At 32.9% G+C, this 72,089-nt stretch overlaps 3 protein-coding genes across 4 annotated transcripts in view; all 3 read right to left on the minus strand.

The window, feature by feature from the left end:
- Positions 1-969: 969 nt before the first annotated feature.
- On the minus strand, positions 970-19,496 carry LOC134240186 (uncharacterized). 2 transcript variants are annotated; one of them, XR_009986383.1, is made up of 4 exons: positions 19,453-19,496; positions 2,603-2,797; positions 1,551-1,664; positions 970-1,080 (listed from the first exon to the last, which is right to left on the minus strand). XR_009986383.1 is itself a non-coding variant. In XM_062722294.1 (3 exons), the coding sequence occupies exons 1-3, from the start codon at positions 2,778-2,780 to the stop codon at positions 1,046-1,048; spliced, it is 327 nt and encodes a 108-aa protein (XP_062578278.1). In that variant the 5' UTR covers positions 2,781-2,935; the 3' UTR covers positions 970-1,045. The 2 variants fall into 2 exon arrangements, 1 of the variants encoding a protein (XP_062578278.1); XM_062722294.1 differs by lacking the exon at positions 19,453-19,496 and having other exon boundaries at positions 2,603-2,935.
- Positions 19,497-20,538: 1,042 nt separating this feature from the next.
- LOC134240146 (uncharacterized) lies at positions 20,539-48,846 on the minus strand. The gene is made up of 9 exons (XM_062722247.1): positions 48,800-48,846; positions 48,616-48,652; positions 47,858-48,050; positions 45,127-45,237; positions 43,323-43,353; positions 37,979-38,121; positions 32,333-32,398; positions 21,436-24,211; positions 20,539-21,345 (listed from the first exon to the last, which is right to left on the minus strand). Exons 3-8 carry the CDS (start codon positions 48,033-48,035, stop codon positions 22,338-22,340), a joined length of 2,403 nt encoding a protein of 800 aa, XP_062578231.1. The 5' UTR covers positions 48,036-48,050; positions 48,616-48,652; positions 48,800-48,846; the 3' UTR covers positions 20,539-21,345; positions 21,436-22,337.
- Positions 48,847-56,386: 7,540 nt separating this feature from the next.
- Positions 56,387-72,089, minus strand: part of LOC134240147 (uncharacterized) — a 15,724-nt gene continuing 21 nt past the window's right edge. The window contains exons 1-7 of the mRNA XM_062722248.1: positions 71,941-72,089; positions 62,957-63,149; positions 61,931-62,041; positions 59,635-59,665; positions 59,264-59,394; positions 58,510-58,575; positions 56,387-58,277 (exon numbers count right to left, since the gene is read on the minus strand). The exon at positions 71,941-72,089 is cut by the window's right edge and continues 21 nt beyond it. Of these exons, the coding sequence (XP_062578232.1) occupies positions 56,851-58,277; positions 58,510-58,575; positions 59,264-59,394; positions 59,635-59,665; positions 61,931-62,041; positions 62,957-63,134 (1,944 nt within the window). The 5' untranslated portion in view covers positions 63,135-63,149; positions 71,941-72,089 and the 3' untranslated portion in view covers positions 56,387-56,850. The remainder of the gene's footprint in view (positions 58,278-58,509; positions 58,576-59,263; positions 59,395-59,634; positions 59,666-61,930; positions 62,042-62,956; positions 63,150-71,940) is intronic.

Consider the following 72,089-nt stretch of genomic DNA (forward strand, 5'->3'; position numbering starts at 1 on the left):
GTTTAGATTTACCTGTATTTTGTACATTTTAAGACAGAAAATAATGAATACATCTATGAGAAAATATGATTTATTTCGGATTTTTGAAATAATAAAAAGATCTTACAAGAAAAAGCAACTTAAAACTTAAATTCAAGAACATAGTTAATTATTTGTTTACACAAAATTCCACCTATTCCCACATAAAATCTTACTTTTTTCTACATGATTTTCAAAAAGTGGGAATAGGTAGAATGCTCATTGAACTCTTTTTCCTAGACTTATAATTAGTGCTACATGTATGCATATATGTGTAAATTTTTTTTTTCCTATTTTTTTTTATCAATATTTTGTATTAATACTTTTAAAATTCCATTTTCACTAATACTTAGAAAACATTGAATTGCCGCACATGTAAATTCCGGAAATGAAATCAAAATTAAGTCGGAAATGATAACAAAAAATGTCGGAAATGAAATAAAAAAAATGTCGGAAATGATATGCATATTTCCGGAAATGAAATGCAGCGAGCATTTGGCAGTCTCAACGTTTAACACTCCTCCCGAACGCCATGCAGTATTTAAGTGACATCTCCAATACCAATGAGTTAAACCTCGTTATGCTCTCCAATGGCCTCTCCATTTCTGGACTCTTTAAAAAATTTAGAAGCTTGATTTCCGAAAAGACGATATTTCTCATTCTTTTTTTTAAATTCTTAAAATGAAACTGTAGTGCGTATATAAAACTACAAATACACATGGGCCAGATTCAATTATTTGATCTACATGTATTTGTTTTTTTTGAAATACAGAACTTCTATTACTTTTACACAAACGATGTTGAAAATTTACACAAGCCGTCTTATAAATTATGTGAAATTTTATGCGTTTAAATTTTACGGATTTATAAAACTCGTAAAAATTAGTAAAAATTAGCAGCACGTGAAAAAATATCCGTTATACGGTATGAGAATTAGTTCAAATGAGCAAAATCTGAGTATAATGTATCCAAAAGTTCAGTGTATATTAGACAAACAAAGTTTCATTATGTTACAAAAAAGAAATACTTACCTTTTAAGAGTTTTGTTCAGACAGCCCGGGTCTGTAAATATATTACGATTTTGACAAATTTTAAATGAATGCAGATACATAGAACTGAATCACAGTAACTTTTGTAATTATGAAAAAAAATCCCATTAATTCATCTGTCTCTCTTCTCTTACCAAAAACATCCTTTCCATGAGTTTAAAGTGAAATTATCTTTCTTGATAAAAAATTGTAAAATAATTTTTTGAAAAGCAAGACGAGTCATGCAACAGTAACCTTTCCATCCACAGCTGATAAATTAAGTTAACTAGGTTCATCAATTGTAAATGGTAAGTTACAAAAATCAAACAAAAGTTAACAATGCGTAAACTGTAGTTTTTGCTTTTTACATCTACCTTTTATATAATTTTTTCGCAAAAATAGACTGTAAACAATCTTAATTTTATTACTTAATAAACAGTATGTATCATACATTTTACTCTGCATCTACTTAAATTCATATTATGTCTGATAGTGTGTACTTACATAAATAAACCATATTAGATCTGTATTTAGTGTCTGGGCATGCTCCATACTGAGGGTCAGAGGAGGTGTGATCAATGTAACCAGCGGCCATTTTATTGAAAATTGGACAGTAATCTACATGTAAAAATGAATGAAAGGTCCATAGTAAAAAATGCTCATCTTAATAACGATGGCCCTTCTGTTTAAAAACATATTTTCCCAAATCTTAATAAAAATGTAACGAATCAAATGTAATGAAACTTTTATGCAAGTATAATCCTTCTGGCCACTGATTCATGAAATGAATTTAAAAAACAAAAAACAAATATTTGTCACAAATTTATTATCCCCCTTTGAAAGAGGGATTGCCACTTCCTTAAAAAGTAAATCTGCTTCATCCAAGAATGTCTGTAAGTATAGAAAGTTAAACTGTAATTGGCCCAGTGATTCTTAGAAAGATATTGAAAATGTAAAATATGTACACGACAAGCGACGGACGAAAGAAAGACCGGAGAACTTCGATCAGAAACGCTTTAAGCATTTGCCAATTGATGAAATACTGTATACAGGGAAATTTTCGCCCCGTTTTTCCCTTCCTGCTCATGGTCCTAAGAGCCGAGTATAGAAAAAAAAATTGCAGCTCTCCTAAGGCAAGTGGTGGCGTCTCCATATGAGTGAAAAATTTTCGAGAGGGACGTTAAACAATATACAATCAATCGTCCTATATACTTTCATTTTGGACGAATTCAAAACAAGGCAAATTAAAAGAACACAGTATAATTTCTTACACAAAACTGTGATTGAGTGAATTCAAAAGGGGCAAAATTGTTTGAAAGTGTGAAAGGGCGAAAATAAAACGGGATGAAAATAACCCTGTATACAGTAGCATAATATACATAATATGATATGTGAATTCAACATGAAACAAAATATTTCAAACAATTTAATTATTTCCTATTTTCTGAAAGTTACACGTCAAACCATTACACGTTTACTAGTATCCCATGCCCATATGGAATGTAGATAAGAACAAAAACATTGCTTATTTGATATATTTTGTACAGAGTTCTTACTTCTTTCTGTCCATTGTGGTTGGACACAGACCTCATACGGGTTGTTATCTTGGTTCGGAATACAGTGATACAAGTCCAGCTTCTGACAATTAAACTTCCTCTCCAAATCTTCCCAATAATTTCTATTGAAGGGGCAAAATGTTCCGGATTGTAAGGGCTTGAATTGGATTTTTTCCATCCCTTGTACAGGTAACCCTTTAAAACAACAAAGTTGGAGATTGAAATTCTTATGTTCACATTTAAGTGTTTAAACGGTCCTGTAATGGCATATGCATTACATAGCAAAAGATGTTTTCAAAAATTACTCAACTGGGTCCGGGGTCCGTAGATTTTGGAAAATTGACGCGAAATTGGAAAACTGACACAAATTTGTTAAAACTGGAATTTTTTTTAAACGAACAAATTTTGTTTTTTTTTACCCCAATAAATGAAAATGAAGGGGTCTAAAGCTGCCGATGTAACGAAACAGTTAAGAATGAAGACAAATATGCTGTTATAAATTATTGGAAAATAAGAATTGCCAAAAAAAAAAATGATTGTGGTATTCGTATAATTCCATGATTGATGATGTAAGAGAAATTAAGTTTACGTATTATATTTCAACTGGATAATGAAAAGATCTAGGAAAAAATCATGTCTGACGTGAAGAAAAAAGTCTAAATGAAAACACCTTTTTTTACTTGGATAATGGTTATTTCGAGAGAAAATATTTTCTTTTAGAAATTATTCCATTCATTGCTGAGTTTACGTGGGCACTTTTTTTTATTGTCCTTTGCATTCATGACTGGAGTAATAATAAATAAAATAAAAGTTTGGAAATGATACATGTATGTGGGAAATTAGTTGTTTTCCAGTAATTTTATTGCATAATAAAAAAAACATGTACATAAGAATATTTTCTAGAAAAGGCCTTTTTAAGGACAGACGAGACGTTCCTTAATAATAGATAAATTTTTCTAAGAGTTTGTCATTGAAGTATTGCTACTAAAACATGTTTACTCACAAAAAATTAAGGTACCTTACCAGGCATTTCTGCAAGATACCAGGGGTAGTTTTTCTTATATAATCCTTTGGGGAAGAAAAATAATTTTCCAATTTCAAATGTTTAAGTGTTTGGATTTTTTTAAAAACGTTTAGAAACTGGTTTAGAAATCAGAATGTTATTAAATTTTTGAATAGTTTTCATATATAACGAAGATATACAAAACAGATTTTGAGGAACGTCTCGTCTGACCTTAAATGAGAGAATAAAAAATGTCTGATGACAAAGAAGATGGGCGCATTTGGCGGGTGATCTGCAGGAATCATTTGTACGAAACATTTATGGTTTAAATGTCCATGATTTGGTTGGCTGAATATAGCTGGTCAGATTTTACAAACACGACCATAGGTTTTCTTTTTCTAATTTAGTTTGAAAGACTTTGTGAGATTGTAACATTTATGTCCGTTTTTCCTAGGGGGTACTATAACATAGTAATGTTTCACAAAAAATAAACACCTAAAATATTTAATGCATAGATGCATGATAAGTGTACATGTAACTATATAATAAAAGATTGGAATTGATTTCGCTCGAGAACCAAACTGAACCAAAATTTATCTAATTAAAATAATACATCAGTACATAAAACGAAACTAACAAAATAAATAGTTGTTTGCATGAAAAAAAAAATTAACGCCCAATGCCAGGCTCGAACCAAAAACTTTTCGCTCCGAGTGAACTGAACAGGTAGCCTAACTTACTGAGCTATCACCGCTACACACATACAAATGATTTTAAAAGGACAAAGAAGCACCACATTTACACATCTGGATTTTTTTGGAAAAAGTTCATTTTTCGTGGTCTCTGGGTCTTCTCTCCATTTATTGAAAATATGTATTCGTTTCTTTGAATTGAAATACACACAAACAATGTTTAAAAATCATGGAGAGAAGACCCAGAGATAGAAAAATTTTAGAAAAATGTGATTAAAAATGTACCATTTTGTGCCAAATGTCTGATCTGGCCAATTTTCAAGTTATTTTTTTTTAGCAAATCAAAGCCCAATTTCGGGAAAATATTTTCCTTTCCTGTTGCACATGAACCCAGTAAATAAAAAAATGTTAAAATTTCATGTGACATGTCGATAAAATTTTCACTTTTCAATTACGCCCAGATTCCTGCCGAATGCCAATCAAAAGGGTCCTCGTTCTTTTGTGCGTTTAAGCAAATAAGCAAATACTATTTTTATTATATCATGCAAGGACTGCACATGCATTGGCAATTTTTTGTATAGGATTTAGGTAACTTAAATGGCAGGAAGGTTGACCCTGTCAAGATTTATAGACGTCTTGCAAGTAAAGAATTCAAACAAATATTTTTATAATATTTTGTTAATATTCCTTTCTGAACTCTCCTTTTTTTCAAGCACACGTAATTGGGAAAGAAAGAATCAAAATTTGGGAAAATATGGCTGATTTTTGGATTGGATTGGGAATGGGTCCGGTATAAATATAAATGACTATAAATAACAGTGAATTTTAAATCTTAAAAAAGAGAGATTTCGATAACTTGTTGATTAAACCTAAGATGATTTAAATTGTAAGATATTTATACCGGAAAATGTCTTCAAACATACAACATATTAGAAATCACTAAAAAAGTGTACTCTCCGTATGTTTGCACTTTCAATATCTATTTAGAAAAAGTCAACAGGAAGTGCTGAATAACATGTACACGTAAAGCAACAAAATAAAGAGGTTTAGTTACACGTTTTGCGACGAACTTGTACGGATGACGTCATCAGTCGTTGTGTTCTTCGACATTATGACGTCAAATCCAACGTGTAGCTACAAGTTTATAACGTGTAATACACTAGAGAGGTTTAGTTACACGTTTTGCGACGAACTTGTACGGGTGACGTCATCAATTGTTGTGTTCTTCGACGTCATGACGTCAAATCCAAGTTTAGAACGTGTAATACACTGTCTACACGTACGACGTAAACGGGTAAAGTTATGGGTTAAATTCTTTTTTTTTCGATGCAGTTGATTGATTTTTGTGCTATAAAACAAGAACACTAGTCTATCTAAAACTTTCATGAATGATGATTCGATGATTCCATCAAAATATTAATTAGTATTTTTATCAATAAAAAGTTAAACTCAAACTGATACCAAACAGGATGTTTACTGAGTATTTTGTACGCAGGATTCATATGAAGAAGACCCCGCCCGTCAATGCACCAAATAAAAATTCATGGTTTCTTGGTGATTTTTCCCTTTCTGTTATTTTTATTAAAACCTATTTTAACACCTCTATATTCTCTATTTTTATGTATAATAAAATATTTTAGAACTATTATATAACATCCACAGGCACTAGTGACATAACAAAAAAATATAACACCTCGCCTAATAACTTACAGGTAGTAGGCCTATGTGTAACCTCAAGTGCTTGTTGAGATTTTATTTCATTAACTATTTTTTTCTTTGGTACTATCACTTGTAAAGATCTAGCGCAGACGCGTATTTAAAAAAAGGGGGGCGGGCGGTGTCTGATTTTGGGTTTAACAATGTATTGATGTATTAAATTTTATTCTATGCCTTTTTTCTAGACGTTATAATGATTGATCCTTCACATTTTATCGTTTTCAAAAAATTTTCTTTTGGACGCCCCCCCATCCACAAAGTGCAAAATGTAGTCGTTTTTATCGTCAAGTAAATAATTTTTATGACTGCTTCCATTTTTAAAGTGATGCAGAATGCAGCTTAATATCCTGTAGAGATACTCGATGATAAATATTTAGAGCGATTCACTGCATTGAGATGACAATACATATAATATTTTTTCATAGTTTATGATATCTATGACTAGAGTAAGTGTAAATTCCATTTCATCATTGATTGTCTAAATTAAAAATAATAAATACAATGCCGTTCAATTAATTTACTGTTCAATCACGTTTGCATACGTACACGTGTACGTATAACTAAATCATTTTATTGACGTTGACGTCAAATAGAACGTGTACGTCAAAGTTACGCATACACGTTGTTACGTCACTTGTAACTAAACCTCTCTACTGTCTGCACGTACGACGTAAACGGGTAAAGTTATGGATTAAATTCTTTGTTTTTTCATTCAGTTGATTGATTTTAATGCAGTAAAACAAGAACACTAATCTATCTAAAAAAAATTATTGAATGGCGATTCAATGATTCCATCAAAGTATTTGTGACGCGCCAAGCAAAACCTCCCTTAACGAAGAATTTTGACATTTTCAGTTTTTTATTGATCCTTGTAGAGTTTTTCTTTCTCTTTCGTTTGATGTATAACATGACATATATTTCTGTGTATAAATGTATAAAATATCGCACGACAAAGACGGAATATTGACTTTGACGTATAGTGTACGCGTGCGTAACTTCATGAATTTTCATAACGTAAAATCGTAAAATAACGAGAAGCTATATAATGATTTCATGATATAAACTAGTATTTTTAAAAAGATAATTTGATTTGATTCCCTTAAAAATATCAATAATTAAGATTTTTAATCGTAATGATAAAAATAAACATTGTAAACTATATCTTTGAAAAATGAAAGGAGGGAGGGGGGGGGGGTGATGGACAATGGCAAAAGAAACGTTACTCAAATCAAAAATCTTCTCTTTCTCTAAAAGCTATTCCAATTTATGTTTTTAATGCAAGAAAATGGCAGACAACAGTAGAAGGAAATAAGCAAAATTTATATGAAAAAATTATATTTATGTATTCTTATGCTTATATGCAAGCTCACCGCAGCTTGTTTTTGCTAATTTTGTATAAGTCAAATAAAACACTTTCATAGAGATGAATAATGTCATTTATTAAAATGACGGTATAAATGTGAACAATTTAACAAACAAGAAGGGGATCAGATTCACAAGCTTTGATTAGCAGTTACGTAAAATATGATAATGTCTGATCCCCCAAAACTGACTAGAAAAAGTATCTGTAAGACAAGACAATGAAAACTTCATATGAAAAAGTTAGCAAAAAGATGGCACATCAAAACAAAATAGGCCACAAGATGTGACATGCAAGTCACATCCATGTTAGATGTGACATGCAGATCACATCCGTGCCATCCAAGGTGAGCTTGCACACAATACGAATTATTCATGGAAGCAGTTAATCACTGGCCTCTCCATACATTTCGTTTTAAAGTAATGAAATGAAAAATCTTCCTATCATTATTCCAAAATCACGGTTTACACGAAATTGTCATATGTAATACAAAATGAAGGAAGAACATCTAATGATATAATATCTGAGAAATGTTAAGAAATATAGGCATTACTAAGTAATTAAAAGTATGGAAGAACAATAATTTCAGAATAAATGATATAACAATCACAAAGTATTCTATGAGCCAGCAAGCAAGCTAGGTGAAGAGGGGTGTATTTTAATATCTAACAGCAGTTATTCACTGACCTGTCAGTGTGCAAAAGAACATGTTCTTTAAGGTACTATACTTGTAGGAGTAAAACAATACAGCAGTTAATCACTGACCTGTATTTATACTACATTCTATTAGCTGACTATTTATCATGAGTAGAACAAAACAACAGTTAATCACTGACCTGTATTGAACTACTTCCTAGTATCTGACTATTTATTGTTTATAGAACAAACAGCAGTGAATCACTGACCTGTATTTTAAGTACATCCTAGTATCTGACTATCTATCATGAGTGGAACAAAACAGCAATTAAACACTGACCATCATTTGAAGTATCGGTACATTATAGAATCCATTCTAGAATCTGGCTATCCATTGGGAGTAGAACAAAATTTATATGTTTGAGGTCTAGTAATTTAAGCAAACTTAAATTTTGCAATTTCTACCTTGTGATGAGTGATAGTGTCCTTGAGTATGACACAAGGTTAGTGAAAATTTTACATACTCAACCTTGAATTATTTAATTTTCCCTACTTATACTACTTTTAACTGTTTAGTTCCAATTTGTAAATTATAGATTTGAATTAGAAATTGAACAAAATCTTCAACAATCCCAATAATACCTGCAAAACAACTGTTCCTCTTAGAACTGTAGAACCAACTGTGGTATACATTAATTTCATGACTTATTTCCTTTTAATGGAGGAACATACCATGCGGTTATTCCAGACAGTATGAATAAGTTTTACAAGGTGAAGGTTAATATTATTATGATCTTAAGCAAATCGTGAATATAATGTGAACTTCCCAGATTATACTGAATTTTGTAAATAGCATCTAATATCCCTAAAATAAGATTGCATGGAAAGTCGCCTTAATGTTAAACTAGCAAACTTAAAGGTGTTTAAAGTCTTAAAATCTAATTACTAAAGGCATAGTACAGAGGTAATTAATTGAAGGGGTATAATTAGCCTATACCAAAGCCTATTTAAGCAAACGATAAAATATTTTCTTGCAAGATACGTAACCTATGATTTTATTTGTAAGAATACTTTGTTTAAGGACAAATTCCTTCCCTATAGATTATGTTTATTATTAAAGACACATTATTTAATTTGTTGCATTAAAGGAACATTAATCCTGATTTTGTCATGTTCAAATTTGTCACATCTTTAATCTTGATTCCAAACAAGATTACTCATTCCTTTGACTGGATAGTCCTAGCATATAGAGTGGATTGTTTACCTGTTGAAGGACATATCCCTCCCATAAGTATTTAAAACTGAAGAAGTGAGAATCCTATCCTTAATTTATTAACAGAAAGGTCAGTTGTGAAAGGGGATCATTTGTGATGTGGATAATTGGAATCTGTAATACAATTTGCTTGCTGACTCACCTGCAAATGTTTTATAAGAAACCAAGTTTCAAGATATAGCTAGTATGGATGCTTTCTCAACCAACGTTAGCGGATATCCTGGTCATTCAGCTGATCTAGGGAACATCCATGGCAGCACTGCTGCAGTTTTGCTGGCACATACATGTATCTGCATCTTATATAAGGTTATTGCATGGTAAAGTCAAAAAGTGTCAACCAAGTTTTGAACTTTTAAATACAGATATAATATATAAAATTCACGGCATTAGGCACAGCTTCATTTGGTTCCCTAGGCTATGGAGATTATCTCAGTTCCCTCTTAACTGGAATTAGTGGAATGTTATGATGAGGGTTATAAGGATTCTTTCCTGAGGATCTGTGTTCTCACCGATTGTTCGGGAAGTATCTACAATGTACTTTAAAGTTAATTTTTTATCATTACTCATCCAAGTACAAAGTGCTCACAAGGGAGGATACAACCTTAAAACTGGGATGCAAAATTAGGTCTACATGAGCAAACAATGCAACAACAAAAGAAAGGAAACTTTCTTTAGAATGAATGTACTATTAATAACATTAATATTAGCTTCAATAGGAAAAACCGTGCCAAAAGTTAGATATGCTTTATAGGACACAATTTGAATGTTATTACGAGCAATTAACAATCAACACTATAAGTAACTTTGACCCAACCAACAGATGTGCTTCATAAGACACCATTTGATCAAGTTGATTGTCATTATAAGCGAATAAAAACAATATGGGTAATTCTGACACAACCATAAACAGATATGATATGCTACATAAGATGCTAATTGACTGTTATTAGAGGCAGTAAATATATAGGTAACTCCGACCCAACAATGAATAGATATGCTTCATAAGACGTCAATTGATTGTCATTATGAGCAGACAACAATAGACACTCTGACCCATCAATAAACAATATAGGAAACTCTGACCCAACAATAAATAAACAATATGGGTAACTCCCAGCCAACAATAGACATTATGGGTAACCGTGATCTAACAATAAACAATATGGGTTACCCGACTCTTCGATAACAATATGAGTAACTCTGACCCAACAATAAATAAACAACATGGGTAATTCCGACCGAACCATAAACAGTATGGATAAATCTGACGCAATAATAAACAATAAAGGTAACTCTGACCTAACAATAGACAATATGGACAAGTCCGACCCAAACAATAAACAATATAAGTAACTCCGACCCAACAATAAACCGAAAAGCTTCATACGACGCCAATTGATTGTCAGTATGAGCATCCAACAATAAAACAATATGGGTAACTCCGACCCAAACAATAAACAATATAAGTAACTGAGACCCAACAATTAACAATGTGTGTAACATCGACCCAACAATAAACCGAAAAGCTTCATACCACGCCAATTGATTGTCAGTATGAGCATCCAACAAAAAAAAAAAAAAAAAAAAAAAAATGGGTATACTGACCCAGAAGGTACAAATCTACTGTGTACCAAAACAATATGGGTATACTGACCCAAAAGGTACAAATCTACTGTGTACCAAAACCAAACAAATTTGGGTATACTGCCCCAAAAGGTACAAATCTACTGTGTACCAAAACCAAACAAATTTGGGTATACTGACCCAGAAGGTACAAATCTACTGTGTACCAAAACCAAACAAATTTGGGTATACTGCCCCAAAAGGTACAAATCTACTGTGTACCAAAACCAAACAAATTTGGGTATACTGATCCAAAAGGTACAAATCTACTGTGTACCAAAACCAAACAAATTTGGGTATACTGACCCAGAAGGTACAAATCTACTGTGTACCAAAACCAAACAAATTTGGGTATACTGACCCAGAAGGTACAAATCTACTGTGTACCAAAACCAAACAAATTTGGGTATACTGACCCAAAAGGTACAAATCTACTGTGAACCAAAACCAAACAAATTTGGGTATACTGACCCAAAGGGTACAAATCTACTGTGTACCAAAACCAAACAAATTTGGGTATACTGACCCAGAAGGTACATTCTACTGTGTACCAAAACAATGTGGGTATACTAACCCACAAGTACAAATATTGTGCACCAAAACAATATGGGTATACTGACCCAAAAGGTACAAATCTACTGTGTACCAGACAATAAACAACAAAGGTAACTATGATCCAATAAGTAAATATCTACTGTGTACCAAACAATATGGGTAACTCTGACCCGATAAGTACCTATCTACTGTGTACCAAACCAATAAACAATTAATATGCCAATGAATAACTTTGACTCAATAGGTAAAACCTTGTACCAAAACAATAAACAACTTAAGCAACACTGATCAAATAGCTACATATCAACTTTTTATCAAAACCATAAACTTGAAAGAGTAATACTGATCCCATTAGTACACAATTATAAACTTTGTACAATGTACTAAAATAATCAACCACTTGAGTAACACCGATTCAATTTGTAAGTATCAACTTTGTATCAACAGTTTAAACCATTCACAACACCAACCCAATAAGTACATAAATTATCCACTATGTACCGAAATGATAAACATCTTGAGTAATCATGTAAATATTGTCTACACCAACCAATTTAGTACATATATTTTGACTACATATTACATGTACAATATTCATTCAATATTTATCAATATACAAAACATGAAATGTTACCTATAAACTTTGTACCAAAACTGATCAAACAATAACGGGCAATTCAAGAAATACCACAGTATAGTAACTATTTGAACTATGTATATAAAGCTTAGTCCACAACCCTTAAACTCCCAAGAGTGAAAATGAGATGTTGGTACCTGTATTAACATGATTACAATACACATTTCTCAACTAACTGTACAAGATAGCTGACATTACCTATCAGATGCCTGTTAAGGAGGGACAGTGTCTTAACGATGCTGCCTTGCTGTTTTACATCATGTTGAATGCAAAAACTTGAAATATGCAGACTATGATAGGTAATTCTTGTAGTTCAACAAAACTAAATAACTTTGCATAAAGTTGCTAACTTAAAAGCTTACACCATAGAGCATGATAGAGTATATATGATTTGAGTATTAAACAATGCCTTTGAATAAATGAAAGTGATAACTTGTACAGAAAAACTATTTGGGAAACCCCAAACGCGTTATGTATAATTGTAAATCACTTATATTTAGTAAACATAATACTGGCCTTCGTCCTCAATTACACGGGAAGGCAAACTCTCTTATGCACGCGGAGAAGCAGCACAGGTGTACGCCGGCTGGACCTAAAACGCCCAAGTCGTTGAGGTTCAGGGTCTCCCGCTGTGGCCCCAGCTGTGAAATAGCGATGCTTGCAGCAGATACTTGCAGGATGTTCGTTATCTATCACAACTTTTTGTTGATCAAACTCTGTGTCCACTGATCATGGAGATCGATATAGAGATAATAATCATTAAAGGTATCCATTTGTTTCGTTCAACCAGTAACAAATAGCTTACTTTGAAATCCTTTCAAAACTCAGACTGTAGGAAAAAGTTCCACGTCTGATGTCGCAATAAAGTAGCTCCATAAAATATGTTCTTCTCATGAATATCTGCTCATAAATAAAGTTCATATCGGCAGAAAATTGCACCAAATGTATCATACAGTAATCTGGTAATATATATGATAACCCGCGCACATATTATGTACCACCGCATCACTAAACAATAAACCAGAAAATCCACACGTTCTTGTAAACGGCACTTTATAACACGGACAATATTTTGTTCCTTTCAATTCTTTGGAATTTCATCTCGACAGAAAGCCAGGGCACGTTCAGCTAAGTTAAACAATCACAGACGTTGTAACAAATCTTCAAAATAGACTTGCTTCATTTTAGCGTGGTCAGCATGCGGGTTATCACAATACAAATAAATGACTCGCTTAGCTGACCACGTGACCTTACACCTTCTATCACACGTAATTCATCAACCAAGGCGTGGATCTAAGAATTTTCACATTTTACCAAAATTAATCCTATCGGAAACCTCCAACTAAGTTATCGCATTCAATACATAAATACAATTATTATTCTAATAATTGTTGTTTGTGGTAGTACAAACAATATGCTCATCTTCCTAAATGAGCTTGGGCTAGCATGTTAACCCTTAATCTGATTTGGTGGAGCACTGGACTCGTCCATCGCAAGCCAGAAGCCTGGGGTTCAACCCCAATTAAGCAGAGGCACTTAATTGTCTCTTTTACACCATCAAAAAAGTTCGAGACAGTCCCTATCACTCCTTCCCCCGGGCATTAAAAGTCTACACACTACACAGTATATAAAAAGAAATTTTTTGTCATAGTTTACATTTAAATACCCGAGTTTTTAAAAAGTGCGACTTTTTTTTTTCATCTAAAGGATACCACATTTCTCTTATCACGGTTACTATATGTATTTACATGTTTTAGTTTCGAATGTTTTACTTCGGGAAAAAAGTATGCATCATCTCTTACAACTTTTTGGTTCATTGGTAAGATATTCCGCATCCAGGAATAAATTGTATTGGACTCTTGTAGTAGAGTTTAATCATTTTCTTCTTTAGATGTCGTTATGAAATCGGTCTATAATTCACAAGAGGAACTTGTAACTTGTCAAACTTGTTTCCAATCCTTTTGTATATCTCAATAAATGCGTGTTCAAATCAAAAACAATTAAGATTAGGTGTATAAAATTTTAAATTGTTAAATTTAAGTTTAAACCATTATTTCTTGTAAATCTTTGAACATTTGATTAATTTTTCCTAGCCCTCCGTTTCCTATTTTATATCTATGCTTAAATTATTGAAAAGAAATATGATTAGAATAATTTCGTAACTAAATGAGTTCTGCAATTTATACGCATAATGAGGATGATCATTAAAATTAATTCAGACCGATTATTGTATACTAACCGAATGACAAACCACAATACCAGAAATACATTAATCCCACAAGTAACACATTCCACAACTTCATTTACATTCATTTCTAGACATGGGCTATAAGGTCTAACCTAAACTTTACCATTACCTTCCCGAGAAAGTACATGCACACATTATGATTTATCTTAATCAAATCAAATATTAGTTGCTTTGTAGTATTGTTTAAAACATGCATGTTAAAAATTGCAACAGAAAGTAAGAGAATGGGTAACACATTCTTCATATTCTACGATTATCGTAAAAAGGGGGGGGGGGGCTTTATCTCGTCTATGGACATTCACGCTTAATAGATTACCTGAACTAATATTAGACAAGTTCTTATTGACTTTGACAAGAACAAGGCACACATGCACAATCTTGTAACGATAAATTCTTTTTTTAAAAACATAAAGCGTTTTGATAATTTTGCACAAAACTCCCCATATACGTATGTACATGTATGTACATGTAGGCGTGTATGCATCGTCGGAAACCCACAAGTGATCTCGTCTTTACTTATCACAAGACGAGATCACCCGTGGGTTTCCGACGATGGCATGTATGTACAATGCGACTTTTGCAGGGGAAAAAAATATTGAAATTAATTGTTTTAATTTGTTACAAATATATTTTGAATCACGTGTAATTGGTAGCAAATTTTCATAAATTGAAATGCATAAACAATTCAACAGAAGGTAGATGTGATGTCATATATAAAATGTTGGTAGTAAAATCTTTGTCGGGGAAATAATTATTACAGGTTAAATAAATCCCTAATATTGAAGGTTAAAATAAAATCATTAAAAGGAAAATTTATAATTCTTTAATGTTTAATGATAACTGTTATTCTGTTCTCAGTTCAAAGGGATTAATAAGCACCGGTGACTGCTTTACATTACGTTGTTTTCAAAACGTTAAAGTCACCTCTTCACCTTATTTTTTTCTTCTTGGGTAGAAAAATCATGCTTAAAACATTGGCGTCGGAAGCAAATTGAGGGGGGGGGGGGGGTTAAGTGTAAAAAAAAGAATGAAACCTTCAAAATAAAAAATCCTGACAAGCAAAAAAATGGGGGGGGATTTCCTTTTCACAAACACGAAAATCCTATTTCGGGAGGGGGGGGGGTGGGTTAGAACTTCAGTACCAAAATTTTTTTTCCAAATACCACTACTTTCCTCATTTTTAACCTATACTGCAAGTTGTATGTGGAAAGTGGGGGGGGGGGGGGGGGGGCTAAACCTACGAAGCAATGTTCAATGTCTATACTAAGTATATATTTGGAAAAAAGGGGGGCTAAGCCCTCCTAGCCCCCTGGTTCCGAAGCCTATGTAAAATAATAATAGGTTGGGATGTTTTTAAAAGTGTTCAAACAATTTGCATTAATTTTTAACAATTTGTATTACTTATAACAATTTTAGCGATGTATCAAATAACCTCAACAAACGGGTTATGAATATATAACAGTGAAGCAAAATAACGGAATGTTTAATTTTTTCCCCGGAAATTTCGATAAACATATGTCAATCTGTTTTATTCTCAATCATAAAATATCGTAGAAAGTGGGACAGTCACTGTACAATGTATGCGAGCATCTGTACTGTATATATTCTCGACAAAATTTACAAGTCTCCAACAGATAGAGCAGACACAGGAGAACGGGGGCGAATTTTCCCTACTTTTTTGCGTACAACATGAGAAAGTGTTAAACAATAACAAAATAAATTGAGAAGCTCAAAAGCTCTTTCTTCAAAATATTCATTTTAATTCAACAGCTAAAACTAATTCCGGAAGAAGTGGCCAAGTAAAATACTCTGTGACTTGTCTCTGTCATTTTTAAACTAAACTTCACTTTATGTATTTATCAATATCCTTGGCCAGGTATCAAAGATTATGTACAGTTCTTATTACTTGCAAGGAAAATTGCAACAAAGACGATGTATTTTTCTATAACTTACATCATCTACGGAAGTGAAAAAGATGTAATATCATATACTTCTTTAATTTAATTATGATTATAACGTAGTATTTGATTGGATAAAAAATTATTTTTTATTGCATTAAAAATTTGGTTACCTAAGTCACAATCACTTGCATAAAAAACGCATTGATCCGCCTGACGTAACATTTCAATATTGTACAATTTTTATACGATTTTTTTCTTATATAAACCACAGCGTTATAAATTGGGTAGCTAAGAGAGGTAATTCAGGTCAATTTTCACTGCATTGCTATTTTAAAAAAGATACCTTACCTAGTTTAATGCTCCTGCTTAATTTTTCTTGCATGTGCATCACGATAAAACAGCTGGAAATTAGCAGCTTGAATTCAAAAATCTTTAAAAACTTGTTTGTTTGACATTCTAAGATGAACCGACTAAAATCTTTTTAAAACCTCCAAATTATTCATTCCGGAATTTTCTCATCCAATCAACAACTATTTTTTTTTATTTCCGAAACACCTTCATTCAATATTGAACATTTCCGACAAAAAAATTCGACCTACCTTCCGACGCATTTTTTTTTTTAAAGTGAATAGAAAGACAGCAAACAAACTCCATTTTAAAAAAGGCCTTACGGGATTTTTTTAACATCACACATCTTTAAAAATATACTCTTAATAATTGTGAAAAGGATACTTCACACAGATACTTGACGGAGAATAACTTCTTAAAGAATAAACTAAATCAAACCACACTCAAGAATCTTTTTCAGCATATAAATAAAACAACATCCCCTTGTTCTGCAGGGGAGAGTTTTTTTTCTCGAGGAGGCGTTTTTACGTCGCTTTTTCCTTGTTGACTTTAGACGCGTCTTTTGACGTTACGTCATAATAGACATAAGGGAGGTTTTTGCTTGGCGCGTCACATTTGTATTTTTATCAGTGAAAAGTTAAACTCAAACTGATACCAAACAGAATGTTTACTTTGTACGCAGGATTCATTTGAAGAAGACCCCGCCAATGCACCAAATAAACATTCTTGGCGGTGATTTTTTTTCCCTTTATATTATTTTTTATTAAAACCTACTTTAACACCTCTATATTCTTTAATTTTTTAAAAATAAAATATTTTCTATCAGATAACATCCACAGGCACTAGTGACATAACAAAAATATTACCCCTCGCTTACAGTTATAGGTAGAACATGTATGTGTAACGTCAAGTCTTGTGGAGATTGTATTCATTAACTTTTTTTTCCCTTTTGTACTAGCACTGATGAAGATCTAGAGCAAACACGTATTAAAAAAAGGAAAAAAAAGGGGGAGGCGATGTCTGATTTTGGTTTTTTAACAATTTTATTCCATGCCTCCTTTCTAGACGTTATAATCACTGAGCCCTCACATTCTATCGTTTTCAAAAGGTTTTCTGTTGGACCTCCCCCCCTCCACAAAGTGCAAAATGTGGTCGTTTTTTTTAACTCGTCAATCAAATATTTTTATGATTGCTTCCATTTTTAAAGTGATGCAGAATTAAAAACTTGTCCTGTAGAGATACTAGGTGACAAAATATTTAGAGCGCTTCACTGCAGTTTGATGAAGATACATATAATAATTTTTCATAGTTTATGATATCTATGATCAGAAGAAGTATAAATTCCAATTTACAAATGATTTGTATATTGAAATTAATAAATACAATGCCGTTCAATTAATTTACTGTACTCTCCAATCACAAAATTTGCATACGTACACGTGTACGTATAACTAAATCATGTTATTGACGTTGACGTCAAGTATAACGTGAACGTCAAAGTTTCGCGTACACGTTGTTACGTCACTTGTAACTAAACCTCTCTAATGTACAATATTAGTTATCCAGGTTCAATCAAGGGTGTACGGGGATTTACCCCAGGTTTTATTCCATACACCCTGAGGCCAACCCGGGGTAAATCCCCGTACACCCTTGATTGGACCTGGATAACGAATTTATTTCCTTCATACCCATAAAAATGCTTTGTAAACATCAAAGTGTGTCTCAATCTATCGATTAGATAAAGTTCTACGTACTAAAATGCATCGTGACGTCACGTTATTTGGTTTTTATCATAGAGAATGTATGCATTGTGACGTCACGTTTTATTTACACCCGGCTCAAGTCGGGTGCACGGATATTTACACCCGACTTTGTAACCAATCAAAGCTCGTGTTTCAAACTAGATAGGAAATAAAGTTTAATACTATACAAGCAGTTATAACGTTTGGCATGTGCAAATGCCATAAAATCATGATTACAGTGTGGTAAATATTTAAAAAAATATCTTCAGTACGCAAATATATACATTTTCAGAATTAGGAATAAAATTTATACATCCATATTGATATATACATTGTAAAAGTATAAGAAGAAGATTGGTAGGTAGATGTTTACAGTTGTAGTTTATGCATGAAGATAAGTTCAATAAATGAATATACATATACATTAATTCGGGATTCCATTTATTTGATCTTTATAACTGAATACTTACTAAATATTAATGCAAGAATATTTAGTTTAGAAATCTTTCAAGAACAAGCAAATGACTGTAGTCATTCAAAATACATACGACAGTGTAAAGTACATTACTAAACTTATCGTTACCATTAAACAAATAAACTGAGTAATAAAAAAAGTACTATAAATAAAGAAAAGATTGAATTAAATCATTTATATATTTTCACACTATTTGAAAACTTGATGATTGTCAAGACTTTTTCTTCACAAAGATATGCATCTACAAACGAGATGATAATTTAACGCAATTTTGGGCTAAATGAAATGTCAGAGGAAAACAGCTAGGGTATGGATATGGTCGTCACGGACGTGGTTAGGGTACACGAGAAATGGCAGGAATCAGAGAATGTCAGGGGACTTCAAGGAGTAGAGACAGCTAAAAGAGGAAGTTAGGGGACATAGGGACTAGAAAGAGTAGTCAAAGACAACGACATTGGATCGTAGGTGAGAGTCGGGGAGAAAAGAGAAAATGATAGGGACTGAAAGAACATCAGGGTATTTTTTTTTTGAGATCTAAAATAAATTTTTGTGACAGGAGTGCTTTTAAAATGTGCTTGAGTGAAAATTTCTCTCAATGTAAATTCTAAATAAACATACAAAATTACTAATTTATCACTTACCTGGTAAATCCTGTTTACCTGTTAAAGACACTTTGTATCACGTGCCTTATACGGCTTTTCCGACGAAACCAAAAGTTATGGTTTTTTTAATACGAGTTCCCCACCTAGAGACCCGTCTTCTAGTAGTGCTGTCAAAAGGGGTAGCAAATACACTGAAATTGTACTGGTAAATTTTGTTGAAAATAACTGTAGAATAGTATTAAGAAGTTTTTCTTTTTAATTCCATACAAAATTTAATTCTTTCGGGGAAAATCCGCGGCCGGGGATATGAACTCAACATTTTTTGTAAGCCTAAACACCTATTACTAGTATATCAATATATGTGGACATGCAGATTGACTACTTAATATTCAAGTGAAAAGAAGAGTTTCTCAGATTACATTAAATATTGGAAATTTTTGTTTTCTAGATTTTTCGATACAACTCATGACATAGTGTATGCTGCTAGAGATTTTCATTCCAAAATATTATAAAACAAGAAGTCCAGAGTCACATCGTTTATTTCAGCACTTTGGCTTGGAAAAGGCAGAAATCAGTTCAGTATTTTTCTTAAGTTTAGAAATAAAAATGGTTTGGGGGGGGGGGGGGGGTGAATTGAACAAACTTGCATTTATGCTTCCTAAAGATGCTTTTTCGAATATATTCCAATGTAAAACTACATGTAACACTACATCAAAATGATTCCACATGTTTCATATTTTCAAGCACAATGGTTCTTGAAATTTTCAAATGATGCCGTCGGCTCATGTGAGGTAAAAAAAAACCAAACATTCATTATTAAAGCTAGCACTATTCCTTCGCCAAGCATTCCACACTTTGAAGTGAAAATTGTGAATCTTTCGGAGACCTTTAAAACCAAGGTCACGTGTATGCGTTGGCACAATCAAGAACCCTGACTGCCTAATGGCTCGAGGGCTGAATAAAGGTATCGTATTTGGTGACTCGCCTATATGAGGAAAATTCTCAACAGGACTTAGAACAACATACCGGGTATGCAATCAATCGATCAAAAGTTAATTCTTCTCGTTTACGTTAATATTTAAGAAAAATGTTAAATTTGTTGTACTTTAATAACAAAATTTTAACTAATTTGAAATATGTGTGCTATGACTTGAATTATTATAAAAGATCGTATTTATACTGAAAGGAAAAAGAAACGCAGGGTAACACGATATGCCAAATTTTTTTGACCGCATTACCAAAAATTACGAAAAGTGGTCAAATAAGAATCTTTTAAGTATTATAGACGATATGCATCTCTTGCAATCTTTTTACAGTTGACGGAAGTTCCGTGGGGTCTGACCTTAGTATGGAAAAAAGCAACAACAGGTTGCTGTGTTGTTGTTGCTGTGCAGTTGCAAGTAAAATTTTCTCCCATATAACGTCTTAGGCGTCGTCAAAGAGGGCCTTGAATAGTTTCCAATCAACCGTAACGATGACACGTAACAAGACCAAGTTAAGATTGGGTTGTTCATCCTGCCATCTGTTTCATCGCCACTTTACTACCACAAAACTGCTATGAAAAGAGTAGACTATCATAATCATTACTTTCACCATAACACTGAAAGAAGCCGATTGCGCAATTTGGATTTTTGAGCTGTCAACTTTACGTTGGTGTTCCTGTCACTGGCGCATGCGCGAGTAGTTTTGCCTATTTTTTTCCCGCGTGTTTCCCTCTGGCCAAATGTAGCCTGGGTTTGTCAAGACTTTCTCGCAAACAATCACATTTACCCATTCGACGTGTCTCCGAAAACTCCATATTTTTCTCATTGAACATCTGTGGGACTAAGAGGCAGATACGGTTCGAAATGCCCAAGGTCTCTTTCAACTAAGGTCAGCCTTGTTGAAAAGATTGAATAATATCCCTATTTAAAGGATACACACACTGATGAACTCCATGCAAAGGACACTCAAGGCTGTGATTGATGGGGGTGTGTGTGTGTGGGGGGGGGGGGGGGGTATCGTCTTATGAGTTTCAATAACTCATGAATTATGAGGCAAAATCAAATGGGATTTTGGTTACATTTTCATAAAAGATGATTTTTAACGTTAGATAGGAAAACTAGAGAATACATAAGGAAAAATAAATTTATTTCACCTTAAAAGTTTACCTGGCAGGCGTTTTTTTCCCTTTCAGTATATATACACCACCATTATATTTTTCTTAAGCAATTGATTTGATTACAAATCAAGCAAGTTTACAACACAAACAAAATTAACTGACAGAAGAGTTGTATTTTATTATATGATAAAAACCTGTAATTTTAAGAAATAAACAATATTACAATATATTGCCAGGGCATTAATGAAATTATATTGAATCATACGGATGTAAATATTGATATTATCTAATTAATTTCCATTATATGATATGTGGCATTTACCACCAGGAGAAATTTTCAAACACAACACAGTAACAGTGACCAATAATCAATGTTGGTTACTTCCTTTGAGAAAATACATGTAAAAAAATGTGTTCACTTTATTTACCCTGACCTTCTCAAATGATAAGAGTAGTTGAATTGATTAAAAATTGAGTTATATAATGTATACTTCTATTTATTTAAATTTAGATCTAAGGTCAGATCAAAATAACTAGAAAAATGCCATAGAATCAGGGCTCTTTAGTTTGCAGTGTAGAAAGGGTTCTTTACCTCTTCAAAACTTCTTTCGCACATATTTTGTCTTGTATTTTGTTGTTACTGTTTGTACAGCTGTATTTGTAATCTGCGTGATTAAGGAATAAAAAAAGAAACAAATACCTATAGTATATACATATATCAACTTCACAAAAAAGCACATCGACTGTGTAATTGGTACTTGTACATGTACAACAAAAACCATCGTTCAACAATACAATACTTTTTCATGGTGTCTGCATATTTTCACACAGGTGTATCTCCCGGAGTCGAATCTACAGAAATTTGGCTCCGTTGTGTTGTTTCCTCATTATTTTTTTCCAAACCCACTTTTTTGGAATTGGTCTGTTTTTTGTCAAGGGAAACTTTCTTTTTCTTTTTCTTCCTTTCAAGTTGTTTACTGTTTTCTGCATGCTCATTTGGATTAAAATCATTTCCAGGTAAATTTACCTCAATCGAATCTGGAGAAAGGTTAATCTGAGGTGATTGTTCTATATTACTTTGGGTTTCTCCTTCTTTAGAATCTCGTTTTTGAGAATTCGACTCCTTTTTTCCCGTTGGTATTTTTTCTTTAATTTTCTTTTCCTTGTGCTTGCCTTGTTTACATTCCTTCTCAGAGCGAATCAGACTATGATCTTTTCTACCTGCATTGGACTGTGCATCTTTCTCTATGTTCTGAGTACTTTCCTCCGTTATGTTCGTGAGTCTACTTTTGTCAGATAATTCTATTTGACTTTCATCACCAACTGGTAGGATTTTCTGTAAAGGGTCAGGTCTGGCTATAACTGATTCTGTAAGTACCTCTCTCCACATAGTAGAAAATGTTTTATGTTCCATAAAGACATGTTGAGACCAATCAGGAATAGAATAGCCTTTAGACATATCTTCATGAATTCTTTTTGCCAAGTCTTTTATTGCATCAATTGGTATGATGACTGTCCCAACTGGGTCATTTGGCATCAAACCTTTTGCTGAATCTTCATATATTTTTACTATCGATTCTTTTATCCAACATCTTTTAAGAAGAATTTCAATATCAGCAATTCTAATTAAGAAATTGGCATTTGTGGTCTCTGTGAGAAACTTCAGCACAAAACATAACAGTGAATCATGACAGAAAACAAATAAATCATTTTCTTGGTACAAACAACCCTTTAAACCTTCATTCTGCCATAACAATACTTCAATTCTCTCAATGTCCTTTAGACATTCAGATCCATACTCTTTACAAACATTTTCATAAATGGGACGAATCACTTTGCTTGTAAAATCACCTAGCTTAACTTTTCCCCCTTGAAGAGCTGCAAACATGAGAATACAAAAGCTATTCTTATCATCCTTTGATATGCAAGTCAACCAGTTATGTAAAAAAGTTCGCAAAATCTTTGAAAATTCATCCCTGAAAAAAATTGTTTTTCCCGGCACTAAAAATCTATTTGCACAGATTAAATCAATAATTACCGGTAAAGAAAAGTCTTCATCACTTTTCACATCTTTTGCAACTGCATGTTTGATTTCGTTCCTTTGATTCCTTCTCTCTTTTGCCAACTTTTCCTCATCAGATTTCGTCCTAGTATTCATGGAAACTTCTTTAGTCTCATGATACTGTAAGTGGTTTTTAATCATATGTTGCAGCACTTCTTTACTAAATGATTTGTTTTTTATGAAGAACAAACTGTCTTGGCAAAACAACTTTTGATCTGACAAAAGATCCCTGTATGCATTCCATCTATCGTCTTGGACTGTAAAAATTATTCGTATTCTTTTGTTTTTTAAGCAATCTTCAAAAATATGATCAAATAATTTTGTATCTTCTTTAAATTTTGAAGGGTAGTACATGTAACGATCTATCCAATCATCCATAATTATATATAAGAATGTGTTTCCCGTTTCAGGTAATGCTGTCAACTCATGCAGTGTTTCGCAAAACTTCAACTGGGACAGTTCTTTCTTCCCACATAGTTGTCTTGCAAGTTGGACTGCCATAGAAGTTTTACCCGATCCTGGTGGACCAATAAGAGTGATGTGGCCTTTTGTAGACAAAAAACCAACAGCATCTTCATAGCATTCAGGCCGGCAGAATACTTTGTTCTCCAAGTAATTTATAGTCTTTTTAAATCCTGTAAAAGCATAAAAATTCAATATTTTGTATATTTGAATACAGTCTTCAATGGCCAATGTGAGTGCTAAAAGGAGTGTATGGCTGTAAACATATCAAAGGCTTTGAGATATAGTGTCTGAAAAACATCAGTAATAACAAATGCCTGAATTAAACTTCACTGGAAGTCCTTCAACATAAATTTTAGTGTGTTGCTCAAAATGTGGCATAAGACTTATTGGATGTTCTTTAACGAGATAATTTATTTACGTTCTGTCGCAGATGTACAATTATAATTAGTACAAATTAGTATCTTTTATTATGAAATTCTATTTCCTTGTTGTTTTTTTTTTCATTTTCCGGTGAAATGAGGCTTACTTTAGGAGTTTCTCCAAAGAAAAATTCAGAATGTTTAGTCAAATGACTAAATGTGAATTTATAATTAACAATCGAAGTCTTTTTGAAAACCTGTGTGAATTACACACGTTTTAACAAATACTATAAATTTATCCATAGGGCAGTTTTGCTAAAACAAGGTTCATAAGTTATTGCCTGACGTCACGGCGTCAGGCAGTATAAGGATTGATATTTACAAGATCCGAAAATGTGCGGCCATATCTAAAGAGCTAGATTTTGTGAAAGCTGATTTTTTACAATGGAATTCTTTACCTGCATTTTAAAAGAAACAGTTTTCAGAAAAAAGAAAGATACTACTGATGCGAAATACTGCAGTGTTTACTTCCTTTAATCTTTTTGCATGAAACAGATTATTCCATATGATTTGCCGCTTCATGTCCGTGTATCCTTTTTTCTGCATTTCTATACTACTGGATCAGTCCATTTATATTCTACGAAAGGGGTGAATCGCTCTTTTCGCGCCACTTAGTAAGCTATCTTCGCGCCTTTTCCTTGGATTGTTCTATTGTATAAATGGGTGTGCTAACTTCCATGGAATTAATTAATGTTTGTCCTTTTAACCTCCTTCTAATGCTTTAGAAATTCTATCTACAAGTTTTATACCATTCTTTAAAACAACATATCGTATACAATTAAAACATTTTAAAAGATGGATATAATTAAAAACACATTTTGTTGGAGTGTATTTTCTCCTCTGAACAGAAGTAAACAGTAGTAATGTGTGTTCATGATTTTTTTTCTTAAAAGGGGAAGGGGTTGACACTATCATATAATACATGATATATTGAGAATGAAATAAGTAAATTCAATTGTTAGGCTTTGTAGAAAGAAATATCCAAGATTATTCACTACTTTCTTATTTATCGTGTGCATCTGAACAAAGACATATAATAGATCATGCATCTGGAGACGATGGCTTGAACTGCGTTGTTTATTATTATTGGACTCATCCATTTATGGAATAAACCAACCGCGGGATCGGTAAACAAATTAGAAACATCATTTCTTTAGTGTTACATGTACATATACCATGTATTCTGATATATCCATCTTTTAAAATGTTCACAATGCGAGATTTGATAACACGTTTTATAATAGGTGTTACAATGTAGCCTGGAATCAATTTAGATCCAAGGGCAGATCACTCCCCTTGCAGAAAACCAAAGAATACTATAAGAATACCAACTCTTTAGTATGCAGTGTAGAGATGATTCTTCTACAAGTTCAGTAAAATCAAGATTTCAATTTTATAAGGTTCTCAAAATATAAAGTTAGGATATTTTTAAACTCACAAAGTATTGCTCAAAAGGGTTATCACTCTTCATGCAGATAAATTGATTTAGTCAGGCAAGCTTTTTAAAAAGCTGTTACTTGTGCTACATATTTTTTTGTTATACCCTTATAAATAGCTTTCTATATATTTATTATCATTACTAAAAAAAGTCCAACAAAAGAAATGAATATTACATCAGTCTAACAATTTCACTATTGACCGGCCTGCCGGTGTAACGTTGATATTTGACCCGGGTTGAAAATTTACCGGGGGGTCATTTTACAACGTTGAATACTGAGACCAAAGGTGTTGAATTTAGACCTAGTCCGTTGAAAATTGAGCGGGGTCGTGGAATTTTATCCTGAAACCGGTTCTAAATTCAACAGCATAAAAACATATTTGTGACTTGGTTTTCACAACTGTGATTTAATCCATAGGCGTCGGGAATGGGGGAAGGGGGCTAGGGATGCTTAGCCCCCCCCCCTTAGAAAATTTGAAATAATTTTTTTTATTTCAAATTTTCAGTTTCATTTTCAAAAGTTTCAAAAGTCAGTGACATCAAAACGTACATTTTTTGTACATTCTAAACAAGCATTCCTCACGACAAATTCCAAACTATACATTTTTGCATCATAGACAACTGCTTTCTCAATAAAAATAGAAATCGGAAATTTTAGTATCTTTTGATAGGTTATCAACGAAAATCACTTTGTGAAAAAATCACCCTGATTCTACCTAAATTTATCCTGAAGTTGATATTAAAGATTTCCATCCCTAATAGGGCCAAATTCTCTACCCTTAAATGTCCGTCAAGTACATAATACTCTGATATTATATTAAAGCATTTAATTTATAGAGGAAAAGGATTGCCCGCGAGAAAGTTTCAAAAATTTCATGAATTAAGCAGTAGTTAATTAACATATATTGCATTGAAGTCTATGAGGAAAAGCATTTTTTTTTTCAAAATAAAAATTCAGATAATTTGAACATCAATTACTCCTGCGGTGGAAAGATGTATTGAAACATTAAAAATAGAATGACAATTGAAAGCAATTTTATTTTTTTTAACCGGCTAAATTTTTTTGAAATTATTTTTTATTAATTAAAAAAATGGGAAATAACTCCTACAAAAATTCAAGGTCATAAATTAAGAAAATCCCACTTTATATATTGATAGAAATAAATGGGAAGCATGTCTAAATAAACCGAGAATTCAATGCCTACTTATCTATAATGTATTCAATTTCATTGACTTTGTTCTTATACCTTAAAAGGAAGCTGGAGTTCCTTATCTACACCGTTTTTGCAGTCTTCGGAGACCAATTCTTTCCTCAAAACTTGGAATTTTGATGGGCACTAATTGTGCTCCTTTATTGGCCGACCTGATTTAATATTCTGTGAAGCAGAATCAGAATATATTTTTAAAAAAAAACTTTACATGACAAGAAGAAAACCCTTGCTGTGGGTTTCAACTCAACAATTAGATACACCGATGACGTATGATCAAGTAACAATAGTTACTTTAGTTCATATGTCGACTCAATATATCCCAGTGAACTTTAAATTTCAAAGTCACCACTGAATGTGCCACAACTGTTTCATGTTTGGATGTTTTACTGACTATGGAAGATGAATGCCAACTGAAACTATAATGTTTAAGAGAAGAAATAATTTCGTCTTCATCTTTTCCAAAGTTAATTTAAGTTTCCGTATTTGTAAAGTAATATTCCGCTATCACCTGTTTATGGCATGGTGGGTTAAACGTTGCATTATTATACTTTTTTGTTTTTCGAGAATGTATCACCTTTAAGTTGTAATTCTACAGTACCGACCAGACCCAACCTGACACCAAAGCAGTCCCAGAAAGCAGTCCCCAGGACTGCTTTGGGACCGCTGTGGGACTGCTGTGGGACTGCTCTGGGACCGCTATGGGACTGCTCTGCCCCTGGGACTGCTTTTTGGGACTGCTTTATTCACTCATGTATGAAAAAGGTTCTCAGTGACATGATAGCTCCGCCCCCTTGTGTATTCTGATTTGCAGGCTCCCTGTTGTTTTGTTTTCTTGCAGCAGAGATGAGTTTAATCTGTGTAATAAGCAAGGAGTTCTTACATTCTTTTAATAAGTAGAGATGCTTATAGTTAATTAATATTTTCAGGGACTGTATACTTACACAAAATAATGTGTAGTTTAGAAATTTAAAAAAAACAAGAGGCTTAGGGGCCACATCGCTCACCTGAGCAATTGAAAAAAGCACATATCAGATCAGAACTGAAAGTTTACTGAGGGCGGGGAGGGGGGGGGGGGAGGGGGCTTGAATTTTAACCCCACAGGGGGTCATGATTTGAACAAACTAGAATCTACAATACCTGAGGATGATTCCCTATGAATATCACTAAGCATGGCTTTGAAGTACTTAAAAAGAAGATTTTAAAAGGTTTCCCTATATATTCCTATTTAAAACTTTTATCAGCCATTTGGCCCCACCCTACCCCCGGGTGTCATGATTTGAAGAAACTTGAATCTACACTACCTGGGAATGATTCCACACGAGTTTCATCTTTCCTGTCTCAATGGTTCTTGAGAAGAAGATTTTTCCTATATATTCCTATGTAAAACTTTGATCGGCCATTTTGGCCCCACCCTACCCCTGGGGGTCATGATTTGAACAAACTTGAATTTACACTACCTGAGGATGATTCCAAATGAGTTTCATCTTTCCTGGCCAAGTGGTTCTTGAGGAGAAGATTTTTAAAGATTTTCCCTATATATTCCTATGTAAAACTTTGATCGGCCATTTTGGCCCCACCCTTCCCCCGGGGGGTCATGATTTGAACATATTTGAATCTACACTACCTGAGGATGATTCCACATGAGTTTCATCTTTCCTGGCCCAGTGGTTCTTGAGAAGAAGATTTTTAAAGATTTTTCCTATATATTCCTATGTAAAAATTTGATCGGCCATTTTGGCCCCATCCTACCCCCGGGGGACATGATTTGAAGAAATTTGAATCTACACTACCTGAGGATGATTCCACATGAGTTTCATCTTTCCTGGCCCAGTGGTTCTTGAGAAGAAGATTTTTAAAGATTTTTCCTATATAATGTAAAACTTTGATCGGCCATTTTGGCCCCATCCTACCCCCAGGGGTCATGATTTGAACAAACTTGAACTTACCCTACCTGAGGATGATTCCACATGAGTTTCATCTTTCCTGGCCCAGTGGTTCTTGAGAAGAAGATTTTTTAAGATTTTTCCTATATATTCCTATGTAAAACTTTGATCGGCCATTTTGGCCCGACTCTACCCCCAAGGGGTCATGATTTGAACAAATTTGAATCTACCCTATCTGAAGATGATTGCACATGAGTTTCATCTTTCCTGGCCCAGTGGTTCTTAAGTAGAAGATTTTTAAAGATTTTTCCTATATATTCCTATGTAAAACTTTGATCGGCCATTTTGGCCCCACCCTACCCCCGGGGGTCATGATTTGAACAAACTTGAATCTACACAACCTGAGGATGATTCCACGTGAGTTTCAGCTTTCCTGGCCCAGTGGTTCTTAAGAAGAAGATTTTCTAAAAATGCTATTAGTTTTTCTCTAATTCATAATTATCTCCCCTTGGAAAAGGGCGTGGCCCTTCATTTGAACAAACTTGAAATCCCCTTTACCCAAGGATACTTTGTAGCAAGTTTGGTTGAAATTGACCCAGTGGTTCTTGAGAAGAAGATGAAAATGTGAAAAGTTTACAACGACAACGACGACAACGACAGACAACGGACAAATTTTGATCAGAAAAGCTCACTTGAGCCTTTGGCTCAGGTGAGCTAAAAAGTTGTTAAATAAGGAAGTCATATCCCTAAAAATAAACTACATCTTTATGAGAAAAAAAAGCTACATGTGGGCCTTTTTTTATTATTTAATGTAAAATTATGTACTCAAAATTTGCATTTGTACTATTTAAAACTAATCATTACAGTTAGATATAAGATTTTTTCATTGAAAAAGCTACACGTTTTACAAGGACAACGCTTAAAAAAAAGAGTATTCCATGTAACCCTCAAATTAAACCTAACAATTTATTAAATGACCATGAAATCAAATTAAGCTACCATTCTTTCGTAACATAAACAATGTGAATAATCATTGGGGAATTAATTAATGAATTACCGGTAGCTTTTAATTTATAAATAAGTTATTTATTAAAAAAAACCATTTGAAAATACCGGAAATTGTGATTTATTTCTCTTTTATTTTGCTAGTGTTTACCTGGCCGATTAATGTTTATAAGATGGTATCAACACCCATGGTTTCAATCGCATTTGGGCAGAAAATCAATGCATGTTATTTGGGTATTTGTATCAGCGTTACACATCATTGAACATGCTGGTAAACAATGACCCTAATTTCAATTTATGTAATGCCAAAAAAAAAATGTGATAAATGAAATGTGATAAATGAAATTTAAACTGTTTTGGAAAATATGCATTGTAGACGCCTTTTGGAAAATCCCTTATCACATTCAATCACAGGGCCGATTATAAACCATAACGACTCTTCTTCTTTCTTTCGAGATTAATTAATTTTGAACATAATCGGAGGCTTCCATTTTGGTGATTCACAATATACACTCTAACATTTACAAATAAAACATTTAAAACTGAGTTTTATAGAACTAGAGAAATTAACAATACTTAAATTGACATGTCAGTAAAAATAACCATGACTGAAAAATAATACTTGGCAAAATTAACAAAGAATTTTTTAAAAGCTCCAATACTTAAGAAAATTCCTTTAGAGTATCCCAATGGTATGGAAATTGTCCATATAATGATAAGATCTGTTTAAAGCTTATTCTGGTGGAAAACAATTAATTCACGTTTAATTTTCTGTATAAAAATAAATATAGGAACCAGTATCAATCACAGAAGAATTATTAATATACCCGATAATTGTGATTAAATATTAATGTTCAGTGTAATTCATATCAATGTATGTTCATGTAGGTGTGAAAGCCTTCTTCCTCCAATAAATATCATAATTTCAGTTTTTATGCCATACTGTTCATAAATGACCTTCGCGTATATGTAAGGATTCCTGGCATGGTTCATTCTACCTATTCCCACTTTTTGAAAATCATGTAGAAAAAGGTAAGATTTTATGTGGGAATAGGTGGAATTTTGTGAAAACAAATAATTAACTATGTTCTTAAATTTAAATCTAGAATGTTTTCGAACAACAACTTTACTGCATTTAAACCAAATAATTATCAACTAAGAAAGATAAAATCATCGAATAGGAATGGCAAAATCAGCGAATAGGAATCGCATGTTTTCAAATATGAATGACATCGAATGGGAAACGCATGTTTTCGAAAAGAATTTTATATTATGATATAGGAATCATATTGTCATATTTCCTCCAATGGGAATAGGAATAACAACTTATCAAAAAGGAATCACATTGTATAGAATAAGAATAATCTCATTCTCAAGTTATGCTCTGAAAACGATCAATTTTTCAGCCGAGGCAGGCTACTGACAGATAAGTTTGTTACAGGAATTTCACAAACCTTCTTTAAAGTCAGCATGATCATGCTATGATCGCTATGTATATTGATCTTTTTCACAGATATAACCTATCATTGGATTCATTTTGGCCGAAATGTTTCATTCTAATTTTTGGGCTTTTAATATTGTTCATTTTTATACTGAATTTGAATTCTGCTCAATTACTAGGCACCTGATTTCCAGGATTTTACTTTATGCCCTATTTATAGTTATCTATGGATGCTATGGATTTTAGAACGTATTTTCAAAAAATAAAGTTGTCATGCTTGTGGATAACTGAAATCGTGTACTGATCAAAATGTACATGGGATGATAGGTTTATTTTTGTTATTCTTGAAAAGGGAAAAATAAAACCAAAATATAAAGATACAGTTACTGATAAATCCCGTAAAACAACTTCCCAGTTCAAAAAATGTTCAAACTCTGAGGTGGGGTCAATATTCAACATGTTGAGATCATCAGGGATAAGAAAATATTATTAAGCTGCTGAAAAATGACCCCATGTATAAATTCAACGACTTTAGGTCTCAATTTTCAACGGAGAAAAATCACCACCGGTTCAATATTCAACGTTTAATAATGAACCCCGTGTCAATTTTCAACTCGGGTTACATATTTAACGTTACACCGGTCCAACATAAGAATTGTTAAACTGCAATGTCACTGCTACGTCACGAGTAATTAATCATCGTTCAATATCAGTGACCAGAAATAGCCGAAGTTAAGAGCTGCAAGAGTTGTTGCTACTAGCAAGGAAGACGGGAAGAGTATGTTTTGTGTTAAATAATTTTCGTAATATAATAAAAATATAATTAATTTTGTTCTTTCTCATTTATCATTGGAGCTAAAACAAAATATTCAACCACAAAAAAGTTTATCTTACTCCAAGGAACTGTATTCTGATGAAGAAGGCGCTGCAATTCAATGTCATTTCCATCACTCATTGTCCCTAATAAATAGGAAAATAAAAAAAAATAAATATAGAAAAGTCTTACATTAACTATCTAAAGATAATATGCCAGAGTATCAATTAGAATACTTATTCATAATAAACAGGAACCAAATATCCATACTATGAAATAAATGCAATTTCCACTACACAAAACAGAATATTTAAATATCTAATTTTGAAATGGCCCAGTTCTGAATCTTACAGAAATAGCTCCACGTATATACTCCAAGAGGTACATGAAACAAGCTTTCCCAAGATGCAACATTTGTACATTTTTATCATATAGGGCTTGCAGGAACCTGGAAATGTGCTAATCTAAAAATTTTAAACTATAGGAACTCATCCAGAAAATGTAATTCAAATCCAGCATTTGAGGTTCAAGAGTGTCCTTTCCAAGATGTATCATCCATGTAAGTTTGGTCAGCATTGATCTTTTAGTTACCTATACTTGAAAATGAGACCTACTCCGAAAACTTTGATAGTCTGGTCACTCATCAAGATAATACAACTCGGATTCAGCTTCTGTTACAATTTAAGCCTGGTACATGTAGTGTGCATCATTATAGGAATTCATCAAGGGTATATTTACAACTTTCAGCAAGGGGAAATTTCCCCTGAATATTCCATTATTCCCTTTTGATGACTGTAACTAATTCACTTACATTAATATGCTCAAATATTTTTTTTCTTTTGGAAAATTAAAGAAAATGTTCAGATTATGTGAATATATGATTTTCATTTACTATTTTATGCTCTCTATGTATCATCAATGCACGGTCAACATAGGCTTATGTAGTTGGAAATGAGACCTGTTCCAAACATCTAAAGCTGGTCACTCATAGAGAAGGATATGGAGATAACGAACAGTATTCGATATCAAAGTCTATAAAACAATACAAAATAGGAGCAGAGCAAACAGGGACTTCCAAAACATCAGAGGTGGAATCAGGTGTCATGGAGGAGTGACACACCCACCATGTGCTTCTTGTCATGATAGGGAAATAACGGAAAAATCCGTTGTCAATTCAGTGTATAAATAACGGACTAACAATCAGTATGAACAACGTCAGTCTGCATTTGACTCAATGATAAATTGTATTTGCTGACAAGGTCATTATATCGACCATAAAACTTATGAAATGATAACTTTAAACGAGACGGCTGATATTCTTGTTTCATCAACTTGCTTGTCAATAATTTACCTCGTTTTAGAAATTGTTCATATGTAGAGCATGCTTTTGCCTATCGAATCAACTGAGATATATACACTCCGTATGCAGGTAATGAAGGTATATTGCTGCATTGGTAAGGGAAATTGACGATACAAAAGTTAATCACATTTGTCATACAGCTTGGTTGTTAGATTAGCATTGTCTTTTTCAAGTAAAATATCCAAGTATGAAACAGATGTGTCAGACTCTGTGGTATTTTTTATCTCAAGCTCACCAGGATATATCGTATCAACGTAGGAATGGAAATTACCATTGTTAATTGACAATACGTCGTCGATATATCTAAATGTCGAGTTGAAGGCCACAGCAAGTGTTTCCTTCTTTTCACGCATAAGATTTTGCGCAAATTCTGCTTCATATGAATATAAAAATAGGTCTGCTAACAACGGAGTGCAATTAGTGCCCATGGGAATTCCAATAGATTGTTGGAATACCTGTTCACCAAAAACCACATAGATATTATCAATCAGAAACTCGAGCATCTTGTTGAGGTCAACTTCAGAGTTATTGTGTGTGCAATCAGAATGTGTTTTAACAAAATGATTTTGCAAGTGACCAATGACCAGGTAAGTAAATTTACGAGTTCCATTTTTAGCTGTCAATGATATCAAAAAGCCTGTACTTTAATTTATCGTTGGGAATGGTTGAGTATAAAGTTGAAAAGTCGTAAGTTTTTAAGCTGTTTATTTTGGTAAAATCTTGTGATTTCAAATTTGTCCAAAAGATCTTTGGAATTTTTGAGTATCCACATCTGATTCACACCACTTCTTGAATATATTGTTGCACAGTACTCTTGAAGTTTTTCCTTCACTACTGTCAATATCTTAGTGAGGAGTAACGAAAGAGGCTTGGTTGAACATTTACTGGAACCCGCAATGTATCTTTGTTTGCAAGGATTTTTATGAAGTTTGGAAATCCAATACATATAGGGTAATTCAAATTCTATTTGGCTCTGTGGAATATTAAAAATATTTAAAACTGACATATGATTTTGAAGAATTTCCTCCTTAGGAAAGGAAGTATAAGTATAAGTATGATTACCACTTGTATAATTAAATCCAAGTTCCTCTAAAATACAATTTATATAATGAGCCCTAAAAATGAAGACAATGTTGTTACTTGATTTGTCGGCAGGGACCAATACGTACTGATCATGTAATCAATCTTTTTGAACACAGAAGGATAGATGGTTAACATATTGCCCCTCAATCTTTTAATACGCGACTTTAACATTGACCTGATACATTTAATCCATTCCGACAAGGTGTCAATGTTTTCTTTTTGGTATCTGGCCAATTGTATGGCGTAATTTTCAACAGAATCCATAATATTTATGAAATTCCGACGCCAGTTGAAGGATCGGGGTTCCCTCTAAATGGGACCTTTTAAAATAAGTGATCTAAGAAAATATAGGTCAGATTTAGCATCAGAAACAAGTCTGGTAGTGTATCCTTAGTTGTATCAAATCTTCAAGTTGGAAAAATACATGTATTGGGCATATAATTACTAGGAAATGAAACCTGCACCAAAAACTTAAACCTGCATGGTTACCCATCTGGAAAATATAGGATAGATCCAGCCTGAAAAGCGATTCTAGTAGTGTAAATTCTTCAGTAACAGCACTTTGCTTGATTGCGCATGAAAAGGCTTCACATAATGATTACTAGTATATTAAGGATAGATTGGATGTTTGATTTCAATGAAAGCAATGATACTTTGCAAATGAAATACAGAACCCAGCAACACCACTTTCAATACTAAGCAATCATGCTGAATGATTGTTCAAGAGAATGCAGTAAACATTAACAAGAGGCCCAGGGGCCACATTGCTCACCTGAGCAATTGGCTAGGAAAAGGCACATGTCAGATCAGAACTGAAAGTTTACTGAATTGGGGGGGGGGCGGGGGGGGGGGGGGGGGGCTTGAATTTTACCCTTTAGGGGTCATGATTTGGGCAAACTAGAATCTACACTACATGAGGATGATTCCATATAAATATCACTAAGCATGGATTTGAAGTAGAGGATTTTAAAAGGTATCTCTATATATTCCTATGTAAAACTTTGATCGGCCATTTTGGCCCAACCCTACCCCGGGGGTCATGATTTGAACAAACTTAATCTACACTACCTGAAGATAATTCCACATGAGTTTTATCTTTCCTGGCCACGTGGTTCTTGAGAAGAAGATTTTTAAAGATTTTTCCTATATATTCCTATGTATAACTTTGATCGGCCATTTTGGCCCAACCCTACCCCCTGAGGGGTCATGATTTAAAAAACTAGAATCTACACTACCTGACAATGATTCCACATGAGTTTCATCTTTCCTGACCCGGTGGTTCTTGAGAAGAAGATTTTTAAAGATTTTTCTCATATATATTCCTATGTAAAACTTTGATCGGCCATTTTGGCCCCACCCTACCCACGGGGGTCATGATATGAACAAATTTGAATCTACACTAAGTGAAGATGATTCCACATGAGTTTCATCTTTCCTGGCCCAGTGGTTCTTGACAAGAGGATTTTTCAAAAATGCCATTAATTTTTCTCTAATTCATAATTATCTCCCCTTGGAAAAGGGAATGGCCCTTAATTTGAACAAACTTGAATCCCCTTTACCCAAGGATACTTTGTAGCAAGTTTGGTTGAAATTGGCCCAGTGGTTCTTGAGAAGAAGATGAAAATGTGACAAGCTTAAAACAACGACGACGACGACAACAACGACGACAGACAACGGAAAAATGTTGATTAGAAAAGCTCACTTGAGCCTTCGGCTCAGGTGAGCTAAAAAAGAAGTCTGTGAGGCAATACTCACTAGTAATACCCCGCTCTGATGTGCATATACACTATCATGATAATATACACTAGTTCAGTTACGAGCATATGCACAGACTAATAGGAAGTTGACATTGGATTTATACAAATTTAAAATAAATCCCTCCATACGGCATGCCTCAGCAAAGAATATGCTAAAATTTCAAGCATCTGCGATGAGTAGTGGCTAAGAATACTGTGACCAAATGTTTATGTGGACAGACACACATTGTTTCTATTGTTATCCCCAAAAATTTACAACAAATAATAACTTGATAGTCATAATTATTCACTGTTAAGGGACTTAACCCACCTCTGTGGAATGGCTAAAGTTAGCCGATATTTAACCACTGGATAGCAAAGTTAACCAGTGAATAAATTTTGAGCAACAGAATTTAGCCAATGGTTAAAAGTTAACCGCTGGATAAGATAATTAACCAGCGGTTAACGCTAACCAGTGTTTTGAGCAACCCAATCCTGGTTGTAACATTAAAACTTCTCACTATTCACTCATTTGATATAAATTTACTATGGAAGCCATTTTTTTGGTTGACAACTGGACAAATGTAATGCATTGTGGGATACTAACCAGTGGTTAAATCACTTAACCACTGGTTAGCTAACCAGAGGCTAATTTTATTTTGAGCAAAAAACATTTGACCAATGGTTACATATGTAGTTACCCTGTGGATATAGAATTTAACCAATGGCTAACTTATCCAGTGGACAAATTTAACCTGTGTTTTGAGCAACCCAGTCCAGATGGACAAACACTCAAGGGTAAAACAGTATACCCCCCTCTCTTTCAGAATGGAGGTATAATAATCACATCTGGACAGTCAAAGCAAATTATAATCCTTTTAGTGATAATATTGATCGCTTTATAGTATAATAGTTTCAGAGTATAGCTTTACCTTTATCATGCCAGAAATTTTTACAAATGTATTAAAATTTACTCCATTCAGATTACTAGTAATTCGGTCAAATCACAACAAATACTGTAAATGCATTATATTTAATGTGTACAATATTTGGCGGAAAGTGATTTTTGAAAAAGTTAGCATAAGTTTGATTAAGCACATTTCTTAATGTTCTTATTAATGTATATATGTTTAGGACATTTAGCATTTACAGTAGGATACACGCTTTATCAAGGACAGAAAACAGCCAAGTGTTTCTGGTGACTACAAATGCCCCACTGGTGAACAATCATTCAGTATGACTGGCTAGTGTTATAATGTTGAATTCTGTATTTCACATGTTAAGTATCATAAATTTCTTTCAAATCAAACATCCAAAGAATTGATGAATGATATGGTAATCAATCAAATTTTTCTTCAGTTGATCAAGCAAACTGACATGCTGTTACATGTACATGTATTAGAATGATACACTGTAGTAAATAAATCATTCATGCAAGTTTATCTAGTTAAGCATATAAATGATTGATATAAATTGAATCAAACAGAATCTGTTTGAAGCATTCTTAATATTATATTCGTTTTTAATTGAAAAAACTTAAAACCAACCTTTTCTTCTCCAGCAATAACATGCAACTCCAATAATAAGCAGCAGTAAAAGAGGTATGGTGACAGCTGGAATAATAATGTGCAATTCGACTGAAAACAGTACTGTAGATTCACTGTCTGTCCTATCAGTACTGGTTTTTCCTCTGGAAAATAAACCCATTCATACATCTTATTTACAAATAACTTGAGGTGTTCAAATATTCTTAATATCTTGCACTATGAAAACAAAAGACCCAATGGCTAATTGCTAACATGTGTTATTTACCTTTCACTCATTAATAATATCATAACTTAATACAGACCATGCCATTTCGTAGCCATCCTGGTAATTAAATTTCATGATTTTACTTAGTTTATAGGACTTTATAGGTCACCTGAGTATCACGTAACAACTTTCATACTTAATTAAATACCCAAGAACAGAGAAGATTTTCAAACAAATAATGCTTTTTACGGTCTTCCGTCTTATTATTTTTCTCGACAACTAATGGATAGAATTAGATGAAATTTTCAGAAAAGATGTTTTGAAAGATAGTCTTGAAAGTTCCAAGAGATTTTTTGGAAATTCCTTTAATTTTCTGGTGCCAATTTTCAGACCATTTTCCTAATTTTACAACTTGTCCACGGATAATCTCAAGAACGGTTAAAGATATCAATGTGAAACTTTCAGAGATTATAGATGGTGATCAATACTATCAAGGACGCAATGTTTCGTTCGTCTTCAGTACTTCCGGTCGCAACCGGAAGCCAATTCAAAAACTCCCAATTTTTCAACTTTTGTTTTTCAATTTTTTTTCTTGATATTGGTTTGATTATTAGAGACTCTTTCAAGAATACTTAATATGTAATTTGTTCTTGAATCGATATAGCCAGTCTTGAGATATTTGCATTTAAAAATTTGAAGCGGCGGTTCCCAATAGCGTAATGGTTACACTGTAGCACGTTGGATTTTCACGCGGGTGACCCGGGTTCGATCCCCAGTATGTCCGAAATTTTTTTTTTAACTTTTTTTGCTGGATTTTTCATTTTTTATTTCAGAATCAGACGGAAGACCTCTCGTTGCTCGCAACGAGCTCGTATCTAGTTCACTATATAATCTAATTAGCCCCACACTAGCACCTAAGAACCCCTGATCCCGGGGCCATGAATTTCACAATTTTTGTAGAGGACTCCATGCTTACTACAACCATGCAAACAGTTTGACTGCTTGATTGTTCAGGAGTAAAGAAGATTTTTAAAGATTGCATTAAGTTTAGTGGTTTTGGCCTCACCCCTCAGGCCCCAGGGAGACAGGAGCCATGAAATTCACAAATTTGGAAGAGGCAGCATTATTCAACATAATTATGTACCGGTATTTGGTTTGTTTATTAAATACCCAGGAGCAGAGAAGAAGATTTTCAAAGAAATAATGCTTTTTCACTATATAATCTATATAGCCCCGCCCTAGCACCTAAGAACCCCTGACCCCGGGGCCATGAATTTCACAATTTTGGTAGAGGACTCAATCCTTATTACAATCATGCAAACAGTTTGACTCTTTGATGGTCAGGAGAAAAGAAGATTTTTAAAGATTGCATTAATTTTAGTGGTTTTGGCCCCACCCCTCAGGCCCCAGGGGGGCAGGGGCCATGAAATTCACAAATTTGGAAGAGGCAGAATTATACAACATAATTATGTATTTGGTTTGTTCATTAAATACCCAAGAGCAGAGAAGATTTTCAAAAGAAATAATGAATTTTCACTATATAATCTATATAGTTCCGCCCTAGCACCTAAAGATCCCCTGACCCCGGGGTCATGAATTTCACAATTTTGGTAGAGGACTCAATGCTTATTACAATCATGCAAACAGTTTGACTGCTTGATGTCCAGGAGTAAATAAGAAGATTTTTAAAGATTGCATTAAATTAAGTGGTTTTGACCCCACCCCCAGGCCCCAGGGGGGCAGGGACCATGAAATTCACAAATTTGGAAGAGGCAGAATTATACAACATAATTATATATTTGGTTTGTTTATTGAATACCCAGAAGCAGAGAAGAAAATTTTCAAAGAAATAATGCATTTTCACTATATAATCTATATAGCCCCGCCTAACACCTAAGAACCGCTGACACCAGGTCCATGAAATTCACAATTTGGAAGAGGCAGCCTTATTCAACAAAACTATGTACTTGGTTTGTTTATCTAATGCCCAGAAGCAGAGAAGAAGATTTTCAAAGAAATAATGCTTTTTCACTGTATAATCTATATAGCCCCGCCCTAGCACTAGAACCCCTGGCCCCGGGGTAATGAATTTAACAATTTTGGTAGAGGACTCAATGCTTATTACAATCATGCAAACAGTTTGACTGCTTGATGTCCAGGAGTAAAGAAGAAGATTTTTAAAGATTGTATTAATTTTAGTGGTTTTGGCCCCACCCCTCAGGCCCCAAGGGGGCAGGGACAATGAAATTCACAATTTTTGTTCCCCTTCACCCATAAATGCTTTATGCCAAATTTGGTTGAAATTGGTTCAGTTGTTGCAGAGAAGAAGCTGAAAATGTTCATATGTTAACACATGATGCACAAAGAACGACAAAAACAGATAGCAATACGTCACCTGAGTTTACTCAGGTGACCTAAAAACGCAATTAATTTTTAGCAATAATAAATTTTAGCCATCTCAGCACCCTCGCTAAAAATGCCAAAATTAAATCCTCACTAAAAATTCTACTTTTACAGTAAATTAATTTCTTGTTGTAGCCCATCTAGATCTGCTCTTGTAAAAAAGATTTTTCAGACACTTAATTTTTTGTCATAACTTATGCATTGACCATTTATTGTGGTCAATCAGAAGGCTGATTTTTTCATGAGGAGAAGGGTGGGGTGGGGGGGGGGGTTCAGGTGTTTATTTTTTTGATTTCAAAGTTGAATCTCTTTCAAGTATGACAGCTTTTCTATAATTCTTGCTTTTCAGTTTTTGTGTTCTGAAGATTTTTAAATGGGACTTTTTTTAAATTGATTATTGATTTAACTATTTATTGAAGTTAAACCTTTGACTACAATTTGCCTTTTGTTTGCACAATAACTCCTTTATTACAATAATATTTCATGCCACATTTAACAAAAAAATTATCCTTTTGATAATTAAGAAACCCAAATAAGGAATCTTAAAAGGGCAGATTACTGACCACTGAAACATACTATACACATATTGATGGTGGAAACTTTTATCAGAAAAGCACACAAATTGGTTCATCTTTGTTTAAACTCGAGGTCAATATTTGAAATGTTTAAAAGTGTCAACATATTCTTTTTACTCTATGATTATGTAATTATCAATAAGCAAAACCCATTTTTGAACTCATCAAATTGATTTTAGCAATTCAAACTTACAAAATGTCAACTGTAAACATTTGATGTGTATAAACAGTCAGGGGCATAACTTAAACAAGTCATTTTCAAAAATAACTCAAATGAGTTATTTTTTGTCTCAATTAGTTACTTCTCTTTGCTATGACCTACTTTTTCCCAGCCTTAGTAACTTAAACACGTTATTTTTCCAAAATAGCTTCAATAAATTAATAACTTGTTTAAGTTATTTTGTGTCATTCCTCCCTAACTTCACACCCCGTGCACCAAAGGATTTTGCTCATGCACCAAGACAAAAACAAATGTTTGACAAATTAAACCTTGCTCAAAGCAGCATAAGTGTTCATAGTCTTGGGAAAAATTGGGGAAATTTTTTTTATTTAATGATAAAAATTCGACATATACACCATGTTGATAAAATTACAAAATAAGGAGTAAAATGCTGTTTATCTCCACCTCCTAACTAATTTTCCATTGGAGTCGGTGCATTCCATCTAGTTTTACATAATGGAATCCCAAAATGCAATGCATATTGACAGGAAACACAAAATTTCCAAGGAATCAATGTTCAAGTAGGATATAAAAATAACTTATTTAAGTTATTTAAAAAAAAAATTATGTGTGTAAAATAACTTATTTAAGTTATTTTTTTATAACTTGCTTGAGTTATGCCCCTGACTGATAAACCTGCTGGCCCATTCCTTGCTCCAGTAACCATGATTAGAACAAATATCCATATAAATGACACATTAGACTCAATTACTTGTATTTGATTATACTCTGTTGTTCTTTAGATGAACATTTTTGATAGCTAGATTTTACCCTGTATATCCATATCTTAATTTTTTATTCCTTAACAAAAGCACCTTCAAGCCCTTAGGGATCATATGTCACAACTAAACTTTTTTATGCCCCTGTGATTGAAAATTCAGGTGTATATAGTTTTTGCCCCCATCCATCCATTTGTCTGTTTATCTGCAAAACCTTCAACCTTGCCCAGTACTTTTGACTGGTTGGGGCTATGGCTTAATTAATATTTCACAGGTGTATTTCTTGTGACAAGACCTTTCTTTACCACAAAAGTTGATCTGTTAACCTTGATGTTGGTGTTAGGGCTTTATTGATACTTCACATGTGTATTAATTGTAACAAGGCCTCTTGAAATATTTTTAACCTTCTGACCTTGACGGAACAGTTTGAGCAGCTTTGTAAAAGAACGTTAACCTGGGCCATAACTTTTGAACAGTTAGTACAAGGGCTTTCATACTTCACAGATGCATTCTCTGTAACAGGACTTTCATCGGATACCAACAATTTTGAATTTTTGCCTTGACCTTGGAGTTTGACTTGGAAATTAAAAACTTCAACACTTGCAATAAGCAGTGATATGGGGGCATCAGTGTTTCAAAAACACATCTTGTTTTTTCAAATCAGATAACATTCCTGATCTTTGACTTGATTGGCCTTACGCTTGTCATGATACAATTTAAAACAAATATGTACAATAAAAACACATAAAACCTTTGAAACAGTTAAGTTTCAATTATACATCTACATATTACAGCGCTCCATCAACCCTGATGATTATAGGCTGGCCCTGTGCAAACGGACCTCTAATTTTAATATAAAAAGTATATGAAAAAAAAACAAAAAACAGCTAAGTGCCATGGAAAGTATTAATAAACTAACTGCTATTGTAAACAATTTACATTGTGCACGAAAAAGGTGTATATCTATATATATATTTACATTGTGCTCTAATTAGCTCTATAAATAATTATAAGAGTAGTAATGGTACATAGCTTGGGACCAGAGTTCTGAACTGGTCCAGAGAGGCCGCTGCTACCACAGTGACTGAGTGTGGAAGAGAAATATATAGTCAAATGAGAGACTCTTATGATCATGATGCCCAAAATCCATATGAGATGTGCATTCTTTTTTAATATACTTAAAAAAAGATAATGAAAATAACTATGTGTCAAAAATACTTACATTATAAGAGTGTTGTTTAGACAACCAGGATCTGTAAAATTGATAAAAGGATTGATCAACATGTTTAAAATGGAAAATAAATGTCTTTGCGGCAAGTTTGGTTGAAATTGGCCCAGTGGTTCTTGAAAAGAAGATGAAAATGTGAAAAGTATATGACAATCCCAAAGACAACAATGACAGACAACACACAAATTTTAATCAGAAAAGATAACTTGAGCCTTCAGCTCAGGTGAGCTTATAAAAAATAAAGAAAAAGAACAAAAGCAGAATATTTTGGAACAGTTTTTCAATTCAAAATAAAATTCAAAAAATTTTACTTTGCAAGATTTAATCAAGTTAATGATTATGTTTGATCTTTAAAAGTAAATGTTCGACAATGTATTGAAGTTAGCTATTCTGATTGCATATAAAAAGTTTCAAAGTGAATCACATTTGACATAATCATTCACTTAGGTATTGCCCAATACACTCAAACTTTGAGATGAAACTTCAGTAAAATACCTGACAGAAATTCAGAATAAGTAAAACACAAGTATTAAAGTTCAAATCTTCTGCATTCAATAGTTCAAGGATGAGAAAAAATAGAAAACCAAGGCTCATAGGCCACATAACTACCCTGAGCTTATACTGTATATACTCGCCTATAAGTCAGTTTTTTTGGGAGTTAATCTCAGGTCCAGAGCTCTTTGTTCAACTTACAGGCAAGCTATCAAAAGAATGGTATTATATGAGGTCAGCCCCCTGATAAATAAGCTAATATATATATAACCGACTTATTGGCGGATTGATTTATGGGCAAGTATATACAGTAATAATTATGCACCCCTCTTCTGGGCCAAGGGTATATGATTAGAAAAAAAAATGAAGCTACAATAACTTTAAATGCTTCCATACTGTGGCTTTAGAACTGGTAGAAGAATTTCTTTCAAGATTTTTTACTATATGTTTGATTTTCTTTTGTGTCACTGGTCTGCTCCACTTGACATCATTGGAACTGCTTTGAATCTACACTAAATATAAAGGCTAATCAGGCTTCCATATAAATAGGACTCAATTTTTATGGCTATGCTGTTTTTAAAAAAAAATATTTTTTCAAGTATTTTTTTCAATGAACTTGTACATTATATACATAACTTTGATCAATCAATGTGGAAAAACCCAACCACTATGATTTGAACAAACTTGAATACTACCTGAGTGAGAATATTTCCAGACACATGTACATGATGTACAGGCAGGACCATAAATGCCTTAGTTGTTCTCAAAAAATAAGCGCAGCTAATCTTTCCTCTCTAAACAATTCATACAATTTTTTGTAGAAAAAACCATTAGAGCAAAATTTTAATTCAATAGTATCAACTTTATCCAACAAAAAAAATCCATATAAAAATATACTTAAATTATGTAGCCTGTTTTGTATGATTTATGTGATAAGCTGGAAATAATCAAATTCAGAAGGAAGCTGTTAAAGAGAGTTGGCATAATTTGGTTTGGTTAATCTGATTATACATGCACATTTGGAAATGTACTAATGGTGAAAACTCTATATTACTAAAAATATTTCAATGCTTTTTTCTATTTTTAATGTTTTCAATTTAGTTTAATCAAGGAACCTGAGGATGAATATTCAAGACAACAAATTGAATGTAGTACTAATTCAGGTATTTGACATGAAGATGCATTAATGTACATATGCTTCCTTTAACAAATCATGAACAAAATTATATAGAATTCATGATTGTCATAAATTAATAATACTGCATATTTTAAGACTTGCTGTTTTTATCTGAGAATTTGTACTTACACAGATAGACTTTATTAGATCTGAAATCTGTGTCTGGGCATGCTCCATACTGAAGGTCACAGGGAATGAGGTCAATGTCATTGGCAACAGTATTGAAAATTGGACAGTAATCTACATAATGAATTAAATGAAGAACTGTTAAAGCAGGACTGCAACAAAACTCTATCATAATTACTTAGTCTAGTATTATCTGTATTAATCCCCAATTACACCTATCTTTATTCTTAATATTATCTCATAATCCATATTAAATATGATAATTATTGAATGAAAGACTATACAATTATATAGTTGAACATTCATATTTTTACATGTAGTTAATATTAGCTATACTTATATAATTTCAAGTTCTATTCATAATGAGCGCAGCGAGCAGCACATAGCGCTGCTTGTCACTGCAAGCTTTTAAAGTAATGCCTGCGTGAGGAGAAAATTGTAACTTTGCAAACAGCACTGTCAACATATTAAAAAACTTATACCTGGTAATTGAAGTCTGCCACCTAGCTGTCCATAATGCAAATCTTCAAGTTCCAACAACAAAATTTCTTAATTTTTTTGCAAGCCAATGAATAATTTTATTAATTATCTAAAGTCTAAAATGCAAACTAAAATTCTTAGTGTAATACTTCCCACTTCCCTGTCTTTTCTCTTATTAGAACATACCTGCATTTCCTCTAAGACTTGCATATAACTACAATAACTATATATATGCAAGTGTTTCATAATTTGAAATATATTTTACATTATAACTTTCTATAATTTCCATTAGATGTTACACCTAGATATACATGTTGAAATAATTTAATGCTTAAAAACTTTTTGTTTTGATTCAGTCTTTTTCATCTTTGTTTATGATCGCAACTGATAAGATATGTGTACAATAACGTGATGTGTACGAGGATTGATCCATAAGTTTGTGGAATTTCTTTCTAAAATTTTATCGTGATTTGATGAAATCAATCAACAGGCATATTCATAATATACTGTCAAAATGCAACAATATTGGAAAATTTCACCACTTTCCAATCACCAATAGGGTCACACGAGCTTTCTGAAAATAGATAGTTGGGAAACCTGGAGGAGACTTCGACGTAACGTCAAGTTAGATATGTCACGTCATGTTATAGAAGCATCTCGCCCAAATGTCCAATTATAACACGTAATTCTACAAAATGCTGTCTTTTTCTCCATTTTTTTTCTCAAGAAAAGCCTGGGTATCCTCTCGCACCAAGCCACCAACTTATCTTCATTTTTTACTCATATTTCAAAATACTACCCATCTTTCCATATGATTTCCAATTTCAGTAGCAATGTCAAAATCACAATGGCAGCAGACAACGTCCATTAACGCTTTTAATTTGTCTAGGGGGATACGTACTTAAATAGAGCCTCTTAAAAGGGACCACACCTTTTATCAACATCCATGGAAGTTCCAATTTTTCTTAAATTTCTTATGCCACTGGAAAACCAGTAACTAAATGCATTTTTCCCAAGCCTATGTCAATAATATACGCGTTTAGGATCGAGTGATCCCGAGATTTTCACAAAACGTGTGACTTGACCAAAATTTGACGTTAACTAACAACTTAAAGATGAGCAATAAATCATCAACTTATAAATTAAATATCCAGTAAAATCAGTAAAACTCTCACACAAAGGTTTACAAAAGATCAAGCAATCGTAATAATGACATAATTTTCCTTTTATATACCACATAGGGCAGTTTAATTCTTATTTCACGAATTAAGAATTTAAATGATAATAAACGCATTAATGTCTCCCCCGCATTTCCAAACAACCGTTTCTATGGCAACTGCCATAAAGTTACTATCAAAGATTTTTAAAATGTTTTGAAATTTAAAATATTCCACAAGTGTCTATATTTTCATTTGTAATTTTCCACTAATTCCACTGAAAAAATAAATAAAATATGAAGAAATTCCATGAACTTTTGGATCAAACCCTCGTATAAGTTATTAGTAGTGTTGTCAAACTGGTTGAAAATCAGAATTGATTAATCAGCAGCATCTCTGTTGATTCTAACCCACTGATCATCAGCCAATAATCGAATAGCTAACCATTTGTATAAAATAGTCATGAGACTAGTCAAAAGATGTAGAATTTAATTTTATAATAATGTAAGATAAGGTGCATTGTACAGATTAAAATTTTAAATACAGTATGCAGCTTGATTAGCAATTTCAGTATATACAGATTTTTGCATGATTAGGAATTACTTGACCTGGGAAAAAAATAAGCATTGACAGATCAGGTTTCAATTAACATGATCATCTAAAATATATATGGAATTAATTTTCTAACTGTTATAAGACATTTAATATTGCAAATCCATGTGATTCCGTATGAAATGACAAGTGAATTCTCCCAAATACTGAGAACTAATATAATTATTTATTTATACAAGTAGTTTAGTTTCTTCAGTTTAGAAATACAAATATCATTATCTTAAAATTTATTTTAAACCAGATTTTAAAAGTTAATGTTAAAATGGTAAATGACAACACTTGGATGATATATATTTTGATAACAAGAGCTTTTTCTTGAAATAAAAGTGAGAAAACTATAAAAGATATGCGCTGTAGTACACCGAATATAACTGACTGTTAAAATCTCCAATGGATTGTCTACAATCGACAGCTTTTCCGATCGATTATAATTTGATCATAGTGACAACACTAGTGTATATGTACATATGATATAGAGTTCTTACTTTTTGATGCCCAGTTTGGTTTGACACAGATTTCCCCTGGCTCGTTGTACTGGTTTGGCATACAGTGATAAAACTCCGGATCTTGACAATTTTGCTTATTCTTCATTGTCTCCCAGTCATTGCTATTGAAGGGACACAACTCCCCAGGTTGTAATTTGTTAAATTGGTTTTCAGTCATTTTTAGGGGAATATCCTTTGAAAACAGAAGAGCAGTAAAATTATATAACCATGTTTTGCATGTAAGTGTTTTCTTATATATCGATCATCATGCAAGTACTTTCTGAGTATGTGCAGTCAATTAAAGGTTGATTTACACAGTAGCAAGTAAAAAAAAAATAATGTATTAAAATTAACTCAGCTGAATAAATCTTTTTTACTTACTAAAACTTTCCAGATAAATTTTAAGAATGCAATCATCATGGTTATATAATTTAATTTTTTCCCCAAATGATTGAAAGACTGATTTTAAAATGTGGGTGAAAATATTGCTAATCTAATGTCTAAATGTGTTAAGAAGTTGTGAAGTTCAAGATGCACCTTATACAATGTACATGTAATGAGGTTTCCTTCAGTCAGACAGTAGTAAAATCTTTGGCAAGATTTGATTGCTGAGAAAAATAAGCAAATAAATTCAAATGGGCTATTTTAAAACAGGTAGACATCATGTGGTAGATGTATCCCCACATATTTATGCACATATAATATTTTGTTCTTTAAAAATTTATATAGACTAATATTCATCGGCCTAATCATCTTACCTGCTTACCGGTCTACAATGATTGACATGCAGTTGACCTACAAAATTGATCTAATAATAATGACGAAACACAATCATTACACATCACCTTGGCAAAAAAACTCCTTTTAAACTTTCAAATTCATAAATATGATTTTATTGTTTTATTAAAATCATAACCTATTAAACTATTACTGACTACCTACCAGTGCTGCATCATAGGTATTCCCATGTGTAACACCCGAAACCGAAAGTGTGGATTTCCTACTGCGACTGTACGAGTACTCCCCCTTGACTATAGGTTATACTATAGTCTCGTTCAACCAGAAGTTCGGCTGACCAGGCCAGGCCAGAGGGGGGCGTTTTACAAAAGACTAAACGATTAAGACAAAAATTTTGTTTTGCTTATAACTTAAGTTTATAATTTACATTTAACTGAAAATGGTGCAAATCTTTTTTTAGCCCCAAAAATAGACAAGGAAAACTACGGAAGCGTATTAGGGCCGCAGCAATATCTTTATTAATTTGTTTTAACAAATTAGTATTTATTTAAACAAATTAATAATTTGTTTTAACAAATTATTAAATTGTTATAACAAATTAATAATTTGATATAACAAATTAATAATCTGATGTAACAAATTAATAATTTGTAATAGCAAATTAATAATTTATTAAATTATTAATTTGTTATAACAGATTAATAATTTGTTATAACAAATTAGTAATTTGTTGTAACAAATGGCTATTTTTGGACATTTTACATGTACACAGAAGTTGACAGAACTATGGAATCTATATCAGATTAGAAATCTTTAAAATATTGAATTTGTGAAACAATAAGCACACGGTCTGCAAAGCTGTATGTTTCTTCTAGCAGCTCAGAGTTTTCACTTCAAACATCAATGTCATGATAAATTGCATCAATGTCCTAGATTCTATTCCTTATAGCTTGTTCTTAGAAGCTTTACTGAAACTTTGTCCGTACGTGCCCCCCCCCCCCCCCCCCCCCCCCACTTTCCGACTCTGTACAGTCATATCACCCAATGCGTATGCTAGGAAAAATATCTTATTTGAGGCATGCAACAGAATGTTACAATATAAATTGTTTTATTTGTGTTTTGTTTTTGCTCATTTTAACTCTCTCTCTCTTCTATCTTTATATGTGACATGATCTACTTTGAATAATGCTTTTCGCCAGGCATTTATGTCTACTGTTCAACCCAACTCATGTATAAAGAATAAAATCTTTAAACCAAACCCAATTCCATATATGCAAAATCCTGGATCTGCTCCCGTGGTGAACCTCCATGGTTTCGTATAAAGCTGTGAGCAACAGAGGCAACATTAACTAAAATGAATTTGCAGATAAATTATCAAGAAAAAGATACATTCCGTATCAACTTCCCTGGAAAACGAACGAAAAAATAAAACCCACAATATTCTTGAGTGGGTAGCTCTTAGCTGTGTGGCAACGCACTTTGACAAAATTACACACTTTGAAAAAAATTTTCAAAGTGCGTTAAAATTGGGACAAAATCAACGCACTTTGAAAAAAATTTTCAAAGTGCGTTAAATCTTGGACCAACTCAACGCACTTCGAAAATTTTTTTCAAAGTGCGTTAAGAGTCTACATCAATATATTTTACTATGGAGACACTTAACGCACTTTGAAAAAAAAAATCATATTTTAGTCATGGAAAGATTTAATTTGTTTTCAAAAAACTAAGCCTAACCCTAACCTCAAAAATGAATTGATTTACTCCCGTCGAAAAGAGGAGAAGACGGGTATAAGATCCTTCAGTCCAAATCTTTATCTTTCCAATACATAGGTGTCGGAAACAAACGGGGGAGGGGAGCAATAAACCTAAAAAGGGTACGCTGCATTTTCAGTGCTTATACGATGAATATATCTTTCCAAAATAAGTGGGGGGATTAGCCCCCCATCCCCTCCCCTGGCCCTTCGCCCAGTCTCGATGCCTATGCTATACTCAAAGCATTCATATAATTATGTATTTAACAGGTATGGCGTTGAAAACTTTCAGTAATAAATGAGTTAATTAAACAGATGAAAACTAGAAATTTGTAAGTACAATAAAACGTATGAGAGAGAAAGAATTTTCATAGTTTTGAACAATCAAATTGGCCCCTTTTTATTATGATAAATGCTAAGTTGCTTGAAGCTGTCCTCTGTTAGTGCCCCCTATACACCTTTACAACTACTTATCAAAGACTCGTAGAATTAAAAGAAAAAAAAGAAACGAATTAATGAACTTAAACAATCGTCACTCTTTATTTCAAGACTCTTTAATTTTCCCTAATATTTTATCAAAACCTTAAATATTTAAAACGTCAATATCTCAGGTCCTACAGTGATTTTATCATCAAAAAAGTTATCAAACCAGGATCTGTTATTTATCATACCGATTATTTGAAGGAATATTGATCAATCTTTACATTTTTTTCAAAGTGCGTTAATATGGTCGATATTAAAGCACTTTGAAAAAAAATTATTTTTTTCATAGTGCGTTAACTTGGTCCCAAATTTTAACGCACTTTGAAAATTTTTTTTCAAAGTGCGTTGTAACATAGATGCAATAATGTAGCCTTCTCCGATTTTTATATCTGACATTTTCTGGAGCCTCTCCCCCCCCCCCCCCCAAAAAAAAAAGGAGAGGGCTACATTATTGCAGCTAGGTAGCTCTTGGTGAAATTTAATATTAAATGAATTGAAATTCATAATGTGTCATTCAATTCTTTTGTATGCATGAAACTTTTATAATAATAATAAAAAAGAGCCTGCTGGAAAAGCTCTCAAAAGTCCCACTAAAGCCTTATTATTGGCCAAAAACTTTGACAGTTGCAAATTATTTTCATAAATCCGACATATACTAAGATTTTTTTATTTGATCTGGCTTTTGTAGATTGTATACATTTCAAATTTTGTCTAAAATAGTCATTTGTTTTATCAAATTATTAATTTTTTTTTTTATCAAATTAATAATTTGTTTTAACAAATTAATAATCTGTTATATCAAATTAATAATCTGTTATAACAAATTAGTAATTTATAATAACAAATGACTAATTTGATTAAACAAATTACTAATTTGTTTAAACAAATTAGTAATTTGTTTAAGCAACTTAAATTAATTATTAACAGTTTGTTTTAACAAATTACTAATTTGTTTTAACAAATTACTAATTTGTTTCATTTTAACAAATTACTAATTTGTTTTAACAAATTACTAATTTGTTTAAACAAATTACTAATTTGTTTAAACAAATTACTAATTTGTTAAAAAAAATTTTAAAAATGCTGTGGCCTTAATACGCCCCCGTAGTAAACAGTTTAATTTCTTTTTGCTAAATTAAATTTCTTTCTAATCATACCCAAAAGTACCATTTTATGATCATGCATTTCAAGTTTCATGATATCAAATTTAATAAGAAAATAATGAAAAAACTAGATAAGATCTCGTTGCGAGCAACGAGTAGGTCTTTCGATTAGAAGAGATATGATTTTGACTATGATCTTTGTTAAAACATGATATCAAGACTTCCCTTATTTGATTTAATTTGTTTAATTTACATATCATCAAATAGATATAGAATTCCTTCTTTTGGAGGGTCAGCCCATTTTTCTTTATATCAAATGATAAGGCTCTCCCATCGGAGTTATAAAGAGTCAAAGATTTAGTATTTTGGCCCCTTGTGGCCCCTAATTATGTAACGTGATCACAATTTTACAATATATTGTTGCAGATTGTAAAGATAAAAAAATTTCCTTCAGTAATTTATAAATACCAGAGATTGATAGTGAAAGAGTTAAAGATGAAAGTCTTTTGGTTCCCCTAGGCCCTTTATTTGAAGGGTCAGCCAATTTTTATTTCATATCAAATGATAAGGCTTATGATTGTAAAGATTTTTTGTTCAACAACTATTCAGAAATTTCTTTTGGTTTTCGAGTTATACAGAAAAGAATAATCTAGGGACCAGCCCTTCAAGTCCTTAATGGGACCTTTTTGCAAAAATTAAATGGTTGTCTATTGTTTAGAATGCATTTCCGAACATCTTTTATTCAATACTGCTTATCAAAATATTTCTCACTATGGAGGTATAAAGAATCAAAGAAATAGCATTTTGGCCCCTTGTGCCCCTAATTAAGTAACATATGATCACAATTTTACAATATGATGTTGCAGATAGTAATGATATACATTTTAGCTTTAGTGATTTATAACAAAACATTGATAGTGAAAGAGTTATAGATGAAAGACTTTTGGTCCCTCTAGGCCCCTTATTTGCAGGGACAGCCCCTTTTTCCTCATATCAAATTATAAAGCTTGTGATTGTAAAGATTTTTTGTTCAACAACTATTCAGAAATTTTTTTTCGTTTTCGAGCTATATAGAATAGAAATATTTAGGGACCAGCCTTTTAAGTCCTTATTGGGGTCGTTTTGCAAAAATTGAATGGTTGTATATGGTTAACAATACGATTCTGAACGTCTTTTATTCAATACTTCTTATCAAAATGTTTTTCCCTTTGGAGATATGAAGAATCAAAGATTTAGCATTTTGGCCCCTTATGGCCCCTAATTACATGTACGTATTATATGAACATAATTTTACATTATATTGTTGAAGATTGTATAGATAAACATTTTTGCTTCAGTAATTTATAAAAAAAAAACATTGATAGTGAACGAGTTATAGATAAAAGTCTATTGGCCCCACTAGGCCCCTAATTAGAGAAGGCAGCCCCTTTTTTGTTCCCCGCTTGAAAAGTGGAGGATATTAATTTGGGTTTGTCCGTCCGTCCGTCCGTCTTCCTGTCTGTCTGTAACGCTTTCGTTTCCACACGATATCTCAAGAACCCTTTGAGCTTTTGCAATGAAATTTAGCATAGCAACTCCCTATGGACTAAAGAAGAATCCTATTGATTTTGAGGTCAAAAGGTCAAAGGTCAAGGTCATAAATAAGCAAATTCTGTTATAATACTTTCGTTTCCACACGATATCTCTAGAACAATTTAGCTATTGCAATGACATTTTACTTAACAACTCCCTGTGGCCTAATAAAGACCCTTATTGATTCTGAGGTCAAAAGGTCAAAGTTCAAGGTCGTAAATTTACACATTCTGTCTGTGTGTAACACTATCATTTCCGGGCGATATTTCAAGAAGATTTTGAGCTTATTCAATGTAATTTTATACCAAAACTCCCTAGGACCTCTCTCACCCCTCTCAAAGTGCCCCGCCCCGTTTGTTTTATTAGTATTTATAGTATTACATGTCGCTATTTTTAGCACAGGGGCATGAGGAGAGTTATTGCGTATAAAACAGGTTCTCGGCGGACTTTATGTTCTTATTACATCTATTAGAACTGTTTAATAAAGGCTAAATAAATCAAACACCATGGATTGTGTAAAATTTTGACAATACCGAACATGAATATATACATGTATGTGACTTCACTTCTGCATATACTTGACTCCAAGTAAAGCGATTCCGTGGTCTAATGGCATGTTTCTCGCTTCCAATTTGAGAGGTCCCGAGTTCAAGTCCCGGACGGACAACTTTTTTTTTTTTGAAATACTTTTTTTTTTTTTACTAAATAATAGTATTCAGCACGCGAAATGAAATAAGGTCTGGCTTGTACAAACTCATAAAATCATCATTACAGTGTGATAAATATTCCATATAAAAAGAATCTTCTATACGCATAATAAAGAATAAGCAATTAAATCTTTATATCCATAATGGTATATTTTATTTGCTTCAGTATACATGCATGTATACATTTAATAATTCTACAAATTCAGTGAGGGGGATCCAACTCCCCCCCCCCCCCCCTCTCCCTGCCCCCGAACTGCGCATGTTTTACTTTTTCCTTAAGCGGGGGACACAAATTCTCTGAATTAGCTTGTTTCCATATCAAATGAGAGATCTCACATTTTTAAATAACTTTTCTTCTGTATGTCTTACCAAAATGTTTACAGATAAGAAGATATAATAGATAAGTTGTTAAATTTTGTGAGATATTTTTGAGTCATTCTTTAAACCCAGGCTAGCTTCGATGCCTTTTGGGCTGAAAAGATATAGCTCAAAATGGCACTTCTATAATCTATCCTCTATCTACACTGAAAATCTCAACTCCATATCTCAAGTCGTTTAGGTGGAGTTACCCGGACAAGCAGACCCTCTGAAAATCATCAGAAAATCGTCCATGTCTCACGACCGGAAGTGACGATCTTAATACAAAAAAATTCCGATAAGGTTCAGACCAATATCAATTAGATCTGAAAGTTTCATGAAAATCCATTGAGCCGTTTCCGAGAACTCGCGTGCAAAAAATCGGTAAGAATATAGAAAAATAATAATAAGACGAGGGAAAAAGAAACAGAACGAAAACAATAAGGTCTTCCGTTGGAAACGGAAGACCTTAATAAAGAAAGGCTATTGCTTTTGTGCGCCGATGTGCATGTAAAGTTAAAGCATGCAAGGGTACATCGGCGCACAAAAGCAAGCGTAATTTACGGCTCTTATATAACATCATGATCTCATTTTCTGCTACACACGCGTCTGTTAACAGCCCAATATTTTTTTAAAAAGTGAAAAAACAACTCTCGATGAAGGGTATTATTTAAATTCACTACTGTCATTTTTTTCCTTTTTCTTTTTTCTAAGAAGATTCAAATTTTAGTCGACATTTTGTCGAAAGATCACCTTACATTGTTAGCCTGGTTCCGGTCGGCCTACCGATGATGCTCCGCACAGTGGGTAGGCCGGAACTATTCCAGAGTGTAACCGAGAAAACACTTTTGATATGAATATTTGACATCCAAAAATCCCCTTATTAATTCAGGTATGTATTGGGACACTTTTGTTTCATAAAATATGGAATTTTTACCCCATTCTCGAAGTTCTATAAAAATTTTATTTTACATGGAGTGTCAAACAAATAAGGCCTTGAAAATGACTTTAAAAAGGGGGAAGGGTTTCCTTTTTCAACATTCTATAAAGTTTTGTCCCTGAAAAAAATGGTATAGACGTAGGAAATGTTTAAACAGCATGGCTACCGAGAAATAATATGCATCCGATAACACAGGCACCTGACGTTACTTATTTTTCTTTTAATAAAAAAATATACCCTTTACCGGTTTATTATAAGGTAAGGGTATATTTTTTATTAAAAGAAAAATAAGTAACGCCAGGTGCCTGTGAAATAAGTGTATGAGGTGAAAGAAGTATACAATGAAAAACAATGACGTTGTCGGACGTCATGAAACTAAATGGCGACGGCGCCAGGTGAGCTTATAATGTCATTTTTATTTTATAATAATTTGGCAAATAATGAACGTATCAAGCTAGTAAAACTTTCAACTTTTCTTTATTATTTGTTGTTTTATGTTCCTTATAAATTTTGAAAGCACAGACTACATAGTACTAATTTTATAGCCTCAGTTCACGAACTTTTTGATAACCCGGTGTGCGTCATACAACGCAATGTTACAACTTCAAACTTGACATTTTCACCTTTGTTGTATGATAAGCTAATCACTTTTAATCTTCATATTAAATATAATCCTGGCAATAAATAAAATAGTTTGGATAATAGTTTTGGAATAAAATATAACGAAAAAAAAAATCCAAGATAAAAATTATTTTTTTCTCTCTTTATTCTTCCAACATAAAAAAAGTCACCCACACATCTTGTTTTTTTAATACAATTTTTAAACTGAATATTGTATAATTTTCATGTCCATATGAAACAGACTTTACGTGGAGGCACGCCCCCCCCTTCCCCCAATAACTTTGCCAATATGAAGACTGAACACTTAAACAGAAATATAGATACCATTTCGCATACACTTGTGCCCCCTCAATAGTGATGTTTGATGATTTATTTTGCTTATATTGCTTGTCCAGGAATTTTTGGTAGTAGATAGAGTGATAGTGCCGCCAACTGAAAATGTATGGCTGTGCTCCGAACCCAACCCACCCCAAATAATTTTGGATACCCCCCGGTATTACACAAATTTATTTAGACTACAAGTTTTATATGTAACAAAATGTGAATAAGTAATAGCTTAAACAGTTAGAGCCGATATTACAAAAGCAGCGGATTTTATGTTGTACGCTGTAAGACTCGGTTTCATTTTGTCCAATTCATCCTTTATCAGATTTCAAAATGCACTTCAACCGGTTTTTAAAGTACTTAAATGTAAGTTCTTGTGGATTTTTGTTGTATTATTCTATTTCTTTTCTCCGTTTTCTTCCGCAACAGCATCTTCTGCTGTGTTTGGCTTGTCACATTTAGATACACATGGCGCTTTATTCCATTTATTATTAAAAGTTTCATGTTTCCGAAAAATATGACAATCCCAAAGTGGAATATCGTGCCCTTGTCTTATTTCTGCTCGGATTCTGTCTACTAATTTATCTGTTGCATTCAATTCAACACTTTCTATGGTATTTCCAAGTTTCTCAGCAAAGAAATCTGCAATATTCTTGTCTGATAGTTTACACCGCTGTAGTATATAATCTATATTTGCATTTTCAATTAAGAATGCTTCATCTGAGCATGCGTAAACAAGAAAAAAGTCTAGAAGAGATTCATGATGGAACACATAGGTCTGAGAAGAATCTGAGACTGAGTAAAGAAATCCACGTACTCGGACATTTCTTTTCATAAAATATTCGATTTCAGCTCGATCACATGATTCGGCCTTATACTTTTTGCACACATTTACATAAATCTTTCCTTTGGTATCGCTGTGGAAATCGTCTATGGACACCACTCCACTACACAAACCAGCGAAGAGGACCACACAGAAACTTTTCTTGTCTTCATCCTTTTCTGATTTTATCCAGTTTTCTACATGCATTTTTAAAGTTTTTCTAAATGTCTTGGACATTACGTAATCATATTTTCTCAACATGTACCTGTTAACGCACATTAAGTCAATTATAACAGGGACAAAGAATGTAAAGTCCTCTTTTAAATCATGGGACATTTTCTGTATCCTGTCTTTATGAATTGTTATCGCAGTTCTGCTGTTTAATTCCGTAACTCCGTCTTGATTAATAAAAGTTTCTATGTCTTGCTTTAACCTTTCCTCTTTCTTACTGGTCGTTATTTCAATGTGATTTATTCTAAGATGATTTCTTAACATAGACTCCTTCTCTTTTGTAGTCAGTGGTTTCTCTTTCATATTCAATGGCGTGTATGATTTAAAGATGTCCAAAAACAAAGCGTCCTTACAAAGAAAATTCCATGTATCTTCCTTGATGGTGAAAATTACGTGAACTGGTCCTTTATCTACGAACTCCCGAAAGATGTTGTCAAACGAAGCTTTGTCTACTGATAATTTTGATGGATAATATCTATATTGCTCAAAGAAGTCGTCCAGAATTACGTATGGCTCTGATTTGTCATTACTTAGTCCAGGAATCTCATCGAGGGTTTTGCAGAAGTGAAAAGTGCATTTCCTTCCTTGAGTTGACCCTGAACAACCAAGTTTTCTTTTAGCCAGTTGAATAGCAGTCATTGTTTTACCAGAGCCAGGTGGCCCTGTAAGTGTTATCCATCCCCGTGTTTCTAACATTCCTATGGCCTTTGTATACGTCTCAGTAATGACGAATACATCAGCATTCAAGTAATTTATAGTTCTGAAAAATTCTGAAAATTAAGAGTAGAATCCTTTTCATTAAAAAGGTTTTATCTTTCCCTTAAAATAACAATACTGATTTAAATTTTCCTATAATAAAACATTCGCTAACATCGTATTAATATTTATCAGACCTAAATTACTATACAAAAACTTTTTGCTGAAAATAATCAACACATACATGTATGTTATTTTAAAACTATTCTTTAATAAAATCAACATGTTTTTGTTATTTGTACTTACCAACAGGAAATGTTTTTATATCTAGAAGAGGTTGCATTTCTCCACACAATATTGATTTGTTAGTACCTTAAATGAAATTAAACGTAGATATTTATACAACTGCATCTTTTTTTTTTTTTTTTTTTTTAAAAAGATGAACTCATGTCTTCTTTTTATGTAAACATTTTAAAATTTCCTAAAAAATCTATTTCTAAAGGAACATATTAATCTCCCTTTGGGAATTCTTTAATAATGAGCTTTGCTCCATACATGAGCTTTGGCATCTCATTGTATTATACAAATACTGATCTGGCAGAGATTTTCACACATGAGACCATTTTGCATACATGTATCCCTTTTTATGAGATTTTGGTTCACCACTTTTTTAATAATCTTAGCATACATTTGTGCCAAGTATGATCTTCAAAGTTACATGTAAAATAGGGTTAAAATAAATTTTCAAATTCAGTCATTTAAATGATATCAATCTGACCATTGTTTTGGGTAATAAGACATCCCGTTGTCTTGATTTACAAAAGTGCCAAGTGGGAGCACTCACATATTGTTTACTATGAACATTGATAAATACAGATGAACAGAAAGATAGAATTAAAACACTGCAACCCACGATCATCATTCTAGGGGACATAAAACATTCATCTATGAAACATTCAGCAAATGATGCTAACAAAGTAACTTGAACAAAAGTAGGATAAGGTATATATACAGTGTTCGAATAAATATCGTTTTAAAAATCATTTCTAGTTGTATCTACCTTTCTTCTTGTTTCTTTTTATAAACCAGATGATTCCTATGGTCAGCAAGAGCACGACAATGACTACAGGTATGATGATCATAGGTAAGGAAACCTTTATTGGTGGACCAACTGTACTCGACGTAATTTTACTGAAATATTTAGCATTCAGCAATAATTTCTTTACTTTTCACAATAAACGGTAAAATCTTTGAGAAGGCTTCAAATATATTATATTGCATTGTTTTCTTTATATCTTGAAGAATTTAAAAAAATATATATATGTACAGTAACCATTATGCTTTTTAAGACACTTATTTGTAAGAATGGACGAATTTCCTTTCATTTGACCAAGTTTTACCTAGGTTATGGTGTCATGATATAAAACTAACCTGACCGAAGTTTTGTTCAAACATCCTGGATCTGGAAACAAAACAATTATAATTCTAAATATTCAGAACAAACGATAAATAAACCAAAAATGAGGTTATTTAAATATTTTGATCATCATGCTTTAGCAAGGTGGTCAAGGTATTAAATGGCAAACAAATTGAAAAGGGATAAATTCTATAAGAAAATACACAATGAAGAGAGTTAAATTCAATGGGAGAAAAAATAAAAAAGATACTTTTACTTTGATAAATATAGATTATTTCACCAGATATTTATCAAGAAAAAATAAAATTAACACATTCATATATCTCGAACCGTGAAAGAAGCAGGAATGGAAAATTTCCCCTGGCTAAAAATGATAGAAAAGGGATTATTTTAGTTTATTTATTATAATAACATTCCATTAAGTTACAAGTAAATGTAGATGAAAATACTTTGCAAGAAGGATTAAAGGGATCGAGTTTCTGATTACCATATGTTTAGGAATACGTTCACAAAGACTCTTTTTACTTTTTGATTCTTTATAAAAGAGAGCGGGGGAAAACGTGTAATCTGTATCAATAAAATAAAAAATAAAAATACAGGGGAAAAGATAAAATTTTATGATAGACCGAGATCAATGTGTTTGATACTTATGTTCAAAGTTTCCTATGCTACGCTGTTGAATTATGGTATTTATAAAAAGGTGAAAACAATAGAAATGCAAATATCGGTATTATTGTATGTAATGAAACACCCAATAAAACATAATGCTGTTAATAGTTATTATATGAAATAAGAAATATTAGAAAGCACATATGTATCGAACAAATAGTATTTTTATATTGAGAATATGTTTTCAAGAAATTAAGAACAAAAGACAATGATCATAAAGCTGCATTCTGGGATTGGATGGTATGGTTAGTATAGTTTGGTTAGTATCCTAATAATCAAAAAGCCAGTAGTATTTCTGATATAATGCATATATGAAACAGAATATGGGATATTTTAAACAAGAAGTTATTTGAAGTATATATTAAGTCATTAATTTTTTGATTGAAGAAATACTTAAAGAAACCAATGGCAAATGGCATCTTCCAAATACTAGTACAGCCTACTCCGGATATATTGAAATTCAGGGGACCATGCAAATCATTTCAATATATCCGTAATTCAATATTGAATATAAGCGAAATCGTGAAGCCGCCATTTTCACAAGTTCAATCCCGATCTAAAATAAAGAAGAACAAACCCGAACAAATTGATTTGTCATCGTTTGTCTACAACAGTGAGCACATTACATAGAGTATGAGTCCTTGAAAGTTTTATTTTTTTTATTTCTGTTTTATTGAAAAGACAAACTTCAACCCCGTTATTATTCCCCGATCGCATTTATTTACGTTTTGGAAAAAAAATCACCGGCTGAGTACTGCTGAACGCTGTTTGTATTTCATCGTAAGTGTACTCGGGTTAATCAATCCCTTAGTTATTTCGAATTTAGGCATATCAATAGCCATTAATAGTACGTATTTAATTTCAAAGTTATGTTTTTTTCCCTAGATCTGTGGGGGTTACTATATTACGTTTAGATGTTTAGTCTCGATATGTCCGTATCATATACGTGGACGCAAAGAATTTAACAGTGAAGAGAGCATATGCAGTATAAAAACACATAAGGTGAAAACTTAATTATTCACACCTTTGTATATCAACTGGTCAATCAGGCATGATTACTGTCACCAACCGTAACGTACGACAGCCGCTAGGGAGTACTTCAATATAACCGTTATGAAAACAACTCATTATCACCTGTGGGGACCGACCAGTGGCTTCAATATAAGGGAAATTTCAATATATCCGATTTCAATATAACCGTTATTTTAACGCAAAGAATATGAGAGGCAAAAACTGGGGATTTATTTCTATTTCAAAATAAGCGGAATTTCAAAATAAGCGAGTTCAATATAAGTGGAGTAAGCTGTATATGAATTTCTTTAAAAAGAGATAGAGAAAAATCATTTTATTCAAACATTCAAACATTCATTCGAAATGTTTACTAATTTAATTTCTAAAATTGAAATTTATTAAATGAATATTTTCAAGTGGTACATTCAGCATATGTTTACATCAGATGACTTGACAGATTACTTCCCCCATGCACAATAATGCACAATAAATTGATTGAGACAGAAAAATTTACACAATCGACTAAAGTGTGACTCATCGAAATTTACACGGTGCATGTGACTTATGACTTGTATGATAAATTTACAGACACACCTCTTTGAATTGTAATCACTTGATAATAGTACTTACATAGATAGACTTTATTAGACCTGTAATCTGTCTCTGAGCATGCTCCATATTGAAGGTCACAGGGAATGAGGTCAATGTCACTGGCAGCCGTATTGAAAATGGGACAGTAATCTAGATGATGAATATTAGCATCCTTTAGAGAAAATTCAGTTTGGCAGATATATATAATTGATACAAAACATTACACAAAATGTCAGAGTCATCACTGAATGTAGTTTTATTGAAGTAGGCCTAACTAAATTTTTGAAATGCTTTATCTGATTACACTTAACCATCATAATAGAAACAGTTGAACTTAAAAAATTCTGCCATTTTAATTTCGTGTAATAGTTAGGGCAGTGGATATCGGCCTGGATAGCTCAGTTGGTAGAGCACCTGACTAGAGATACAGGGGTCCTGGGTTCGATTCCCGGTCCAGCCATACATTTTCTCCTTTCCTGTTACAGATTTGGTGCCGTTGACCACCCCTGGAATTGCAGGTGAAAGTCCTACCAGGGGCAATAAGAACTTGTGTTGTGTCTTCGAGGGCGAAAACCATTTAAAGAGGGAGGAATGTAATGGTTAGGGCCGTGGATATTTGCCTGGATAGCTCAGTTGGTAGAGCACCTGACTAGAGATACAGGGGTCCCGAGTTCGATTCCCGGTCCAGCCATACATTTTCTCCTGTCCTGTTATATTCGTATCACAATGTATAGGGATGTTTTAGAAGTGAAAACTTTATACAAAACCATATGATCAACTCTATTTCCTTAAGATGGCAAGTTCACAATAAAATTCTTTTCTTTAATAGCGCTATCTTAGATGTCACATAGAGGAACATACTAGTATATATGTCATTAAACCTTTATTTAATAGTATTCTAGAATATGTTAATGCACTTAGCCTACAAAGATGCTTCTATAGTCTCTCGTAAACAACCTACATGTACATTTAATTTTTGGATACTTACACTTCCCACGTAAATAATGAATATATAGATTGAGTATATACAAAGTTATATAGCACCATAAATAAAAAAAAGTTTACTTTTTGACGCCCAGTTTGGTTTGACACAGATCTCCCCCGGTATGTTGTACTGATTTGGCATACAGTGATAAAACTCCGGATCTGGACAATTCCACTTTTTCATCATTGTCTCCCAGTCATTACTATTGAAGGGACACAGCTTCCCAGGTTGTAATGGGTTGAACTGGTCTTTAGCCATTTGTAGAAACTCAACCTTATATTGTACAGATTTAAAATGAAAAGATTAAGGATCACATGATTTCCTTCTTAAATGTCCTTGATACTGTCATTATATTTAAATCTTTCTCATATGACCAAATGTATGTACATATAAACTTAGATGTGTGTATGAAAATGTAGTTATATAGGAATCTATATATTAAGAGCTGTTCTGTATTCATGATCATACAGCAATCACCAGAATTAAAATATTCTGATAAATTTATTCACCACTAACTTTACACAGTGTTTTAAAAAAATATTTTTGATATACCTCTGGGTATTTAGTAACCAAAGGAAGCATGCTTAGTGTATACATTGTAGTTATGATAAACAATGGTGCCTCTTTCAAAGTTGTGAATTTCATAGCTTTTAGTTTAAAGCACGGACCAAATTCAATTGTTTGAAAGTTGTTACATGATACTCAGATGTCCTTTAAGACCTGTAGGCCTCTTTTTGTACAAAAATGCTACTGCAGTTACGTATAATGTATTTTTATTTTATTTTTCCTTGCAATTTTGTGTCTTATTTTGAAACATTATTGCAACATATGGTGTTATTGGAAGTTGAGGTGGTGGCCACCATTTTAGTTTTAGGACACTTACTTTGGAGTCTACCTATGTCATTATTAAGTAAATGGAATCGATGAAGCTACCAACTTACCTTTACTTGTCAGTTATACGAAGCCTTGTCTTGCAATAATGTGCATATCATACAGTTCAAAATACGAATTTCACACAGCAATTGTAGTTTCCATCACATCTGTTATACAATCGATTTTTGTGTACAGATATTCAGCTCAATTTAACCATGAACTTATTATACAGTGTTTTGTACAATGTTTTTATTGTTGCAGCAAATAAACAATAATGTAATGTTTTGTTGCAAACTATTTTTCATTTAACCATTATAAAAGTTTTTTTTGGAACGGACATAAAGATAAGAATTGATCACAACAAAGACGATTCAGGATAAGGTTTTTCCTACATATAGTATGTCGATAACGACAGTCTCTTGTTGACAAGGTCATTGGTTGTGCCTTAGATAATAAGTGTTCATATGCCAAATTTGTCTCATTCACAGTTTAGTATTTTTATATTCCCTTGTGCGTGAAAATGGTAAAAATAACGAACAGCGTTCGATCTAAAACAATTCAAATCTATGAACAAGAATGAAGCACTGGGAACCCAAGAAATTCCCGAGTTGGGACCAACTTCTTAGGAGAGGTAAACATCCCCTGTGAGCCCTTTGCATTGGTCATATAGACGGAATTTAACATCCCGAAGACGAATTAAATATATAAATAAAGCTAGGTCTAACAATGGGTTTGAAACACTTCAGCCAAAGTACGACTTAATGATAAGTTATTCTTCTTATATATCATATCATATCATAGCGGACATGCAATTTAGAACATACTGACTTTATCAGTGATTACACGAGCCTGTTGAAATTCCAGTAAAGTTTACATCTGTATCAATTATAAGTGTATTCTTATCCTGTCTCGGTTGAAAAATGAATAGTACTGAGGACATGCTGTTGATTATCAAATAAGGTTGGAGATGTAAACACCATACGAGGGCTATAACTAATGTCCTGAGCTCTGTAACATACAACATAGAAACCATTTGACATTAAGTTTGACTCTTTATCATGAATAAATCTTTCATGAGTTGATAAAAATTTATATGACCACTTTTCATCACACAGTTTCACTGTGAGAAGCTGGAAAACAAGGGATATTCGAGACTCTGCATTAAAAATGATTGGTAAAGAATCGGCAAACTAGAGTGAAATCAATCGCTTCATTAAAGCTGCTTTAAATTTATTAAGAATCCCTAAGAAATTTTCACTGAAATATGTAAAATCCACAGCAATCAATGTCAGTTTTACAGACACATGAGCAGGTGGATTTCAATGATCCAAAATGACACAATTGGCATCAAAACTGGGTACCGTCCTTGGCGAAAAGGACTTTTTTCAACGAATTGTCACCGATGGTGTTTGATTGACTTTAGGACACATAGCAAATGAGATAGACATCATTTTGGGGCAGTTTAAATTCTAAATGAAAAGTTTATCTTACAATTCATTAAAACTTAAAAAAAATTATAATTTCAAAAGATATAAAATTTTCAAAACATAAAAATGCGTTCAATCTTATTAGTACAGAAATTCTGGTGCAAATTTGTATAATATATTTTGTTACGAATTTGACATTCTCCATATGGATAAGTTAAAAACAAGATGTTTCCCGTTATATGAGTCGTTAAAATAATGATTCGATGAATGATTGAATGAACCCCGAAGGGCGTTATAGTAGATTTGATCACGTACCGACTTCATGTCATACCCCAATGAAACTCTAAAAACTGATATTTTATTTCTTATATTTATATTTTACGTTTTTATTCATGTTACAAACAAATACAGGCAATAATCCGACTTTGATTTTGAAATGCAACACAAAGTATCTACGACGTTATGTGACGTCACAGTCAGAACTTTCCAAATTGCTCTTGCAGTTTGCATTCAATACGCAGGAATATCTGATCATGTGACCAACTGCATGTCATTGAAAATTGAATTTCAATTTCATTTGCATTGTTATATAAGGAAAAACATCAGCAAATGTAAATATTCTTACTTATTTGTTATTATTGATTAATGTTAACTGGTATTTATCATGACCTAGGTGCAAATTGTTCACCTCGTACCGAATTTTCTCCATGTTTTGAGGCATACGTTATGTAAACTCACCATTAATTGGTCTTCAAATGCATTTACATAGTACTGAATGTGCTTACCTTTGATAATTTGGATAATTTAATAAATCCAATCATTGATAATTATGGTAAAACCTTGCAATTTGATTTTCATACTAAGCGGTAAAAGTTATAAACTACATTCGGAACACCTCGGATGAGTATAATAGTTAACTACTCGTACATCCGAAGTTTTCCTGTTTGAAGTTATGGCGCCAAACCTCATGCATTCGACGTCATAAAGAGTGTAAAGGCTTTATATACGAGCTCCCAGGGCTCTTACGGACAGACGCCTGCGGTCTCACCCACGGAAAGGTCCATCAGACGGACCAGTTCCGAATTAAGACGCCTTGACATTAGAAAGGTTCTGTTTGAGACAGAGAGACGAAACAAATTGACACCCGATGGGTAATTATTAACCTGAACTTATATTTAATTTGTTAGCAACGTTTGATTGCTTTATTCATTCATTCAGTTTACTCAGACACACGAAATGATCTGAACTCATCGTTATTGTTTACTGTTGAGTAGTATTTAATAAGGCACAAGAAGTGACCTGAACTTGATATTTATAACTCCTGACATTATTAATAACAAATGCAAGGTGCATTGTATTGAGTTATTATTGAGAATTTAGCATAACTTTTTGTCCCTAAACAATTAGTTGTTTGCTATAGCTATAACCTTAGAATGTTATTAACAAATGCTAAAAGCATTGTATTGAGATATTAGCGTAACTTTTTGTCCCTATACAATTAGTTGTTTGCTATAACCTGACATTTTATCTATAAACTCACTAAGTAAAGAAATCACTTGTTCAATCTTGATTGAAGACCTAAAGGTATATTAAGGTCTATTCGTGTTTACTAAAGGGTTTGTTTGAGGGTCGTCTTTAAATTAACATTTGTTGGAAAGGGTAGTTGGGTTTGTTTTTATTTCAGGTGATGAAAACAGAGCCAAAGAAGAGTTTTGAGTATGTTTATTAGAATGAAATCTAATAAAATATTAAAAACAATTTATATCCTGTTGTCTTTCGTTCAACATTCAGATTACCGGTAAGGAACCCCACAATGTTACGCCGCTAAAAATAGACAGCTGTAATATAAGTCGTAACAATTAAAAAAAAAATAATTTTCCGTACATTTTGCCTCTATTTTGAAACAATTTGCCACAGATGGTTATTATAGGAAGTTGGGGTGGTGGCCGTCATTTTAGTTTTAGGACACTAAATTTGGAACGCAAAATATTACGAAAACTACTTAAAAGAAAACGTAAATGGAAATGATTGATTAAGCTAACAACTAACCTTCAATCATCAGTAAAATGAAGCTTAGTATTACAGTAATGTGCACGTGCATACAGTTCACAATACGATTTTCAAATAGCAGTTAGCTATTCCTTCGCATCTATAATCCAATTGATTTTAATGTACAGCTTGATTTCACTTTGTATTTATTATATTGTGTTTTATGCAGTGTTTTCATTGTGGCACCATATTAACAATGTAATGCGTTGGTTCACTCTTTTTGTTTTACACTGAAAGTAAAATAAATTATACTCTTGTTTTAATTCAAATCTTATTTAAATCTGAAAAAACAAAATATAAAATAAGGACATAATTTAAACCCATAAAAGTATTGCTTAAGGGTTTACCACTCCTCATGTAGATATTGATATCATTTATTCAAAAATAATAAAGTAATATAATATATACTTTGGCATGAATTAAATTCAATTAATTAAACAACAAAGGTAAAAATTGAACAATTGTATAACATTTAAATGTTAATCTTATCATGTTTATAACTTTTTTACTGTCTTTCTACATGAAGGACCCCAGAGGCGACCAGGCACTACAAAACAGTCCTCCCCTGGATGACCACCTTCTTGTCCCTCGCGTTTGTTTCCCCGCGGACAAGGGTGTTCCCTTAGGTGGACTCTGTGGCTTCCCGGCGGAGCCTCGCCTTCTCATCACGGAAACGCTTCCTGCATTTGATATGGGAGCCAGTGGCATGTTCCTTGTCCAGGATCTTTATAATTGCCCTAACAAAAAAACTTAACTACAGTTTATTATGGTTAACTATAGTTAACAATAGTTAATCAAAGTGTCAAAGTGTTTTCGAGAAAGTTTTTCAAAGTGTCAAAATTTTCACCAAAGTTTTTCAAAGTGTCAAAGTTTTGGCCAAAGTTTTTCAAAGTGTCAAAGTTTTCGTTAAAGTTTTTCAAAGTGTCAAAGTTAAAATCAAATTTTTCAAAGTGTCAAAGTTATAACTATAGTTAACTAGAGTAAACTATAGCTTACTATAGTATTTTTTTGTTAGGGTAAGGTTTTGCACAATTTGTCCCAAAGGACTGACATTCTCCCCATGCTGTTGTCTTCTATGTCGGCGTACCTGCTTTTTGCGTTTGCTGACATATCGACAACTGTCGATACTACAATGGAAGATTTCAATGTTTTGCTGGTGGTCCTCCCGCCAATGTTCTTTGCACGCTCGGTAGTTTGAGAGCCAGGTGGTGCAATTGTCTGCAGAGCAGACCATCCCCCCTTCCTGAAATACATGTCTAATATCTCGGTTCAGCTCGTCTATTTCTGCTTGACTAACGAATACGTCTTAAATATCCATAAGGAGCAAACATCTGAAAAACAGTTGTACAACATGGAACTGATTTGATTTTCAAAACAAATCAATTATGCCAAGGTAATACTAGAGTATAGGAATAGGGCCCAACAGTACAACGTTTTTTAAATAGGCCAGCTCTTTTATATTACTATGTAATGATAGATAAAACAAATTTTAAAATATAAATATTAATTACACAAATTTGATAATTTAGTACATGTAAAAACATGCCTAAAAAGTTAATATAATATATTATTATTACGGTTAAGATGCTTTTTTGTTTCATTTTACAATCAACATTTCGGATACTTGCACTTCCCACGTTAATCATGGATATATACATTGATTATACACACAGTGGTAAAGGTCCATACATTAAAATTCTTACTTTTAGATGACCAGTTTCATTTGATACAGATCTCTCCCGGCTGGTTGTACTGGTATGTCATACAGTAATAAAACTCCGGATCTTGACAATTTCACTTCTTCATTGTATCCCAGTCATTGCTGCTTCTCTAGTTGTCATGGTTGAACTGGCTTTTAGCCATCTTTTAGAAGCTGAACTGTATATTGTTCAAATTCAAAATGAAACGAAGATTAAAGTGCATATGATGTCCTACTTCTATGTTCTTGATTTTTTCATTGTATTTCTTTTTCATATGAGCGAATGCAAGTAGAAGTTTGTATGAAAATGTAGTTGTGTAGAAATATATCTACTTTGAGCTTCCTATTTTCATTATCATCCAGCAACAACCAGAATTTAAATGTTCTGATAATTTTTTTACCACTTACTTTACACATGCTTTTAATTTTTGCAAATATGATACGATTGACCCTTTTTAAAATTGTAGATACCATTCTACCAGAGAAAGCTGGCCTTATCCTTAACTTTCATTAAACCTTAACAAACTTCATGAGTTCAACAAATATAAAATATTCAAAAGTTAAAAGTGCTTTCAATCTTATTTGCACAGAAATGCTATTGCAAATCTGTATAATATATTTTCTTAAAAACAAATTTCGATGCATTTTTGCCTTTATTTTGAAAAAAGTATTCCAACAGATGGTTTATATAGGAAGTTCAGGCGGTGGCCGCCATTTAAGTTCTAGGACACTAAATTTGGAACGAAAAAAATCTCTGAGACTACTTAAGTTCAAAGGAAATGATTAAGCTACCAACTTATCCTCACTCGTCAGTAATATGAATATTAGCCTTGCAATAATGTGCAAAACACAGTTGATAATACGAATTTGAAATAACACAGTTAGTTACATGTATTCCCTAACATCTGTAATCCGATCGATTTCAATGTACAGTTTGATTTCACTTTGTGTTTACTACACAGTATTTTATACGGTGGTGTTTTTATTGTTGCACCAAATAAACAATGTAATGCTTGGTCACACTATTTTTTTTTGAAAATTTATCTGAAAATCAAATAAATTATACTCTTGTTTTAATAGAAATCTCAATTAAATCTGAAAAAGCAAAATATAAAATAAGGACATTCTAGCAAATCAAACCCACAAAAGTATTGCTCAAAAGGTTTACCACTACTTATGCAGATATTAATATCATTTATTCCAAAGTAATATAAAATATACTATGGCACGAATAAAATTCAATTAAACAACAGAGATAAAAATGAAACAATTGTGTAACATTTAAATGTTAATCTTATCATGTTTTTAACTTTTTCACGGTCTTCCTACATGAAGGACCCCAGAGGCGACCAGGCACCACAAAACAGTCCTCCCCCTGGATGACCACCTTCTTGTCCCTGGCGTTTGTTTCCCCGCGGACAACTGTGTTCCCTAAGGTAGACTCTGTGGCTTCCCGGCGGACCCTCGCTTTCTCATCACGGAAAGGCTTCCTCGCATTTGATATGGGGGTCAGTGGCATGGTTCCTTGTCCAGGATCTTTATACTTCAGGTTTTGCACAATTTGTCCCCAGGACTGACATTCTCCCCATGGCGATTCCATCCATGTCGGCGTACCTGCTTTTTGCGTTTGCTGACATATCGACAGCCGTCAATACTACAATAGAAGATTTTGATGTTTAGTTGGTGGACCTCCCGCCAATGTCCTTAGCACGCCCGGTAGTCTGAGAGCCAGCTGGTGCAATTGTCTGCAGGGCAGACCATCCCCCCTTCCTGTCATACCTGTCTAATATCTCGGTTCAGCTCGTCTATTTCTGTCTGACTAACGAATAAGTCTAAAATATCCATAAGGAGCAAATACCTGAAAAACAGTTGTACAACATGGATTAGATTAGATTTTTCAAAACAAATCAATTATTCCAAGATAATAGCATAGTAAAGGAATAGGGCCCAACAATACAGCGTTTTTTAAATTGTCCAACTCTATTATATTACAATGAAATGATAGATGAAACAAATTTTAAAATATAAATTAAACAAATTTGATAATTTAGTTAAAATGCCTAATAACTTAATATTATATAATATCATAACGGCTAAGATGCTTCTATATTTCATGTTAACAATCAACATTTCGGATACTTGCACTTCCCACGTGAATCCTGGATATATACATTGATTATATACACAGTGATAAAGGTCAATACATTAAAATTCTTACTTTTAGATGCCTAGTTTTGTTTGATACAGGTCTTCCCCGGCTGGTTGTTCTGGTATGTCATACAGTAATAAAACTCCGGATCTTGACAATTCCACTTCTTCATTGTATCCCAGTCATTGCTGCTTCTCTAGTTGTCATGGTTGAACTGGTTTTTAGACATTTTTAGCAGCTGAACTGTATATTGTTCAAATTCAAAATGAAACGAAGAATAAGGAGCATATAATTTCCTGCTTGTATGTTCTTGATTTTTTTGTTGTATTTATTTCTTTTTCATATAAACAAATGCATGTAGAAGTTTGTATGAAAATGTAGTTGGATAGAAATCTATCCACTAACAGCTTTTCTGTGTTCAGGATCATCCAGCAACCACAAGAATTAAATCATTCTGATAATTTTTTTACCACTAACTTTACACATGCTTTCTATTTTTGTAAATATGATAATTTGACCCTTTTTAAAATTGTAGATACCATTCTACCAGACAAAGCTGGCCTTATCCTTAACTTTCATTAAACCTTAACAAACTTTATGAGTTCAACAAATATAAAATACTCAAAAGGCAAAAGTGTTTTCAATCTTATTTGCACAGAAATGCTATTGCAAATATGTGTAATTAATTTTAAAAATAATTTTCCAAACATTTTGACGATATTTTGAAGAAAAAAAAATTGCAACAGATGGTTGTTATAGGAAGTTGAGGCGGTTACCGCCATTTGAGTTTTAGGAGACTAAATTTGGAACGAAAAAAATCTCCGAGTCTTCTTAAGTAAAATGGAAATGATTAAGCTACCAACTCACCTTCACTTGTCAGTAATATGAATCTTGGTCTTGCAATAATGTGCCAAATACAGTTCACAATTCGAATTTCAAATAGTATAGGTAGTTACATGTATTCACTAACATCTGTTACATGTATCCGATCGATTTCAATGTACAGCTTGATATTT

Source organism: Saccostrea cucullata, unplaced genomic scaffold, assembly GCF_032062105.1.
Source record: "Saccostrea cucullata isolate Sc308-1 unplaced genomic scaffold, CSIRO_AGI_Scuc_v1 ctg74, whole genome shotgun sequence".
Lineage (NCBI taxonomy): Eukaryota > Metazoa > Mollusca > Bivalvia > Ostreida > Ostreidae > Saccostrea > Saccostrea cuccullata.

Coding starts and splice junctions, on each gene's coding strand:
- LOC134240186 (XM_062722294.1), bottom strand. CDS start 2,780: ATGGAAAAAATCCAATTCAAGCCCTTACAATCCGGAACATTTTGCCCC. Junction 1,665..2,602: donor ACCACAATGGACAGAAAGAA/GTAAGAACTCTG, acceptor TTTTACATGTAG/ATTACTGTCCAATTTTCAAT. Junction 1,081..1,550: donor ATCTAATATGGTTTATTTAT/GTAAGTACACAC, acceptor ATATATTTACAG/ACCCGGGCTGTCTGAACAAA.
- LOC134240146 (XM_062722247.1), bottom strand. CDS start 48,035: ATGACTGAAAACCAATTTAACAAATTACAACCTGGGGAGTTGTGTCCC. Junction 43,354..45,126: donor ATCTAATAAAGTCTATCTGT/GTAAGTACAAAT, acceptor TCAATTTTACAG/ATCCTGGTTGTCTAAACAAC. Junction 32,399..37,978: donor TTATTGCTGGAGAAGAAAAG/GTTGGTTTTAAG, acceptor CCTATTTATTAG/GGACAATGAGTGATGGAAAT.